Below are 69,408 nucleotides of genomic sequence, written 5' to 3' on the forward strand. Positions count from 1 at the left end.
ATTCACATCTTTCTCCTATTGCTTAGTCTCTTACTCTAGCAGGATCATCATTATTATTATTAATAATAATATAATATTATTAATTATTAATATTAAAATAACAATATTAATGATGATGATGGTATTTGTTAAGCGCTTATTATGTGTCAAGCATTGTTCTAAGAACTGGGATAGACACAAGATCATCAGGCTGGACACAATCCCTGTCCCACATGGGGCACATGGTCTTAATCCTCATTTTACAGTTGAGGTAACTGAGGCACAGAAAAGTTAAGTGATGGAGACCAAGGTCTCACCACAGACAAGTGGCAGAGCTGGGATTAGAATGCGTATCCTTCTCCAGGACCTCACCTCCTCCAGGAGGCCTTCCCAGACTGAGCCCCCTCCTTCCTCTCCCCATCCCCCCCGCCTTACCTCCTTCGCCTCCCCACAGCACCTGGATATATGTATATATGTTTGTATGTATTTATTACTCTATTTATTTATTTTATTTGTACATATTTATTCTATTTATTTTATTTAGTTAATATGTTTTGTTTTGTTCTCTATCTCCCCCTTCTAGACTGTGAGCCCGCTGTTGGGTAGGGACCATCTCTATATGTTGCCAACTTGTACTTCCCAAGCGCTTAGTACAGTGCTCTGCACACAGTAAGCGCTCAATAAATAGATTGAATGTCCTTTTGATTTCCAGGCTCGTGCTCAATCCACTAGGGGAAGCAGCGTGGCTCAGTGGAAAGAGCCCGGGCTTTGGAGTCAGAGGTCATGGGTTCAAATCCCGGCTCCACCAATTGTCAGCTGTGTGACTTTGGGCAAGTCACTTCACTTCTCTGTGCCTCAGTTCCCTCATCTGTAAAATGGGGATTAAGACTGTGAGCCCCCCGTGGGACCACCTGATCACCTTGTAACCTCCCCAGCGCTTAGAACAGTGCTTTGCACATAGTAAGCGCTTAATAAATGCGATTGTCGTCGTCGTCGTCGTCCACTAGGCCACGCGGCTTCCCTAACGCACCTAATGTGTTAATAATGCACCCTTTCCTCCCCCATGGTAAGTGCCACAATTCCAAACCCTCGGCCCAGCTTTGGAGAGAGGATGGAGAAGAGGAGGCTTTAAAAGAATCCAAGGTGGAAAAGAGCCAGCAAAGGTTGCAGGCTAGAGAGTCAATAAGGGAGGAGTAGTACTTTCTGGCAGGGAACAGAGCAGAACTGAGGAAAGTCGGAGAATTTATAGTAAAGGAAGTCACTGTGAAGCTTTCCTCTAAAAGTGCCCGGCGGAGGAAGAACGGGAATGAAGGTGGAGGATAAAGCGGATCGGGCTGGCTCAGTCCGGAGGAGAGAAGAACAAAGGGATCCAGTGTGAAACTCTAAGTGGAGATTGGAAAAAACTAGGGTGAAAGAGATAAATCAAAGGAGTCAAAGGACACAGAAACATCGCGCAATGGAGAAAGAGGAGTCTAGTATATAAAAAATGCTGCGATGCTTGTCAGGGAGCCACCCCATGTGAGGAGGCAGAGAGATTATGGGGACTAGGGCTAAATTATTGCTCTGTTGTTACTATGCGTCAAGCGCTATTCTAAGCGCTGGGATAGACACAAGTTTACCTGGTTGGACACAGTCCCTGTCCCACATGGAGCTCCCTGCCCAAGCAGGAGGGAGGAGGATCGGCTCCCCATTTTACAGATGAGGAAACTGCGGCACCGAGAAGTTAAGTGGCTTGTCCAAGGTCACACAGCAGGAAGTTGGTACGTGCAGGATTAGAACCCAGGTCCTCCGACTCCCGGGCCCATGCCCTTTCCACTAGGCCATGCTCCTTCTCTAAATTGAACGGAAGAGTGGCTTTACATTTTAGATTTCAAATCATTAAAAAACAGTTGGCCCAGTGCCAACTGCAAATTCCCTATCAGATTGTAAATCTTAAATATATTGGAAAAGAAAAAAACTCCGTACGTTACCAACCGTGGCTATAAACAGTCATTTTATTCAGAAACTTCCATGTCTTTGACATAGATAGGTAATCTATTTAGGTGCTGTAAACTTCTCACAGTTATTTTATGACTGTGACTGGAGTGCCCGTGTCAATCTCGTGGAATTACCTCTTCCCTCTCCCAACTCCCAAGTCAGTTTAACGCCCTCATTCACCTCCCTTCTCCCCTCATCCCCCTAATCCTTTTCCGGGATACACACACGCACACGCGCGCAGACACGCAGACACTATACTCACCCGCGGGTACACGTGTGCCTGAAAAAGGCGGTGCAGCCTTTGCAGCCCCAGACATCATCATCATCAATCGTATTTATTGAGCGCTTACTATGTGCAGAGCACTGTACTAAGCACTTGGGAAGTACAAATTGGCAACATATAGAGACAGTCCCTACCCAACAGTGGGCTCACAGTCTAAAAGGGGGAGACAGAGAACAAAACCAAACATACTAACAAAATAAAATAAATAGAATAGATATGTACACATAAAATAAACAAACAAATAAATAGAGTAATAAATATGTACAAACATATATCCATATATACAGGTGCTGTGGGGAAGGGAAGGAGGTAAGATGGGGGGGATGGAGAGGAGGACGAGGGGGAGAGGAAGGAAGGGGCTCAGTCTTGGAAGGCCTCCTGGAGGAGGTATGATCACCTATTGTGTGAACACGGAGACCGTGCTGGGCCGTCAATCTTGATGTTTGCAACACCTGGCACGGTTTCATTTTGACATATACACAGGGACTCACGTTAACACTTGTCCACCGTGATACAGACACGCATACATGCTCACTCACATACGCCCATTCATCCTGGCCCATGCTTCCAGTCAGTCAGACATGACAATTTGTACTTCCCAAGCGCTTAGTACAGTGCTCTGCACACAGTAAGCCCTCAATAAATACGATTGATGATGATGATGATGACTAAGCCTACTCACACGCTTCAATTCACACAGACACCGCTCACACTCTCTCGCTGACACGTGCCCAGATATTCATCCCCGCTCATACTGACAACCCCACATACGCAGCGGCACACGCAGGGATAACATGTGCATTCCTCTAATCATCAATCATCAATCGTATTTATTGAGCGCTTACTGTGTGCAGAGCACTGGACTAAGCGCTTGGGAAGTACAAGGTGGCAACATATAATCTAATCACAACAACTCTAATCACAGACGACACACCACCCCACTCATTCACAAACACGCGCACTCCTCTAACGCACAGACAACACACCGCAACACTCGATAAAAACACATGGACACTCCAACTCAGACACGCATCATCCCTATGAAGCAGCGTGGCTCAGTGGAAAGAGCATGGGCTTTGGGGGCAGAGGTCATGGGTTCAAATCCCGGCCCTGCCAATTGTCAGCTGTGCGACTGTGGGCATGTCACTTAACTTCTCTGTGCCTCAGTTCCCTCATCTGGAAAATGGGGATTAAGACTGTGAGCCCCATGTGGGACAACCTGATCACCTTGTATCTATGTGCTTTGCACATAGTAAGCGCTTAACAGATGCCATTATTATTATTATTATTATTATTATTATTATTATCCCTCTCATTCACAAGCATGTACGCTCCCTCTAACACAGACGCATATCATGCCATTCATTCACAAACATGTACACTCTAACACATACCTACGCACCCACTCATTCCCTAATGTGCACACCTCCAACACACACACATCCACTCATTCACAAACACGTACATTCCCTCTAACATATGCACACACAACCCCACTCATTCACAGACAGGTACACTACTTCTAACACATACCTACACACCCACTCATTCCCTAATGTGTACACCTCCAACACACACACACACGCACACATCAACTCATTCACAAACACGTACATTCCCTCTAACATATGCACACACAACCCCACTCATTCACAGACATGTATACTACTTCTAACACATACCTATGCACCCACTCATTCCCTAATGTGCACACCTCCAACACACACACACACACACACACACACATCCACTCATTCACAAACACGTACATTCCCTCTAACCTATGCACACACAACCCCACTCATTCACAGACATGTACACTACTTCTAACACATACCTACGCACCCACTCATTCCCTAACGTGCACACCTCCAACACACACACACATCCACTCATTCACAAACACGTACATTCCCTCTAACATATGCACACACAACCCCACTCATTCACAGACATGTATACTACTTCTAACACATACCTATGCACCCACTCATTCCCTAATGTGCACACCTCCAACACACACACACACACATCCACTCATTCACAAACACGTACATTCCCTCTAACACATGCACACACAACCCCACTCATTCACAGACATGTACACTACTTCTAACACATGTGCACTCCCCGCTCATTCACAAATGTTTAACACCCGGACACACCCCTGTCATTCCCAGATGTACACACTCCCTCTAACACAAAAACACACACACACATCCACTCATTCCCCAACGTGTACTCTAACATATAGACAGATACAACCACTCATTCACAAGCATGTAAAGACACACACACACACACACACCAGCGTGGCTTAGTGGCAAGAGCCTGGGCTTGGGAGGTCGTGGGTTCTCATCCCGACTCTGCCACTTGTCTGAGAAGCAGCGTGGCTCCGTGGAAAGAGCCCGGGCTCGGGAGTCGGGGGTCATGGGTTCAAGTCCCGACCCCGCCACTTGTCAGCTGGGTGACTTGGGCAAGTCGCTTAACTTCTCTGGGCCTCAGTGACCTTATCTGTAAAATGGGGATGAAGACTGTGAGTCCCACGTGGGACAACATGATCACCTTGTATCCCCCCAGTGCTTAGAACAGTGCTTGGCACATAGTAAGTGCTTAACAAATACCATCATCATCATCATTGTCTGCTGTGTGACTTTGGGCAAGTTACTTCACTTCTCTGGGCCTCATCTGTAAAATGAGGCTGTGAGCCCCATGTGGGACAACCCTGTATTCCCCAGTTCTTGGCACATAGTAAGTGCTTAGCAAATACCATCATCATTCAATCATATTTATTGAGCGCTTACTGTGTGCAGAGCACTGTACTAAGTGCTTATTATTATTGTCTGCTGTGTGACTTTGGGCAAGTTACTTCACTTCTCTGGGCCTCATCCATAAAATGAGGCTGTGAGCCCCACATGGGACAACCTTGTATCCCCCAGCACTTAGCACATAGTAAGTGCTTAACAAATACCATCATCATTCAATCGTATTTACTGAGCGCTTACTGTGTGCAGAGCACTGTACTAGGCACTTATTATTATTATTGTCTGCTGTGTGACTTTGGGCAAGTTACTTCACTTCTCTGGGCCTCATTCGTAAAATGAGGCTGTGAGCCCCACGTGGGACAACCTTGTATCCCCCAGCGCTTTAACAAATACCGTCATCATTCAATCGTATTTATTGAGCGCTTACTGTGTGCAGAGCACTGTACTAAGCGCTTATTATTATTATTATTATTGTCTGCTGTGTGACTTTGGGCAAGTTACTTCACTTCTCTGGGCCTCATCTGTAAAATGAGGCTGTGAGCCTCACGTGGGACAACCTTGTATCCCTCAGTGCTTAGCACATAGTAAGTGCTTAACAAATACCATCATCATTCAATCGTATTTACTGAGCGCTTACTGTGTGCAGAGCACTGTACTAGGCGCTTATTATTATTATTGTCTGCTGTGTGACTTTGGGCAAGTTACTTCACTTCTCTGGGCCTCATTCGTAAAATGAGGCTGTGAGCCCCACGTGGGACAACCTTGTATCCCCCAGCGCTTTAACAAATACCGTCATCATTCAATCGTATTTACTGAGCGCTTACTGTGTGCAGAGCACTGTACTAAGCGCTTATTATTATTATTATTATTGTCTGCTGTGTGACTTTGGGCAAGTTACTTCACTTCTCTGGGCCTCATCTGTAAAATGAGGCTGTGAGCCTCACGTGGGACAACCTTGTATCCCTCAGCGCTTAGCACATAGTAAGTGCTTAACAAATACCATCATCATTCAATCGTATTTACTGAGCGCTTACTGTGTGCAGAGCACTGTACTAAGCGCTTATTATTATTGTCTGCTGTGTGACTTTGGGCAAGTTACTTCACTTCTCTGGGCCTCATCCATAAAATAAGGCTGTGGGGCCCCCCGTGGGATAACCTGATCAACTTGTATCTCCCCCAGCGCTTAGCACACAGTAAGCGCCAACTGTCAGCTGTGTGACTTTGGGCAAGTCACTTCACTGGGCCTCAGTCACCTCATCCGTAAGATGGGGATGGAGACTGTGAGCCCCCCGTGGGGCCACCTGATCACCTTGTAACCTCCCCAGCGCTTAGAACAGTGCTTGGCGCATAGTAAGCGCTTAATAAATGCCATAAAAAACCAAATTCCATCTTTATTATTATTATTACCACACACACACACACACGCACTTCACAATGGCGGCCCCCGCCTTAGGGCTGAGGGCCGGGCCGATTTCCCGGCATCCCGCGGGGCTGAGGGCCGAGCCGATTTCCCGGCATGCCCTGGGGGGGGGGTCACGGGTGACTCAGCGAGCGGCCGGAAGGGGGCGTTGGCGGGATGGATGCGCTCCCTCCCTCCGGCGGCGCGCACCTGCCCGTCCTGGGCTGGAGCGCGGCCCGGCCTCCGGCGGATGTTTTCCTTGTCCCCGGCCGGACGCCCGCCCGCCGGGCCTGCCAACCCCCGCCGCCCTGGGCGCCTGCCGCGGACACTCAGCGCGCGCCGCGAACCCCTCTCCCCCCATCCCCACGAAGCGCGCGCGCCGCTGGCCTCCCCTCATCAAACAACTGCGCATGCGCCGAGGACCCCCGCAACACATCTGAGCGCGCGCCGCGGGCCTCCCCTCATCAAACAACTGCGCATGCGCCGAGGACCCACGCAGCACATCTGAGCGCGCGCCGAGGGCCTCCCCTCAGCCAGGCAACTGGGCATGCGCCGACGACCCTGTCTATATGTGTATATATATATATATATATATATCTCCTGTATATATGTATATATACAGTATATATGTATATATCCTGTATATATGTACGTATATGTATATATATCCTGTATATATGTATATGTGTATATATCCTGTATACGTGTATATATATCCTGTGTATATGTATATCCCCCCCTTCTTTCCTCCGTCCCTTCCCCACAGCACCTGTATATATGTATATATGTTTGTACATATTTATTACTCTACTTATTTATTTTACTTGTACATATCCTATTTATTTTATTTTGATAGTATGTTTGGTTTTGTTCTCTGTCTCCCCCTTTTAGACTGTGAGCCCGCTGTTGGGTAGGGACTGTCTCTATATGTTGCCAATTTGTCCTTCCCAAGCGCTTAGTACAGTGCTCTGCACATAGTAAGCGCTCAATAAATACGATTGATGATGATGATGTACATATATGTATATATATCCTGTATATATGTATATATATCCTGTATATATGTACATATATGTATATATATATATATCCTGTATATATGTATATAAATCCTGTATATATGTTTGTACATATTTATTACTCTACTTCATCAATCGTATTTATTGAGCGCTTACTGTGTGCAGAGCACTGGACTAAGCGCTTGGGAAGTACAATATTGGCAACATATAGAGACAGTCCCTACCCAACAGCGGGCTCACAGTCTAAAAGGGGGAGACAAAACCAAACAGACTAACAAAATAAAATAAATAGAATAGTTATGTACAAGTAAAATAAATGAATAAATAGAGTAATAAATATGTACAAACATATACATATATACAGGTGCTGTGGGGAAGGGAAGGAGGTAAGATGGGGGGATGGAGAGGGGGACGAGGGGGAGAGGAAGGAAGGGGCTCAGTCTGGGAAGGCCTCCTGGAGGAGGTGAGCTCTCAGCAGGGCCTTGAAGGGAGCAAGAGAGCTAGCTTGGCGGATGGGCAGAGGGAGGGCTATTCCAGGCCCGGGGGATGACGTGGGCCGGGGGTCGATGGCGGGACAGGCGAGAACGAGGTACGGTGAGGAGATTAGTGGCGGAGAAGCGGAGGGTGCGGGCTGGGCTGGAGAAGGAGAGAAGGGAGGTGAGGTAGGAGGGGGTGAGGTGATGGACAGCCTTAAAGCCCAGGGTGAGGAGTTTCTGCCTGATGCGCAGATTGATTGGTAGCCACTGGAGATTTTTGAGGAGGGGAGTAATATGCCCAGAGCGTTTCTGGACAAAGATAATCCGGCGAGACACGAGGATGGGAGATCAGAGAGAAGGCTGGTGCAGTAGTACAGACGAGATAGGAAGAGAGCTTGAATGAGCAGGGTAGCAGTTTGGATGGAGAGGAAAGGGCGGATCTTGGCAATGTTACGGAGCTGAGACCAGCAGGTTTTGGTGACGGCTTGGATGTGAGGGGTGAACGAGAGAGCGGAGTCGAGGATGACACCAAGGTTGCGGGCTTGTGAGACGGGAAGGATGGTAGTGCCGTCAACAGAGATGGGAAAGTCAGTGAGAGGGCAGGGTTTGGGAGGGAAGACAAGGAGTTCAGTCTTCGACATGTTGAGCTTTAGGTGGCGGGCAGACATCCAGATGGAGATGTCCTGAAGGCAGGAGGAGATGCGAGCCTGGAGGGAGGGGGAGAGAGCAGGGGCAGTGATGTAGATCTGGGTGTCATCAGCATAGAGATGATAGTTGAAGTCGTGGGAGCAAATGAGGTCACCAAGGGCGTGAGTGTAGATCGAGAACAGAAGGGGACCAAGAACTGAACCTTGGGGAACCCCTACAGTAAGGGGATGGGAGGGGGAGGAGGAGCCTGCAAAAGAGACTGAGAAAGAATGACCGGAGAGATAAGAGGAGAACCAGGAGAGGACGGAGTCTGTGAAGCCAAGGTCGGATAGCGTGTTGAGGAGAAGGGGGTGGTCCACAGTGTCGAAGGCAGCTGAGCGGTCGAGGCGGATTAGGACAGAGTATGAGCCATTGGATTTGGCAAGCAGGAGGTCATTGGTGACCTTTGAGAGGGCAGTTTCCGTGGAACGTAGGGGATGGAAGCCAGACTGGAGGGGGTCGAGGAGAGAGTTGGTGTTGAGAAATTCTAGGCAGCGCATGTAGACTACTCGTTCAAGGAGTTTGGAAAGGAATGGTAGGAGGGTTATGGGGCAATAACTAGAAGGTGAGGTGGGGTCAAGTACATATATGTATATATATCCTGTATATATGTATATGTGTATATATATCCTGTATATATGTATATATATCCTGTATATATGTATATATGTTTGTACATATTTATTACTCTATTTCATCAATCGTATTTATTGAGCAGTTACTGTGTGCAGAGCACTGTACTAAGTGCTTGGGAAGTACAAATTGGCAACATATAGAGACAGTCCCTACCCAACAGTGGGCTCACAGTCTAAAAGGGGGAAACAAAACCAAACATACTAACAAAATAAAATAAATAGAATAGATACGTACAAGTAAAATAAATAAATAAATAAATAGAGTAATAAATATGTACAAACATATATACATATATACAGGTGCTGTGGGGAAGGGAAGGAGGTAAGATGGGGGGGTGGAGGGGGGACGAGGGGGAGAGGAAGGAAGGGGCTCAGTCTGGGAAGGCCTCCAGACTGAAATAAATAAATATTTATTTATTTATTTTACCTGTACATCTCTATTCTATTTATTTTATTTTGTTAGTATGTTAGGTTTTCTCTTGTCACCCCCTTTTAGACTGTGAGCCCACTGTTGGGTAGGGACTGTCTCCATGTGTTGCCAACTTGGACTTCCCAAGCGCTTAGTACAGTGCCCTGCACACAGTAAGCGCTCAATAAATATGATTGATTGATTGATGGACCTCCCCGCCAACATATCTGAGCACGCGCCGCGGGCCTCCCCTCAGCCAGGCAACTGGGCATGCGCCAACGACTCGTGTGTGTGTGTGTGTGTGTGTGTGTGTGTGTGTGTGTGTGTGTGTGTGTGTGTATCCTGTATATATGTTTGTATATATCTATTACCCTATTTATTTATTTTACCTGTACATCTCTATTCTATTTATTTTATTTTGCTAGTATGTTTGGTTTTGTTCTCTCTCTCCCCTTTTAGACTGTGAGCCCACTGTTGGGTAGGGACTGTCTCCATGTGGTGCCAGCTTGGACTTCCCAAGCGCCTAGTACAGTGCTCTGCACACAGTAAGCGCTCAATAAATACGATTGATTGATTGATGGACCTCCCCCCCCCCAACATATCTGAGCGCGCGCCGCGGGCCTCCCCTCAGCCAGACAACTGGGCATGCGCCGAGGACCCCCCAACACATCTGAGCGCGCGCCGCGGGCTTCCACTCAACCAGGCAACTGAGCATGCGCCGAGGACCCCCCCAACAACACATCTGAGCGCGCGCCGCGGGCCTCCCCTCAGCCAGGCAACTGGGCATGCGCCGAGGACCCCCCAACACACCTGAGCGCGCGCCGCGGGCCTCCCCTCAGCAAGGCAACTGGGCATGCGCCAGGGACATTCCCCCCCCCCCCCCCCCCCATCCCCACTTAGCTGTGTGACTTTGGGCCAGTCACTTCCCTTCCCTGGGCCTCAGTTCCCTCATCTGTAAAATGGGCATGAAGACTGTGAGCCCCACGTGGGACAACCTGATCACCTTTTATCTACCCCAGTGCTTGGCATATAGTAAGTGCTTAACAAATACCCTCTTCATCATTATTATTATTAAGCGCACACTGCAGACCTCCCCACATCCAGGTAACTGGGAATGGGTCGAGAACCCCCTCTCCCCGCCGACATCTGAGCGCTTGCCCCCATCCCCACTAAGCCACTTGTCAGCCGTGTGACTTTGGGAAAGTCGCTTCCCTTCCCTGGGCCTCAGTTCCCTCATCTGTAAAATGGGCATGAAGACTGCGAGCCCCACGTGGGACAACCTGATCACGTTGTATCTACCCCAGTGCTTGGCACATAGTAAGTGCTTAACAAATACCCTTATCATCATTATTATTATTAAGCGCGCGCTGCAGACCTCCCCACATCCAGGGAACTGGGCACGGGCCAAGGACCCCCTCTCCCCTCCAACATCTGAGCGCGTGCCCCCATCCCCACTAAGCCACTTAGCTGTGTGACTTTGGGCAAGTCGCTTCTCTTCTCTGGGCCTCAGTTCCCTCATCTGTAAAATGGGCATGAAGACTGCGAGCCCCACGTGGGACAACCTGATCACATTGTATCTACCCCAGTGCTTGGCACATAGTAAGTGCTTAACAAATACCCTCATCATCATTATTATTATTAAGCGCACGCTGCAGACCTCCCCACATCCAGGGAACTGGGCACGGGCCGAGGACCCCCTCTCCCCTCCGACATCTGAGCGCGTGCCCCCATCCCCTCTAAGCCACTTAGCTGTGTGACTTTGGGCAAGTCACTTCTCTTCTCTGGGCCTCCGTTCCCTCATCTGTAAAATGGGCATGAAGACTGCGAGCCCCACGTGGGACAACCTGATCACGTTGTATCTTACCCCAGTGCATGGCACATAGTAAGTGCGTAGTACCATCATCATCATCATTATTATTATTAAGCGCGTGCTGCGGACCTCCCCACATCCAGGCAACTGGGCGCACGCCAGTCTTCTAGACTGTGAGCCCACTGTTGGGTAGGGACTGTCTCTATATGTTGCCAATTTGTACTTCCCAAGTGCTTAGTACAGTGCTCTGCACACAGTAAGCGCTCAATAAATAAGATTGATTGATTCCCACCCCTCAGCTGGCCGTCTCCAAGCACCATTAGCCTGGCTCACCGCTACTGTCCAGAACAACCCCAGAGCAGTCACATTCACCACCCCTTCAGGCCGCTGAGCCCTGCCCACCTTCCCTGTCCGTCCGTCCATCCAGGAGCTCACCTCACCCACAGACCCCACCTCTGCCCCCCACACAACGCGCTTGCTCTCTTCCTTCCCTCAGCCCACGGCGCACCTGGCCGGCAGACCCCGTTTAATTGCCGGTGGTTTCTCTTGTCTTCAAAATACACCCCTGTCGCTCCTTAATCCCACTTTTCAAGATTTACTAGAAGGCCCGAAACTCCATTAGAAACTTAAAGTAACGCTGCACCACCTATCGCAATTAGCTAATCTTGAGCATACTCTTGAAAAACTTAAACCGGCAGAGCTGTGACCTCGAACCTCTTGTCTTACACCGAAAAGCAAGTTATCAGATGGTAAGATGCTTGGGGGCAGAGATGGTGTCTTTTACTTCTCCTTTTGGTTCCCAGACATTTAGTTCAGTGTTGGGCAAACAATAATCAGCTGACACTCAATCCGTGTTGTCGATGATAAATCCGGGAAAAGAGGAAGGCCCCCGTCCCCAGGGATGGTGTCCCCTTTCCTGGTCTGGTGGCCTGCTAATCACTGGGCCAGGGCCAGCTGGCCAACCAGGCAGGAACTGGTCTAATTGCCTTGACTGGAAGCCCCTTGTGAGTTGCGAACGTACCCTCCAACTCTGCTGTGTTGTGCTCTTCCAAGTGCTCTGCATACAGCAAGTGCTCAATAGAAACCATTGATTGCTTGATTAATCTTCCCACAATCGCAGTTGTTGCTGCTTAATGTCGAAAAGACTTGTTGGGACTTGACACCTGTCCACGTGTTTTGTTTTGTTGTCTGTCTCCCCCTTCTAGACTGTAAGCCCGTTGTTGGGTAGGGACCGTCCCTATATGTTGCCCTAGCACTTAGTACAGTGCTCTGCACACAGTAAGCGCTCAATAAATACGACCGAATGAATGAATGAGTGGGACAGTCATTTTCTTCCATCGTGAATCCTGCCCTGTGCTGCCTATTTGGGGCTGTCTCCTTTGTTTGACCTTTTCTTCTCATGACTGAGCCTATGGAGTGGACAGAGGACTAGTGTGTTAAGAATTCTTGCCGGGGAGGTGGAAGGACAGCAGACTTTCTTCCCACCTTTCCTCATCAGGGCCAGCTTCCTGGAAAAGGGATCCAAAAGGCTATTTCAATGAGCCAGGATTAGAAGAGTTGTTTCCGGAGGGGAATTGGAATTTGGGGACAGCAGATGAGAGGTCTGAAGTAGGCGAGGAAGTCAGAAGCCGGGGGAGGGACTTGATAGTCATTGAGGTTTCTTTGTTTTTGTAAGGTATTTGTTGAGCATTTACTAGTGTTAGGCACAACCCTTGCCCCACATGGGGCTCACAGTAGGATGGAGGGAGATTTAATTCCCATTTTACAGATGAAGTACCTGAGGCACAGAGAAGTTAAGCGACTTGTCCAAGGTCACACAATGGACAAGTACCAGAGCCTGGATTTGAGCCCAGGCCTTCTGATTCCCAGGCCTGTGCACTTTCCACTAGGCCAGGCTGCTTCCCATGGCATTAGTGCTGGGCAAGGAGACCACTGTTTGACAAGACTGAAGGAAGAGAGATAGGATGACCAGGAGCAGGGGAACAAACTGCTCAAGACCTGAAGCTCGGTCGGTGGGGATAGGAAGGAAAGGTTAAGGGCCGCCCAGGATGTGGAAGAAGCAGCGACAGAATCTGGGGTAACCAAATGTGGAATCAGAAATCTAAGGTGATTGTTCGTATGCCAGGAATACCGAGACTGGGGAAGTTGAGCTGTGGAGGGAGGTGTTTGTGGGACAACAGAGGATCTCAGCAAAAACGAAGAAGTGTCTTTCTCCTCTGGGGTTGTGGGGGCCACAGACTCCAATGCTAAATTGGAGCAAAGGCAATGGTTAGGCAGGCTCTGCTTTTTCGCTATTTACAAGGAGACTCCACAACCTGAGCCATTGGACCCCCGCCCCCTGACATGGTGGGGGACGAGACTCGGATAAGTGGAGACAGTTGGCAGATCTGAGGCAGGGAGGGGATGCCCTCGCCTCCTTTCTCCTCCGACTCCACCGCCGTAAACGTACGTACCCAAATTTCTGGTGTCTGCGGTATACTTCATTCAGCTTGAGGCAGTGGGGGACGAGGATTAGCCCGATTAGTGGAAAGTTGTTCTGGAGATCCTGGTGGGGAAGTTGAGCAGTTTTCTCTCAATGAGGGAGGCCTGTGGCATGCCTGATTTGCTTGTGTCCACCCCAGCACTTGGTACAGTTCTTAGCATATTGTAAGTGTTTAACAAATATCGTAATTATTGTGTTTTGTAATTATTGTTATTATGGTTATAGTGGTGTCCAACACAAGGAGGTGTTCATTTTGTTGAGTGTCCATCTGTGTGTCTCCTCACACCTCAGGTAGGATTGCCCGGGAGATGGGGTTGGTTGTACTTGCATCCCTATATTTCACTTTGGATTTCATCCCAGGTGCTAGGGAAAACCCACTCCAAAGCAATCCTTGGGAGGGTTCTCCTGGGACATGCAGAGGGCTAGAGGGATTGCTGGCTCTCCTGCACTGGTAATGTCTATCGTCTTTAGAACATGAGGACTTTGGTAATAATTGATATTATGGAAATAAGAACATACAGTTTACAGAAAGGCACAATAAGATAATACCCCACCCCACAGTGGGGTACAGTTGCAAATCTACTAAGAATGACATCACACACACACAGTGACTTAAAGTAACGTTACATAGGCACACCCACTCTGACACAAAAGACAACCCCCCGCCCACACCGACACACACACTAACACCGCATACATAAAACAGGGACAATTAGACTATCTGTACATGAACAGACATACAGATAACACACACTGTCAGACCTCCCCTCCCCCCCCCCCCCCCACGCACATATACACCATTTTTCTACAAAAATGTGCAGGCCATGTTTTCCCACTCTTCAAGAAACTCCAGTGGTTGCCCATCCACATAACCGTCAAACAAAAATGCCTCACCATTGGCTTGAAAGACTCAATCACCTTGCCCTCCACCCCCCACCTCAACTCACTACACTCCTACTACAACCCAGTCCGCACACTTCACTCTTCTAGCGCTCTCTTGCTGTGCCTTAATCTCATCTATCTCACCATCAACCTCTCGCCCATGTCTCTGGCCTGGAATGCCCTCCCTCCTCAAATCCAACAGACGTTTACTCTCTCCTCCTTCAAAGCCATATTGAAGGGACAGCTCCAAGAGGCCTTCCCTGACTCAGCCCTCCTTTCCACTTCTCCCTCTCCTTTCCGCATCACCCTGACTTGCTCCCTTCATTCATACCCACCTCCTAGCCCTACAACACTTATGTACGTATCTGTAATTTATTTACTTATATTAACGTCTGACTCCCTCATAGACTGTAAGCTCACTGTGTGCAGGGAGTGTGTCCGTTTATTAGCATATTGTACTCTCCCAAACGCATAGTACAGTACTCTGCACAGAGTAAGTGCTCAATAAATATGATTGAATGAATGAACATACGCCTACAGAAAATGACAGTATCGGGCAGCGTGCTTTTGAAGCAGATTTTCCTGCTTTATTTTATTTTGGGACCAGGCCTCAGAGGAGAAATACACCACAAAGTACCAACCTAACAGGACCTATACTTCTGGAGCTTCTGAAGTTTCTCCTGAGCTATCTTGGTGTCATTACACCGGCCTGATGGACAGAAACTGTTTCAGGCCCTTTCATTTCTTTCCCCTCTACCGCCTACTAGTTTTGTGGGCTTCAGGGCAGTATTCAGAAACCAAGCAGGTCAGTGATGGGGAGGCAGAGGGAAGAGCAGAATTACCATCCCCAAGGATGACTATTGTCAACTGAAGGCTTGGATCAATGGAAGAGCTCCCAGCACACGGTAGGAGACACGTACAAAGATGAAGGGTGGGAAGATGAAGGGTTCTGTCTTGGACATTTCAAGTTTGAGGTGTTGGCAGGACACCCAAGTAGGTGGAGAATAGAAGGGACCCCAGAACCGAGCCTTGAGGGACTCCTACAGTTAGGGGGTGGGAGGCAGAGGAGCCCACAAGAGAGACTGAGAACGAGCATCCAGAGAAATGGGAGAACACGGAGAGGGTGGGGTCAGCGAAGCCAAGGACGGATATTGTTTCCAGGAGAAGCGGGCAGTCCGCAGTGTCGAGAGTGGCCGAGCGGTCGAGGAGTTTTAGGGTGGAGTAGAGGCCGTTGGAACTGGCAAGAAGGACATCATCGGTGACCTTTGAGAGGGCAGTTTTGGTGGAGTAGAGGGGGCAGAAGCCAGATTGGAGGGGGTCAAGGAGAGAATTGGAGGAGAGGAAGTGGAGGCAGCAGGTGAAGACCCCTCATTCAAGGAGTTTGGAGAGGAATGGAACCATGGAATCAAGGGAGGGTGTATTTAGGATGGGGTGACGGCACGTTCGAAAGCAGCGGTGAAGAAGTCATTGGAGAGTGAACAGTTGAAGGGAAGGAGGCGGGCAAGCGACCTGATGAGGGGGCCTCTCCATCCCCCCCGCCTTACCTCCTTCCCTTCCCCACAGCACCTGTATTTATGTATATATGTTTGTACATATTTATTATTCTATTTATTTTCCTTGTACATATCTATTCTATTTATTTTATTTTGTTAATATGTTTGGTTTTGTTCTCTGTCTCCCCCTTCTAGACTGTGAGCCCACTGTTGGGTAGGGACCATCTCTGTATGTTGCCAACTTGTACTTCCCAAGCGCTTAGTACAGTGCTCGGCACACAGTAAGTGTTCAATAAATACAGTTGATTGGTTGATTGAAGGGTTGGGGTTGGAGGTGCAGGTGGAGGGGGGTAGATTTTGAAAAGAAGCAGGTCTCCTCTAGTGATACTGCTGGGGAAGATGGAAGAAGCTACATGATCCCAACCTATCATTCTTCTGCCCCGCTCTTCTGAATTACGACTAAAAAGGACCAGTAGCAAACCTCTCGAATGTGAACTGGCTAAGGAATCCGAGACCCTTACTGCAGTTCAACCATAAGGAGACTCTGGGACATTTTTTCAACCTGCCATTACGTTTGCCCAGCCAGACACGACCATCCAGTCCTAAGCACACCCGGATCCAAACCCCACAAAAGCAGAGATCGCAAATACAGTGGCTTGTCCCTCTCAGGGTCGGGAGGGGAGCGAGCGGGTTAGACCCGCTTCTACGAGGCCAGGGAAGGCTTCCTCCTCGGGAGGAAGGAGGATCTGTCTCTGAGGGGGAAGGGGAAATGTCTCCGGGGATCCGCGGAGGGGGATCCGCTTCTGGACTTGGGGAAGCTGTGATCTGTTTCCAATTTCCTGGTGCCCGTGCCAGTACTGGCCCCTCCTCCTGAGGTCCCTGGCAGTGGTGCTCTAATGAGGTTTCTGGGTTTGGCTCAGGCGCAGGGTTGGCTGCCCAGGAAACACCTCCCTCCGGTCCCGGCAAGGATCCCAGCTCCTGGGGGGTCAGGAAGCAGTGCTCCCTCCCTTCTCCCTGGATCAGCCCAGACCCCTACCCCTGTATCTTGACCCCTGTGCTTAGGGGAATGCCTGGCCTGGGCTCAGCCCCTGCCCGCCCCCACCCCAGCTTTCCCCTGTCCCCCCCAACCTCCCCACCCGGTGATCCCCTCCAGAGCCAGACCCAGGACATGAATCAGCTCCTCACAGCTTGTTAAAGCCGGACCTCTTGTTTTCATGCCCCTCACATCAGGAAACGGGTGTTACAGCTTTTCCAGCTCAGCTCAGCGGGGGGCCAGGGTCCTAACTTTATAAACATCGGAGCCGGAGGGAGCAGTGGGCCCAGGGATTCGCAGCCGGGATTGAGAGGGAGAGCTACCGGGAGGAGCAGACGCACCTGGGGAGCCAACAGAAAGGTCAGGGTGAGGAGGAGAGGAATGAGCGCAGGAATGGCCTCAAGGAAGCAAGGAATCGGGTGGGCCCGGGGGTCCCAGAGAACCCGATGGGGAGTCTGCCTGGCGGTTTCGTTCTGCCTCCTCCAGCTCCAGGGAGTACGCTGCAAGTGCTACTTCCAAGCTCAAGGTAAAGAGGGAGAGGGGGAGCAGACTGAACTGAAGGCCTCAGACCCAACATTACCGAATCGACGGTCAAAGGGTTGGGACGGAGGGAGGGCTGCGAAGGAAGTCAGCTCCTTCTCACCCGCTCCTTTCTGTGGCCGGCAAAGCTCACGGTTCAAACCGTTTCTCCTGCCACTGGAACCCGGGCAGGGGCAGAACCAGGAGGGAGGGGCGTGGAGGAGACCCATTCTGAGGCCAGCTCCTAATCCCGTCTTGCCCCTCATCTTGTCTCCCAGCCCCCTGCCACCACGAGGGGAAGCGCTTCACCCTGGGAGAGTCTTGGCTCCGCCCCGACTGTTTCCACTGCACCTGTCTGCATCCCGTCGGCGTGGGCTGCTGCGATACGTGAGTAACCAGCGACTAGGCAGTGACCGAGGCGGAGGGACCGGGAGCTCTCGTGTCGTGTAAGGGGGACGGGATGGAGGTGAAGGGACTGGGGACCGCTGTGACACTGAGGATCAGGGATGAGCAAGGATGATCAGGGGCTGCGGTATCATGTGAGGGGAAATAATGATAGTGGTATACCCATTCGGTGCCCACCAAGGGCCACGCACCGTGCCAAGTGCTGAGCTAGAAACGATACAATCAGTTTGGAGACGGTCCATGTCCCCCATGGGGCTCGAGGTCTAAAAGGGGAGACAAGGGATTGTCTCATTTTACAGATGAGGAAACTGAGGCCCAGAGAGGTTGGGACTTGCCCAAGGCAAGCGGAGGAGTCGAGACGAGAACCCACGTCTCCTAAACCCCACGCGCCGGCCTCTTGGGTCACGCTGTTCTCAGCCGGGGTGAGGAAGCTCTGCTGAGACCCGGGAGGGCCAGGAAGCCTCCAGGAACACAGCGGGAGGGAGGGGAAGGGGGAAGAATGGCTGTGGGGCAAGAAGGAGAGAGGGACCAGGGCTGTCGGTGCAAGTAATCGAAGGTCATGAAGGAGGGGGAGGGCTGAGGCCAGAAAGGGCCAGTTTGGATCCACGAGGTAGCCAAGGGGCTCGGAGGTGGGAGGGGCCCCAAAACGTTCACCTTTCCCCTCGGTCCCCCCAGCTCCCAGCACCTCATCGACTTTCCAGGCAACTGCGAGGTGCGGCGGGACCCCGGGACCTGCCGGATCACCCTGGTACAGAAAACCGATCCCCGACTGCCCTGCAGCGGGGGGCCCCCTAACCCCGAGTGGGGCTCTGCCAGCACCTCTGGGCCAGGGATTCCCTCAGCCCCGCGGGACCCTACTGACCGGCCCCTCCGCCCAACTGCCTAGCCTGGCCACAACTACTGCCGCTGCCACCGCCTTCGGGGAAACCACTAGCAGCTGCGACTTTATTCTAATAAATAAGTTAACGACTCTGTACAACGTCTCCAGTCGTCAGGGCTGCCAGGACCTCTCGGGCGCCTGTCCCCCACCACCTCAGCGGCCTCCCGTCCAAGTCACCGCGGGCACCCATCCCGGTCCGAATCCCCCAAGCTCCGAGGGTTGGAGCAGAGGCCGATGTCCTGTCGCAGCTCGAGGGTCGGGTCGAGGGAGGGTTCTCAGATGGTGACGGTGCTGGTGCTGGGGCCTGGGGCAGCGTAAGAGGCCTGGGCAGGGCTGGTGGGCAGCACCTTAATGGGCAGGTCCCAGCTGAAGGTGTCCACGGGCACCTGCTCTGGTCCCGTCCAAGTCCCGGATTCAGGCCACTCTGTCGGGGGGAGCAAAACCAAACCCGGCTCCCGTGCAGTCACAAATTCAAAGTGGAGCCGCCACCGGAGGGACACTGCGGGAGAAGGCGTGGGACAAACAGCACGTCAGGGGGTGGGATGGGGAGAGAAACGACCAGCGGGCAGGGGAAGCCCACGTCAAACAACAGGAGAGGACGTGGGACTGTCGGGCCAGAAAGGGCCAGTTTGGATCCACGAGGTAGCCAGGGGGCAAAAGCTAGAGAGGGCGTCGTCCAGAGAGTCTGGGAAAGCCGGTCTGCTGGGGAGTGTGTGTCAGGGCCACCCTCAGCCAAACGGTCCCCGGAGCCGTTCCCCAACATTTCGGGGGGGGAGGGAAGGGGTCTCCCCCTTGGGCATTCTGGCTCCCGGAAACTAACACTGGGGGAAGGAGGGGGCGGTCGGCAGTTCAGGGATTAAAGAGAAGTCCGTCTGGGCAGCCGTGAGGTTCACGGCGGGGCGGGGGGGGTGGCGCTCACCGATAGCAGTGCGGAAGCCGGGCGTGGAACTGAGTGGGATAGGAAGGCAGAAACTAGTCCTGGCTGTGTGCAGGCAGGACTCCTGGTGCCGGGCGTGAGTCACGTGAGACACAGGAGGTGGGCCTCCGCTCCCCCGGCGCCTCTGGTACTCAGGCTGCACACTCTCCTCCGTCTGCAAGCTCACCGAGAACTGGGAGGGAGAGACGTGAGGGGAAGAGACGGGGAGCTTTCCATTCCCGCCCTCCCCATTTGAGATCATCCCCTCCCCGACGGCAGGACGGAGGGCCGACGGGTGACCGGCCCCAACGTCAACACCCGCCCCCGACCTACCAGCCTTTAGACCCTGCTCCCCCTCACCTGCAGACAGGCGACAGCCCCCTCCTCCAGGCTCAGCGTCCCCACTATGTCTTCCCCGAGTCTGTACACGGATTTGAAGATGCAAAACGTCCCGACCTTCCCCTGGCCGTCGCTGATATTGTACAACTCTGGGAGAAGTCGGGGGTGGGCCAGTTAGGATTCTAGAGGACTGGTGAGCTGAGGGGCCTCCCCCTACCAAACCCAAAAGACCCAGAAAGGGTGAGGGTTAGACAGGGGAAGGGGAGTGAGGGAAGTCTGTGGCGACTGCAGTTCCCTGGCTGAAATTTTGGGTGAATTAGGATGGGGCCGGGGGCCCCTGGAGTGCTGTTCGTGCAGGCCGTAGGAGGGGTGAATTGAGATTCCCAGGGAGGGGATTCAGCGGGGTTGCGAAGGGAAGGGCTCTCAGGCTACACGGGGACAGGAGGAGCGGCTTGGAGGTCAGCCGTGGGGCCGGGGGCTACAGTCAGGGACACCCGCTATGCTTTTGAGGAGGGAACGCTGGGGTGGGGGGCGGTGCTCACGCAGGTTGCGGCGGGATGTGGCAGCCATGAGAAGTTCTCCTGCCAGCTCTGCCAGTTGTGAATCCTTCCTTCTGCCTTCCTCCTCCTCCAGGAATGGGCTGGAGGGGGCCACTGCCTCATCCTGGGGAAAGCAGGCATCCTGCAGGCCTGGATACATGGGGGCGGGGAAAGGAGGGAGAAAAGAATACGGTGTGCGTATGGGGATATGGGGATTTGGGGGGTCAAGGTCCAATCATCCAACCTCGATTCACTTACAGAGGCTCCCCGCCCCCCAACACGCACTTCCATATCCCTCTGCATCGCGCTGAATCAGAGCTTCCATCCTCCAGCCCCCTCCATCCCGTCCCATCCCACCTCCTGGTCTCTCCGGATTTCCCCTCACCCCACACAGCCTCCCTCACCAGTCAGCACTAGCACCCTCAGCGGGACCCTAAGCAAGGTGATGGGGCTGTTGACCCTCTGACAGCCGATGGTCAGCTTGTAGACATACTTGACTGACTGACCCCGGAACGAAGGTGGCCCGTCCACCGGAAGGACTTCACTGTAGGAATCTGGAAAGGGAGGGAGGGATCAGGTCGGCTGGGGGAACCGAGGACCCCAAGGTGTATCTCCCGACTTTAAAATCTGGCCCGGGGCTGGCTCTCAGCAGAAAGGACAGGGGTCTCAGGGGTCACTTGAATAGGAGAAGGGAAGAACTGAGGTCACGGAGAGTGGGTGGAGTGGGGGGAGACACACCGAGGTAATGGAGGAAGATTGGCGTCATTAAAGATTAGAGAGATCACTCACAGGACTTGGACTCCCCAGGATCGAGTCGCAGGTCACAGAATAAGATCTTCGGAGGGGTGGAAAGAATACACTGACCCCGTTCACCTGGAGAAGAGAAGTGTAGGCCAGCCGGTTTGGAGCCCCAAGGCAAGCCTCCCCGGACTTCCCATCGAAATAAGGTGTGAGTGAGCTGAACTGAATTTTTTATGAGTATATTTGTTGAGCGCTTAACTATGTGTTCTAAGCCCTGGGGCAGATATAAGTTAGTCCCCATTTCAGGGTCCCTAAACCTTCTTGGACCCCCAAACCTGTGCCCCGTGAGTCGATCCGACCACTGGGCACCCCGGTGGCCAGTTGCCGGACTGGGAACCGAACCCCAGAGCAGCAGGGACATTGCCTGAACGCCCCACCTTCACCCTTTCGGATCCTGCTTGTTAGCCCCCGGCCCTGTTTCTTTCATTCGTTCAGTTGTACTTATTGAGCGCTTACTGTGTGCACAGCACTGTACTAAGCGCTTTGGAGCTACTCATAAAACCCACCCCCACCCGGAGGACACAGTCTGATTCCCCCGCTGCCCCGGCCCCGACACTAAAAACGTTGTCCGGTTTGAGCCTGTCCCCCGGAGTCGGCTCGATTCCCACCTCGGTGTGGCAGGAACACAGTCTGGCTCTCGGGCTGGACATCTGGCTGACTGGCATCCGGTGGAGGCAACGCCACACGACTCTCGCTGGCGTGGAACTGGCAGTGGATCTGAGCACTGGCCCAGGCCAAGGCCTCGCTGGAGGGCGGTCCGGGGGGGAAAGTCACAGACAAAGAGGAGTGGGCAGGGATAGAGGCAGTCAGAGGGGTGCCCGACCTCATTAAACCCTACCCCGGCGCTTATCACAACGTCTGACACTAGGCTGTGAGCCCGTTGTTGGGTAGGGACCGTCTCTATACGTTGCCAACCTGTACTTCCCAAGCGCTTGGTACAGTGCTCTGCACACAATAAGCGCTCACTAAATACGACTGACTGAATGAATGAGTAGCATCAAACGAGGCCGCCCGGGAATCCCTCAATTCACACTCCTCCTCCTCCTCTGTCTCTGGTCGGCTTGGAGGGTGAGGCCTACAGCACGCCGGCAGACCACATTCGGCCAAGGGTCCGAAGCCGTACTGGAAACTAAGGAGTTACGGGCCGGTCACGATGTCCCACCATCACCCGGGATGTCTCTCCCTCCTCTGTGGGAAACAGCAATCCGGGTTGGCTGTTGGCTTCTCCCCATTCATTCACTCAGTCGTACGGATTGAGCGCTTACTATATGCAGAGCACTGGACCGGGCGCTTCGGCAACAGAGACGGTCCCTACCCGCCGACGGGCTCACAGTCTAGAAGGGGGAGACGGCCAACGAGCCAAAACAAGTAGACGGGTGTCGATGCCGTCGGAATAAATAGAATTTATTTCAGAGTTACTATCTGGCTCAGTTTAGAGGGGGAGGCAGACAGGCAGACATTAGAGAAGCAGCGTGGCTCAGTGGAAAGAGCCCCCGGCTTTGGAGTCGGAGGTCATGGGTTCAAATCCCGGCTCCGCCAATTGTCAGCTGTGTGACTTTGGGCAAGTCACTTCACTTCTCTGGGCCTCAGTTACCTCATCTGTAAAATGGGGATTAAAGCTGTGAGCCCCCCGTGGGACAACCTGATCTCCTTGTCACCTCCCCAGTGCTTAGAATGGTGCTTTGCACATAGTAAGCGCTTAATAAATGTCATTATTATTATTATCTGAGAAGCACTGTGGCTCAGTGGAAAGAGCCCGGGCTTTGGAGTTGGAGGGCATGGGTTCAAATCCTGGCTCTGCCACTTGTCAGCTGTGTGACTTTGGGCAAGTCACTTCACTAGGCCTCAGTTACCTCATCTGTAAAATGGGGATTAAGGCTGTGAGCCCCCCGTGGGACAACCTGATTACCTTGTAACCTCCCCAGCACTTAGAACAGTGCTTTGCACATAGTAAGCGCTTAATAAATGCCATTATTATTATTATTATCTGAGAAGCAACGTGGCTCAGTGGAAAGAGCCCGGGCTTTGGAGTCGGAGGTCATGGGTTCAAATCCCGGCTCCGCCACTTGCCACTGTGTGACTTTGGGCAAGTCACTTCCCTTCTCTGGGCCTCAGTTTCCTCCTCTGTAAAACGGGGATGACGACTGCGAGCCCCCCGTGGGGCAACCTGATCACCCTGTCACCTCCCCGGAGCTTACAGCAGTGCTCTGCACATAGTAAGCGCTCCATAAATGCCATTATTGTTGTTATCTAAATCCCGGCTCCGCCTCACTTCCCTTCCCTGGGCCTCAGTTCCCTCCTCTGTCAAACGGGGATGAAGACTGCGAGCCCCCCGTGGGGCAACCTGATCACCTTGTCACCTCCCTGGCGCTTAGCGCAGTGCTCTGCACACAGTAAGCGCTTAATAAATGCCATTATTATTATTATCTGATAATAGAATCTGAGAAGCAACGTGGCTCAGTGGAAAGAGCCCGGGCTTTGGAGTCAGAGGTCATGGGTTCAAATCCCGGCTCCGCCACTTGCCAGCTGTGTGACTTTGGGCAAGTCACTTCCCTTCTCTGGGCCTCAGTTCCCTCCTCTGTCAAACGGGGACGAAGACTGCGAGCTCCCCATGGGGCAACCTGATCACCTTGTCACCTCCCCAGCGCTTAGAACTGTGCTTTGCACATAGTAAGCGCTTCATTATTGTTATTATTATTATTCATTATTATTGTTATCTAAATCCCGGCTCCACCCCTTGTCAGCTGGGTGACTTTGGGCAAGTCACTTCCCTTCTCTGGGCCTCAGTTCCCTCCCTCTGTCAAACGGGGATGAAGACTGCGAGCCCCCCGTGGGGCAACCTGATCACCTAGTCACCTCCCCGGTGCTTAGAACAGTGCTCTGCACATAGTAAGCGCTTAATAAATGCCATTATTATTATTATCTGATAATAGGATCTGAGAAGCAACGTGGCTCCTGGGCCTCAGTTCCCTCCCTGTCAAACGGGGATGAAGACTGCGAGCCCCCCGTGGGGCAACCTGATCACCTAGTCACCTCCCCAGCGCTTAGAACAGTGCTCTGCACATAGTAAGAGCTTAATAAATGCCATTATTATTATTATCTGATAATAGGATCTGAGAAGCAACGTGGCTCAGCGGAAGAAGCCCGGGCTTTGGAGTCGGAGGTCATGGGTTCAAATCCCGGCTCCGCCACTTGTCAGCTGGGTGACTTTGGGCAAGTCACTTCCCTTCTCTGGGCCTCAGTTCCCTCCTCTGTAAAACGGGGATTAAAGGCTAAGAGCCCCCCGTGGGACCACCTGATCACCTTGTCACCTCCCCGGCGCTTAGAACAGTGCTCTGCACATAGTAAGCGCTTAATAAATGCCATTATTATTATTATCTGATAATAGGATCTGAGAAGCAACGTGGCTCAGTGGAAAGAGCCCGGGCTTTGGAGTCGGAGGTCACGGGTTCAAATCCCGGCTCCGCCACTTGTCAGCTGTGTGACTTTGGGCAAGTCACTTCACTAGGCCTCAGTTACCTCATCTGTAAAATGGGGATTAAGGCTGTGAGCCCCCCGTGGGGCAACCTGATTACCCTGTCACCTCCCTGGCGCTTAGAACAGTGCTTGGCACATAGTAAGCGCTTCATAAATGCCATTATTATTGGTATCTAAATCCTGGCTCCGCTTCACTTCCCTTCTCTGGGCCTCAGTTCCCTCCTCTGTCAAACGGGGATGAAGACTGCGAGCCCCCCGTGGGGCAACCTGATCACCCTGTCACCTCCCCGGCACTTAGAACAGTGCTTGGCACATAGTAAGCGCTTAATAAATGCCATTATTATTATTATCTGATAATAGGATCTGAGAAGCAACGTGGCTCAGCGGAAGGAGCCCGGGCTTTGGAGTCGGAGGTCATGGGTTCAAATCCCGGCTCCTCCACTTGCCAGCTGGGTGACTTTGGGCAAGTCACTTCCCTTCTCTGGGCCTCAGTTCCCTCCCTCTGTCAAACGGGGATGAAGACTGCGAGCCCGCCATGGGGCAACCTGATCACCCTGTCACCTCCCCAGCGCTTAGAACTGTGCTTTGCACATAGTAAGCGCTTAATAAATGCCATTATCATTATTATCTGAGAAGCAACATGGCTCAGTGGAAAGAGCCCGGGCTTTGGAGTCGGAGGTCATGGGTTCAAATCCCGGCTCCGCCACTTGCCACTGTGTGACTTTGGGCAAGTCACTTCCCTTCTCTGGGCCTCAGTTTCCTCCTCTGTAAAACGGGGATGAAGACTGCGAGACCCCCGTGGGGCAACCTGATCACCCTGTCACCTCCCCGGAGCTTACAGCAGTGCTCTGCACATAGTAAGCGCTCCATAAATGCCATTATTATTGTTATCTAAATCCCGGCTCCGCCTCACTTCCCTTCCCTGGGCCTCAGTTCCCTCCTCTGTCAAACGGGGATGAAGACTGCGAGCCCCCCGTGGGGCAACCTGATCACCTTGTCACCTCCCTGGCGCTTAGCGCAGTGCTCTGCACACAGTAAGCGCTTAATAAATGCCATTATTATTATTATCTGATAATAGAATCTGAGAAGCAACATGGCTCAGTGGAAAGAGCCCGGGCTTTGGAGTCGGAGGTCATGGGTTCAAATCCCGGCTCCGCCACTTGCCAGCTGTGTGACTTTGGGCAAGTCACTTCCCTTCTCTGGGCCTCAGTTCCCTCCTCTGTAAAACGGGGATGAAGACTGCGAGCCCCCCGTGGGGCAACCTGATCACCTTGTCACCTCCCCAGCGCTTAGAACTGTGCTTTGCACATAGTAAGTGCTTCATTATTGTTATTAATTATTATTATTATGATTCATTATTATTGTTATCTAAATCCCGGCTCCGCCCCTTGTCAGCTGTGTGACTTTGGGCAAGTCACTTCCCTTCTCTGGGCCTCAGTTCCCTCCTCTGTCAAACGGGGATGAAGACTGCGAGCCCCCCGTGGGGCAACCTGATCACCTTGTCACCTCCCCGGCGCTTAGGGCAGTGCTTTGCACATAGTAAGCGCTTAATAAATGCCATTATTATTATTATCTGAGAAGCAACGTGGCTCAGTGGAAAGAGCCCAGGCTTTGGAGTCGGAGGTCACGGGTTCAAATCCCTACTCCGCCAATTGTCAGCTGTGTGACTTTGGGCAAATCACTTCCCTTCTCTGGGCCTCAGTTCCCTCCCTCTGTCAAACGGGGATGAAGAATGCGAGCCCCCCGTGGGGCAACCTGATCACCTTGTCACCTCTGCAGTGCTTAGACTAGTGCTCTGCACATAGTAAGCGCTTCATAAATGCCATTATTATTGTTATCTAAATCCCGGCTCCGCCCCTTGTCAGCTGTGTGACTTTGGGCAAGTCACTTCCCTTCTCTGGGCCTCAGTTCCCTCCTCTGTAAAACGGGGATGAAGACTGCGAGCCCCCCGTGGGGCAACCTGATCACCCTGTCACCTCCCCAGCGCTTAGAACTGTGCTTTGCACATAGTAAGCGCTTCATTATTGTTATTAATTATTATTATTATTATTCATTATTATTGTTATCTAAATCCCGGCTCCACCCCTTGTCAACTGTGTGGCTTTGGGCAAGTCACTTCCCTTCTCTGGGCCTCAGTTCCCTCCTCTGTAAAACGGGGATGCAGACTGCGAGCCCCCCGTGGGGCAACCTGATCACCTTGTCACCTCCCCGGCGTTTAGAACAGTGCTTTGCACATAGTATGCGCTTCATAAATGCCATTATTATTGTTATCTAAATCCCGGCTCCGCCTCACTTCCCTTCCCTGGGCCTCAGTTCCCTCCTCTGTCAAACGGGGATGAAGACTGCGAGCCCCCCGTGGGGCAACCTGATCACCCTGTCACCTCCCCGGCGCTTAGAACAGTGCTTGGCACATAGTAAGCGCTTAATAAATGCCACTATCATTATTATCTGATAATCGGATCTGAGAAGCGACGTGGCTCAGTGGAAGGAGCCCGGGCTTTGGAGTCGGAGGTCATGGGTTCAAATCCCGGCTCCGCCACTTGTCAGGTGTGTGACTTTGGGCAAGCCACTTCCCTTCTCTGGGCCTCAGTTCCCTCCTCTGTAAAACGGGGATGAAGACTGCGAGCCCCCCGTGGGGCAACCTGATCACCTTGTCACCTCCCTGGCGCTTAGAGCAGTGCTCTGCACATAGTAAGCGCTTCATAAATGCCATTATTATTAAATCCCAGCTCCGCCCCTTGTCAGTTGTGTGACTTTGGGCAAGTCACTTCCCTTCTCTGGGCCTCAGTTCCCTCCTCTGTAAAATGGGGATGAAGACTGCGAGCCCCCCATGGGGCAACCTGATCACCTTGTCACCTCCCCGGCGCTTAGAGCAGTGCTCTGCACATAGTAAGCGCTCCATAAATGCCGTTATTATTGTTATCTAAACCCCGGCTCCGCCTCACTTCCCTCCTCTGTCAAACGGGGATGAAGACTGCGAGCCCCCCGTGGGGCAACCTGATCACCTTGTCACCTCCCCGGCGCTTAGAACAGTGCTCGGCACATAGTGAGCGCTTAATAAACGTCAGCACTTTTAGACTGTGAGCCCGCTGTTGGGTAGGGACTGTCTCTATATGTTACCAACTTGTACTTCCCAAGCGCTTAGTCCAGTGCTCTGCACACAGTAAGCGCTCAATAAATACGATTGACGATGATGATGATGATGATGACGATGTGTCGTCGTACCTGGAGGCCGAGGTGGCCGTCGGGGCCAGGGGGTTGGTGACAGTGACGACACACTCCAGCGCCTCCCCAGCCAGGAACACCGGGCCCCGGCTCAGCGCGGCCACCACCTCGATCATGGCGCTTAGCCCAGTGCCCTGCACCTAGTAGGCGCCCGATCAAGACGCCTGAATGAGTGGCGGGAGGGTCAAAGGTCACGCAATCGTTGGCTCCCACTCTGCTCCCGCCCACTTGGACTTCTCAGGCGCTCAGCACACATCAAGCGCTCAATCAATACGATAAAAAAATCAATAAATACGATGGATCGATTCGCCTCGGGTGGGTGGCAAAGTAACCACCAAAAAACAGGCCTGCTCCTCTCCACTCTCGTCCGTTCGGGCCGAACCAACTTGCACCCTGCTCCCGCCCACTTATACTTCCCAGGCGCTCAGCACACAGCAAGCGCTCAGTAAATACGATTAAAAAATCAATAAATGCGATGGATCGATTCGGCTCGGGCGGGTAGTACAATAACCACCAAAAAACAGGCCTGTTCTTCTCCACTCTGGTCCCTCGCCGTTCGGGCCGAACCAACGCGCACTCCGCTCCCGCCCACTTGGGCTTCCCAGGCGCTCAGCACACAGCAAGCGCTCAATCAATACGATAAAAAATCAATAAATGCGATGGATCGATTCGGCTCGGGTGGGTGGTACAATAACCACCGAAAAACAGGCCTGTTCTTCTCCACTCTCGTCCGTTCGGGCCGAACCAACGCGCACTCCTCTGCTCCCGCCCACTTGAGCTTCCCAGGCGCTCAGCACACAGCAAGCGCTCAATCAATACGATAAAAAATCAATAAATGCGATGGATCGATTCGGCTCGGGTGGGTGGTACAATAACCACCGAAAAACAGGCCTGTTCTTCTCCACTCTCGTCCGTTCGGGCCGAACCAACGCGCACTCCGCTCCCGCCCACTTGAGCTTCCCAGGCGCTTAGCACACAGCGAGCGCTCAATAAATACGATAAAAAATCAATAAATACGATGGATCGATTCGCCTCGGGTGGGTGGCAAAGCAACCACCGAAAAACAGGCCTGTTCTTCTCCACTCTCGTCCGTTCGGGCCGATCCAACGCGCACTCCGCTCCCGCCCACTTGGACTTCCCAGGCGCTCAGCACACAGCAAGCGCTCAATAAATACGATTTAAAAAATCAATAAATACGATGGATCGATTCGCCTCGGGTGGGTGGCAAAGTAACCACCAAAAAACAGGCCTGCTCCTCTCCACTCTCGTCCGTTCGGGCCGAACCAACTTGCACCCTGCTCCCGCCCACTTGGGCTTCCCAGGCCCTCAGCACACAGCAAGCGCTCAGTAAATACGATTAAAAAATCAATAAATACGATGGATCGATTCGCCTCGGGTGGGTGGCAAAGTAACCACCAAAAAACAGGCCTGCTCCTCTCCACTCTCGTCCGTTCGGGCCGAACCAACTTGCACCCTGCTCCCGCCCACTTGTACTTCCCAGGCGCTCAGCACACAGCAAGCGCTCAATCAATACGATAAAAAAATAAATAAATGCGATGGATCGATTCGGCTCGGGCGGGTGGCAAAGCAACCACCGAAAAACAGGCCTGTTCTTCTCCCCTCTCGTCCGTTCGGGCCGAACCAACTTGCACCCTGCTCCCGCCCACTTGGGCTTCCCAGGCGCTCAGCACACAGCAAGCGCTCAATCAATACGATAAAAAAATCAATAAATGCGATGGATCGATTCGGCTCGGGCGGGTTGCAAAGCAACCACCGAAAAACAGGCCTGTTCTTCTCCCCTCTCGTCCGTTCGGGCCGAACCAACGCGCCCCGCTCTGGGAGGGGTGTCCGGCGCGACCACGCGGGCTGGAGGCGGGGCCGGCGGGGGGGCGGTGCGCCGGGCCTCCCCCCCCCCGCCCCGTGGACCCGTCCGCGCCCCTCGTTCGGAAAGCTTCGGCTGCGCTCGGCCGGTGAGTGGCAGTTGCCCATCGCGGCCTGCCCCTGCCCGCTTGCCCGGGGCCACCGGAGGCCCTCGACGAAGCCCGGGGCGAGGAGGCGGGACATCACCCTGCCCGCAAGGACAGCAGTGGGGACGGCCCCCGGTCCCACCGCCCGGGCGATGGGGGACCCGCAGGCCGGGGGCCCCGGGCCCCCCAAGAAGCCGAGGGGCGGGGAGGACGAGGCCCAGATGATGGCGGCCTACGAGGGCACGGCCCGGGGCCACCGGGTGCCTCCATTCGGCTGGCGCCTCTGCCTGGCCCACGAGTTCCCGGAGAAGCGGAAGCCCCTCCGGGCCAACGACATCTCCCTGGGCAACCTGCTGAAGCACCTCGGCATGGGCCTGAGGTGAGTGCCCACGCTGAAGCCACTCATTCAACATCATCAATCGGATTGATCGAGCGCTCACTAGGTGCGGAGCAGGCGCTTGGGAGGTCCGAGTTGGCACCACATGGAGACAGTCCCTACCCAACAGTGGGCTCACAGTCTAAAAGGGGGGACTGTCTCTATATGTTGCCAGTTTGGACTTCCCGAGCGCTTAGTCCAGTGCTCCGCGCACAGTAAGCGCTCAATAAATACGGTTGATGATGATGACTGTGCGCAGAGCGCTGTTGGAGTGGATGGAAACCCCCCCACCCACCCCGCCTCGGGGACTTCGCCCTTCCCTTTCTGCCCCTGGAGTTTGCCCTACCCTGCCATCTAGACTGTGAGCCCACTGTTGGGTAGGGACCGTCTCTATATGTTGCCAACTTGGACTTCCCAAGCGCCTAGTACAGTGCTCTGCACACAGTAAATGCTCAATAAATACGATTGACTGATCTAGACTGTGAGCCCACTGTTGGGTAGGGACTGTCTCTATATGTTACCAACTTGGACTTCCCAAGCGCCTAGTACAGTGCTCTGCGCACAGTAAGCGCTCAATAAATACGGTTGATTGATCTAGACTGTGAGCCCACTGTTGGGTAGGGACTGTCTCTATATGTTGCCAACTTGTACTTCCCGAGCGCCTAGTACAGTGCTCTACACACAGTAAGCGCTCAATTAATATGATTGATTGACTTCGCCCTTCCCTGCTTGTCCCTGGAGTTTGCCCTACCCTGCCATCTAGACTGTGAGCCCACTGTTGGGTAGGGACCGTCTCTATATGTTGCCAACTTGGACTTCCCAAGCGCTTAGTACAGTGCCCTGCACACAGTAAGCGCTCAATAAATACGATTGATTGATTGATCTAGACTGTGAGCCCACTGTTGGGTAGGGACTGTCTCTATCTGTTGCCAACTTGTACTTCCCAAGCGCTTAGTACAGTGCTCTGCACACAGTAAGCACTCAATAAACACGATTGATTGATTGACTTCGCCCTTCCCTGCCTGTCCCTGGAGTTTGTCCTACCCTGCCATCTAGACTGTGAGCCCACTGTTGGGTAGGGACCGTCTCTATATGTTGCCAACTTGGACTTCCCAAGCGCCTAGTACAGTGCTCTGCGCACGGTAAGCGCTCAATAAATACGATTGATTGATCTAGACTGTGAGCCCACTGTCGGGTAGGGACCGTCTCTATATGTTGCCAACTTGGACTTCCCAAGCGCTTAGTACAGTGCTCTGCGCACAGTAAGCGCTCAATAAATACGATTGATTGCTCTAGACTGTGAGCCCACTGTTGGGTAGGGACTGTCTCTATATGTTGCCAACTTGTTCATTCATTCATTCAATCATATTTATTGAGCGCTTACTGTGTGCAGAGCACTGTACTAAGCGCTTGGGAAGTCCAATACAGCACAGAGAGAGACAGTCCCGGCCCAATCCGGGCTCAAAGCCTAGAAGGGGAGGAGACAGACAACATTTGTTAATAATGATAATGATGGTATTTGTTCATTCAGTCATAACTTGTACTTCCCAAGCGCTTAGTACAGTGCTCTGTGCACAGTAAGCGCTCAATAAATGCGATTGATTGATTGACTTTGCCCTTCCCTGCTTGTTCCTGGAGTTTGCCCTACCCTGCCATCTAGACTATGAGCCCACTGTTGTGTAGGGACTGTCTCTGTATGTTGCCAACTTGGACTTCCCAAGCGCCTAGTACAGTGCTCTGCACACAGTAAATGCTCAATAAATACGATTGATTGATCTAGACTGTGAGCCCACTGTTGGGTAGGGACTGTATATGTTGCCAACTTGGACTTCCCAAGCGCTTAGTACAGTGCTCTGCGCACAGTAAGCGCTCAATAAATACGATTGATTGATCTAGACTGTGAGCCCACTGTTGGGTAGGGACTGTCTCTATATGTTGCCAACTTGTACTTCCCAAGCGCTTAGTACAGTGCTGTGCGCACAGTAAGCGCTCAATAAATACGATTGATTGATCTAGACTGTGAGCCCACTGTTGGGTAGGGGCTGTCTCTATATGTTGCCGACTTGTACTTCCCAAGCGCCTAGTACAGTGCTCTGCGCACAGTAAGCGCTCAATAAATACGATTGATTGATCTAGACTGTGAGCCCACTGTTGGGTAGGGACTGTCGCTATATGTTGCCAACTTGGACTTCCCAAGTGCCTAGTACAGTGCTCTGCACACAGTAAGCGCTCAATAAATACGATTGATTAATTGATCTCAGAGGTTGGGTTCGGCCCCTCTCGGTGGCAGGGGATTGTTTCAGGAGGAAGCAGCGGGCACAGACTGGGGGTCAGATGGGTTCTCAACTCGGCTTGTCTGCTTTGTGACCTTGGGCAAGTCACTTGGCTTCTCCGGGCCTCGGTTACCTCCGCTGTAAAATGGGGGTGGAGACTGGGAGCCCCACGGGGGGAGCAGGGACCGTGTCCAACCCCGTTTGTCGGCATCCACTCCAGCCCTTCTGGACTCAGTCATTCATTTATTCAGTCGTATCTATTGAGCGCTTACTGTGTGCAGAGCCCCGTATTGAAGCGCTCGGGAAGGACGGATCGGCAATCTATAGAGACGGCCCGTACCCCAACAACGGGCTCACGGTCTAAAAAGAAATCTAACAGAATCTAAGTGGAGTGTGGCACTGGATTGAACACCCTAAGGCAGGGGTGGGAGACGGCGGACGCGTGGGTGCGATTGTTATTGTCCTGAAGCAATGTGGATGTTGTGGGGGGGATCCTTGCGAGTCGCGACCCCCACTTTCAACTAGGGGTTTCCTCAGAGCTCCCAGCCCCTTCATTCCAACCTCCCCCGCTTCCCCCAACCCCCAACAAAGCCCTGACACAGCCCTTTCTGGGACTCTTGGAGTCTGGGGATGAGAGGATGAGACCAGGCACCCCATGATTTCAGGGAGAAAAGGTCCTGGGGAAGGCCGTCCCCAGATCCCGTCTCCTCCGGAGCAAGTCAAAAGTCCAGCAGGGCCGGGGACCTGCCGTACATCCCTGGCCTGGACCTCTAAACCCCCAGCCATCCTCGGAATCCCGACCCAGGCCGGTGCCAGGATCATTAGCGTGACATTCCCCCCAGCCAGGTCAGAGGGAAGGGGAAATGGGAAGAGACCTTGGAATCTTGAAATGCTGCCGAGCCCTCGCCTCACCTGACTCATCCCTTGCTCTCCGATCGGCACCATAGGGCCCTCCCCCAGCCCGACTCTATCCCACCGACCCGACTCTATACGTGGGTCTCTAGGACAGGAAGGGAGAGGCACGTGGCGGGGGGCATAAGGAACAGGTGGATGTGGGGGCAGCTGAAAGAAAGGGAGGGTCACGGAGACTCACCCCGAGGTCACCTCTGAGTCAGGCCTAATGGCCTGAATAGATGAGAGGGTGGGGGAAGAAGGTATTGGAAGGGAGAGAAGATGGCATTGGGTGGGTAGGGATAGGGAATTTGACACGAGGGGAGAAGAAAACCCTTTATGATGATGATGATAGTGGTATTTAAGCCCTTACTCTGTGCCTAACACTGTACTCTGCGCTGGGTTAGATATAAGATGCTCAGGTCAGACAGGGTCCCTTGTCCCTCATAATAATAATAATGACAGTTATTAAGCGCTTACTATGTGCAAAGCACTGTTCTAGGCTCTGGGGACGTTACAAGGTGATCAGGTTGTCCCATGTGGGGCCCCATTTGACAGATGAGGTAACTGAGGCCCAGAGAAGTGAAGTGACTTGCCCAGAGTCACACAGCTGGCAGTAGGGCCCCCTTCCCTCTTCCGAGCCTCCCCAGCTCCTTGCCCGTTACCCCTGCAGTCCCGTTAGGCAATGTGTTTTGTTTTGTCGTCCGTCTCCCCCTTCTAGACTGTGAGCCCGTTGTTGGGTAGGGACCGTCTCTATATGTTGCCAACTTGTACTTCCCAAGCGCTTAGTACAGTGCTTTGCACACAGTAAGCGCTCAATAAATACAATTGAATGAATGAAGTGGTGGAGCTGCGATTTGAACCCATAACCTCTGACTCCAAAGCCCGTGCTCTTTCCACTGAGCCACGCTGCTTCTCATCCGGCTCACGGTCTAGCTGCTTACTGCTGTTTGGGCAACTCGGTGATATGGGATTACAGGTCTGCTCCTAGGCAAATCCTAGGATACGACAGAGTCTGGGTTGCTCAGGGATAACCCAGGCCCATAGTCAATTCACTCATTCAGTCGTATTTGTTAAGCACTTACTGTGTGCAGAGCACCGTATTTAGACACTTCGGAAGGTACACTACGACGATAAACTGTGACCATCCCTGCCCACAACGAGCTCACGGTCTAGAGGCGGGGAGACAGATGTCAATACAAATAAATAAAACTGCGGATATACACCCAAGTGCTCTGGAGCGGGTGGAAGAGCAAAGGGAGCAAGTCAGGGCGACACAGAAGGGACCGGGAGACCAGGAAAAGCGGGGCTTAGTCTGGGAAGGCCTCTTGGAAGAGATGTGCCTTCAATAAGGCTTTGAACCAGGGGAGAGGAATTGTCTGTCGGATTTGAGGAGGGAGGGCGTCCCAGGCCAGAGGCAGGACGTGGACCGGGAGTCGGCGGCGAGATGGGAGAGATTGAGGCACAGTGAGAAGGTTAGCATCAGAGGAGCCAAAGTTAGCGGGCTGGGTTGTAGAAGGAGAGAAGCGAGGTGAGGTAGGAGGGGGCAAGGTGGTGGAATGCTTTAAAGCCAACGGTGAGGAGTTTTTGTTTGCTACGGAGGTGGACAGGCAACCACTGGAGATTTTTGAGGCGGCGGGATGACGTGTCCTGAATGTTGCTGTAGAAAGACCATCTGGGCAGCGGAATTAAATATGGACTGGAGTGGGGGGAGGCAGGAGGTTGGGAGGTCAGAAAGAGCAGGAGCATCCGCCTCCTCTCTGATCTCCCACCTTCCTGTCTCTCCCCGCTTCAGTCTATACTTCATTCTGCTGCCCGGATTATCTTTATGCAGAAACGCCCTGGGCACATCATTCCCCTCCTCGAAAATCTCCAGTGGTTGCCTGTCAACCTACGAATAAAGCAAAGACTCCTCACTCTGGCTTCAAGGCTGTCCATCACCTCGCCCCCTCCGACCTCCCCTCCCTTCTCTCCTTCTCCAGCCCAGCCCGCACCCTCCGCTCCTCTGCCGCTAACCTCCTCACCGTGCCTCGTTCTCGCCTGTCCCGCGATCGACCCCCGGCCCACGTCCTCCCCCGGCCCGGAATGCCCTCCCTCCGCACATCCGCCAAACCAGCTCTCTTCCTCCCTTCAAAACCGTATTGAGAGCTCACCTCCTCCAGGAGGCCTTCCCAGACTGAGCCCCCTTTTTCCTCTCCTCCTCATCCCCCCGGCCCTACCTTCTTCCCCTCCCCACAGTATTTGAATATATTTGTACAGATTTATTACTCTATTTACTTTATTGTACATACTTGCTATTCTATTTATTTTGTTAATGACATGCCTACAGCTGTAATTCTATTTATTCTGACGGTTTTGACGCTTGTCTACGTGTTCTGTTTTGTTGTCTGTCTCCCTCTTCTAGACTGTGAGCCCATTATTGGGTAGGGACCGTCTCTATATGTTGCCGACTTGTACTTCCCGAGCGCTCAGTACAGTGCTCTGCACACAGTAAGCGCTCAGTAAATACGATTGAATGAATGAATGATGCAGTAATCTAGGCAGGGTAGGATGAGTGATGATGGTATTAACATGGAAGTAGTTTGAATAGAGAGGGAGTAAACTCGAACCACCCTGGCGTGAGCTTTCTGAGGCTTTGAACCTGAAAGGTATCTGAGACCAAACCCGTCCCGCACACTACTTCTTTTCTGACCCATCCCATCTGAGCTCTGCCTCAATAAAGAAATCTAGACGGGCTTTGGTGGGAAAGCCAGGGGCAAATGATCGTTTCCCTGAGCAGTTCTCCGCTTGGTCCCATTGTGGGAAAGAAGTGGCTTGGGAGAGAGTCTCAGGAGTGAGAGGGTCCTAGGGCCAGGAGAGAAGGGGGGTGGGGCTCTTTGGTCTTTTGGAGTTTGTAAACCATGTCTTGGACATTTTAAATAACTTGTGGGGAGACTAGTCCAGAGTTTAGGGTCCAAAGGTGAAGGGGAGGTGGCCGAGTTTATGGGAGAAGGGAAGTAGGAGTGGGAGATGAATGTCGGAGGGGGGAGGAGGAGAACGTGGGTTGGAGTAGTTTAGAGGCTGTGCCTGCTGAAGGAGCTGAGTCCTGATTACATTTACAGAGGACCCTAACCTGGGTGGCCTGTGAAGGCCAGAGAAGGGCCAGCCACACTGAGGCTAAAAAGAATGGGGCTGCCAGGTAGAAGAAAAGAGCTGGAAGCTAGAAAGAGCCAGAGGGAGAAGAGGAGAGAAGCCAGAGAGAGTCTAAAAAGAGGGTGAGCCAGACAGGGAGCAAATGAAGAAGAAGGAAGAGAGAAGAAATTGCAGGACAGAGAAAAGCCCAAGGCTAGGGACTGTTTTGCTCATTTATGTCACTCATTTGTCACTAAATCTCCAATTCCCCCCGTTGTCTCACCTTCCCCCAACCCCACACAGGTATCTTCGATGGTGGTACCAGAAGACACAAGTGGAGAAGAAAGTTCCTTTTATTGACATGCTCAACTCCGTCCCCCTGCGACAGATCTACGGTGAGCCGCCCTTCCCCTTCCCCTTCCCCTCCCTCTGTGGGGCGTTGAGATCCCAGGGCAGAGATCTGGTCTAGCCCTTTCAGGGAAGACACCCAACTGGTCTCTCCTTTGCCCATCAAGAAGCTGGAGGGGGGCTCTTGTCCCAACAGTGGCTGGTCTTTTCCCACACCTCCCCATTACCGTGCTGGGCTTTGCCCTTTTTCTCCGTTGCCAGGTTGTCCCTTAGGGGGAATTGGAGGAGGCACCATCACCCGAGGCTGGAGAGGCCAGTTCTGTCGCTGGCAGCTGAATCCCGGGATGTACCAACACCGAACAGTCATGGCTGACCAGGTGAGGGTCTGTTGGAAAGAGGAAGGATCGGGGGGCAGCATAGGCTAAGTTCTCCCAGTCAGAAAGTGAAGATTAGACTTTGAATTTAAGAAGAAAAGAAAAGATAAATTTAGGAACGTATGCTTCAGCAGCTCTGAACTTGGGGAAAAGGTAAAAAACCAGGCACAATGCCATCCTGGAGCAGACCAGTGGTCCATCAAAACCCTGCCCGGGACCTCCGACATCCGCACCAAAATATTTAGAGAAATCTAAATTTAACGGTTACCCTTTCGGACATCCATCTTAACTGACCTTCTCCTCCTTGAAATTTTTCAAATCTTTCTTGAGGCTGCTGACATTTTTGTCCTGTCCCGCTTCCTGTAGCCACATGTTCCAGATGCTTGTCATCCCCTAGGTGTGTATCCTTCAAGCTCAGTGGGTGCACCCTCATTCTGGTGGTGTGAGATTCGGTGAACCACAATTCCTCGGTGTTCTGTCCTCCTCTTCATGATTTTTAAACTTCGGTCGTGTCCTTACTCAGCCTTCTTTTTGGCCTGAAGAGTCCTATTCTTTCCAGCCTGTCCTTAAATGGAGGCTGCCCCTTCCCTGCCTCTTTTTGGTGATCTTATCTATCCCTTCTCCAGCTTTATCACACCCACACAACCTAATTGAGGAGCTGGGTGGACGTGAGTGTACCAAGAAGGATTCTGTATCTAAAAATCTAAGTGGGATATGTGCCTGTTTATGTACATATATACCAACAGCCTAAACCTGTTTTGAGATTACTCAAAGATGTTCCTTCGAAAGAAAAAAAAACACCCAAAACCCAAACTACAGGCAATGAGGAGCAAGTCCTCTCCTCATCACCAACAAAAACAGTTCTGGATCTTCCTTCTTGGAAGAGAGCCTGTGCCTGCAAAATGTGTTTCCCCAGCAGCCTAACCCCAGCCACGGGGAACAGCCCTGATTCAGTTGTCATGTTTTACACACATGAGCAGCAGGATCCAAAAGAGGAGCCAACTCCACATAAAGTCCTTGGGGCGTGGGAAAGGAAGTCGGAACTTATGTCTAGGGGGCTCGAATTAGAGGCAAAGTAAAGAACTTAGTCATGGCTTCTCTCCAGCCCATACGTAGGCTGTGGATTTGCTTATTATTCTGACAGCCTGGGGAACTGGTATAATGCTGCCTAACTTATACTGCAGGTGATCTACTCGACTCTTCCATGGGGAATTTTTGTCAGGGTTCGGGATATAAACGTCCCGTGGAGAGACACGAGGGTTTGCCAGTGCCTGGAGATAGGATCCTTTCCCAGGATGACCCCACCTGTGAGAGGTGGGATCAAATATAATTCTGAAAGAAGAGAGGAGAGCCTTGGGTAGACTTGGAGAAGCAGCTTGGCTCAGTGGAAGGAGCCCGGGCTTTGGAGTCAGGGGTCATGGGTTCAAATCCTGACTCCGCCAGTTGTCAGCCGTGTGACTTTGGGCAAGTCACTTCACTTCTCTGTGCCTCAGTTACCTCATCTGTAAAATGGGGATGAAGACTGTGAGCCCCCCGTGGGACAACCTGATCACCTTTTAACCCTCCCAGCGCTTAGAACAGTGCTTGGCATATAGTAAGCGCTTAATAAATGCCATCTTTATTATTATTATTACTTGGCTGGATCAAGCTAAGCCATTGGATGGTCGGGGGGCAGGGATCAGGCTTAGGCCAGCTCACCTGCTCCAATTTGATGTCTTCTCCAGCTGGGGAAATAGAAAAATAGGGGAAATGGGAAAAATAGCATCTCCTGGCAGGGGCAGCGTTGGTAGTATCGATCGCTTCCTGCAACCCAGAAGTGTGGTCCGGCCCCACTGGGGTTTGGGGCCTGGTGAAGGGACACGATGTGTAGGAAATCAGTACAGAAGCAGTTTGGTCTAGTGGCCAGAGCACGGGCTTGGGAGTCAGAGGACGAGAGTTCTGATCTCGGCTCCACCACTACCATGATTATTATTGTCTGCCGTGTGGCCTTGGACAGATCACTTCACTTCTCTGTGCCTCAGTTACCTCATCTGTAAAACGGGGTGAGACTGTGAGCCCCACATAGGACAACCTGATTACCTGGTGTCTACCCCAGCGCTTAGAACGGTGTTTGGCACATAGTAAGCGCTTAACAAATACCACTGTTATTATTATTACTTAGTGCATGGAAAGCAAGAACATAGAGGCCTGGCACGAGCCAGGCCAAGCACAGGGCCAGCCCACGATTTTGATTGGCGCAGAGATCCAAATGGGAGGAATGTGATTTAATGAAGATGGGGAAAGGTATTCCAGGCAGGGGGATTGGAATGTGATGAGTGACAGGTGGAGAGTTGTTTATGGGAGATGATGAGCAAGCAAGTTGGGTAAGTTGGGGTGTAGGTCACAAGGAGGAAGTAAGGAGGAGTCGGTTCTTGGACAGTCTTAAAGAACAGAGGAAATTCAAAGCTAATGTGGACCTCTAGGAACTGGAGTGACCTTAGATGAACTTTAAAGTCTAGCTAGGAGGCTGGGCATTCATTCATTCTATTGTCGTATTTATTCAATGCTTACTGTGTGCAGAGCACACATCCTCCCCCTCCCCCCCAACAAGCATACAGTCTGGGGGGCACGCGGGAGACAGACATTAATATAAATAAATAATAGGTACATAAATTCTGTGGGGCTGGGATGGGGGAAAGAACAGAGGGAGCAAATCAGAGTAGGGAGCGGGAGAAGAGGAGAGGAGGTGCTCAGTCGGGTTAGGTCTCTTGGAGATGTGCTTTCAAATAAGGCTTTGAAGTAGGGGAGAGTAATTGTCGGATTTGAGGAGGGAGGGTGTCCCAATCAATCAATCAATCAATCAATCGTATTTATTGAGTGCTTACTGTGTGCAGAGCACTGTACTAAGCGCTTGGGAAGTACAAGTTGGCAACATATAGAGACAGTCCCTACCCAACAGTGGGCTCACAGTCTAAGAGGCAGGACAAGGGCGAGAGGTCAGTGGCGAGATAGTGGAGATAGAGGCACAGCGAGGAGGTTAGCGTTAGAGGAGTGAAGTGCGCGGGCTGGGTTTTTTTTTTTTAATGGCTTTTATTAAGCGCTTACTATGTGCAAAGCACTGTTCTAAGCGCTGGGGGAGATACAAGGTATCTGGGGTTGTAGGTGAGTAGCAGCAGTATTTGACCCCAACCTGTTGGGTCCTAGAATTTCACATCGGAGCCAATCCAGCCCTTCGCCTCTCTTGTTCATGGAACCCATGCTGGAATTCCAAGCTGCATTTAGCCAGACTTCCAACTCGGGCAGGATATTTGGTTTGGGTCTGCCCGTGAACTTTTTAGGCTTTAGCAGGCATCTCATTACCCTTCAAACTCTCCGTCCCCGGGGTTTATCTCCTTCCCTGCTCCTGTTCAGGTGGCCATCTCCCCTGTCTTTTTTCCCTTTATTTGTCTTCTCAGCCCCTCTGCCCTTCAATCTCATTTCTCCCGGGTTTCTGCTGGGGGTGTGAAACCACTTGGCTTTTCCCCTCTTCTTGTTTCTGTGACCTCTCTCCAGCTGCTGGTGCTTTTCCTGCCATCCCTATCCCTTCAGCCTTTAGGGTTGGTTTTTGATGCTTAATGTGCACGAGTGGGTCTGCTCCCTTCCCTTTGGGGATTGGAAGGATTGAGGGCTTGTGCTGAGTGGCCTTAACCCCTACTCCTTACCGGTCTGTTCCCCATCTTTGTCCTGTACTTTCTGTCCTGTCCTCTGCTCTTCTTGCCCCTCGTTTTGCTTTCTTCTCTGTTTTTGGGTCCCTGTACTCTCCTCCTTCCTGATCTCAAACCACTAGTTAAGCTGTTCTTGCACCTGTAGCCTCCTCTCTGCTTGATTTTTTTTACTCTCTTCTCTTAGACTGTTTTCTCTCTTCATTTGATTTCTTCCCTGCCTTATTGATGTGCTTAAGGACACTGGATCCTAAGCAGTGCCATACAGGATCAGACCCATGCTCTGTGAGGCCCAGGACTGTGTCTCCAGCTGTGGCGACAGAATTCTTGGATGAACAGTGGTGAGGGATATACCATTGTATCACCTCTGTCCTTTCCCCGTTAACACAACGACATTTTAGCCATGAATTTGCCTTTCTGGAGCCGTCTAACATCCCTAAGCTTCTGCGGAGGAGCCAATTATGGGTCTACTATCCCTGGATTTATCCAAACCCCTCCCAAGGCTACTGATATTTTCAGTTATACAACTTCTTGGGGTAACAGACTTCATGTTTCCCACCTGTGGGTGAAGATATCTTTGCTTTGAATCCATCACCTTCAGGTTTCAACGTGTACCCCCCTCAATAGCAGCCTTGGGGAAGCAGCATGCCTCATAAAAAGCACAGGACTGGGAGTCAGGAGACCTGGGTTCTGATTCCAGCTCTGCCTCATGCCTGCTGTGTGACCTTAGGCAAATCACTTCTCTGTGCCTCAGCTTCCTCCTCTATAAAATGGAGATTAAATACCTGTTCTCCATCTCTCCCTTAGATTGTTTACCCCCCGTGGACCTGATTATCTTTTAACTACCCCAGTGCTCGGCCTGCGGAAAATGCTCAACAAATCCCGCAATTATTGTTATTGTGGGATATGGCAAACACCAATTCCACACACGCACCTTGTTCGCTACAGAAATATTCTTCAGTGAAGTCTTCCAAGTCCTTTTTATTTCATGATATTTGCTAAGCGCATACTATTTGTCAAACGCTGCTCTAAGCACCGGAGTGTATGCAGAATAATCAGGTCGGACACAGTCTGTCCCACACAGGGCTGTCGGAAATACGTCAGTATCTTACTGTAGACTCTAAGCTCATTGTAGGCAGAGAGCGTGTCTTCCAACTCTGTTACAGCGTACTCTCCCAAGTTAGTACAGTGCTCCCGGCACCCAGTAAGTGCTCAGTAAATACCACTGATGGATTTTCCGTTTTCAGGTGGATCCACCACCCCGATCAGCTTGAGTGCTCCTTTCCGTTCTTTCTTCAGCTGTCGTGTCCTTCCTAAGATGCGGGGACCACAGCAGCACATGGTAGTCCTGACTCAGATGAACATTGCTTTAAGTGGCAAAACCGCTTTCTGTCGTGCGGTCTTTCGACTTTCCCAGGATTCGGCTGGCCACCAGTCTCAGAGACGGTAGACAGTGACTCCGAGATCTCTTTCCTGAGCCTGTCGTAATCTGGTTGTAGTTTGATTTTTCTCTAAGCGCGTTTTGTCACACTTACTCATGCTGAAGCTCAACTGCCACTTTTCTGCCCACTCAGTTTTATGAGTTCTTCCTGCGGCCCTCAGTTTACTCCCGACTCAATGACACTTCATCAGTCAGAAGAGCTCAGTGTCAGCGGGAGAGTCAGCATTGCCCGCTTCTTTGAGAATTTTTGAAACGTTGCATCAAACCAGTCCCTGCGGATGACGCTATCTGCCTTCCTCTATCCAGAAAAAAAAATGGTTGTTTTTTTAAAAGACCACCCGTAGAGGGAATGTTCTGTCAGATCAAAAACGGGCTCTCTCTTCCTTTTCAGAGTCTTGGGTGGGTAAACAAAGCTAAGGATTTTTGAAAATCCTCACTATGTTATGTTGACACTGGGGATGTTGGAAGGCTTTCGAATGGAATCGTGGGCGGGATGGATTTGGGTCCTCTGCAGAACGGTACTGGAACCTGGCTGATGAGTCTGTCGGCCGAGGTGAATCGGGAGCACCTGACCAGGTTTATGGAGAGAAAAGGCAGTGGTGGTGAGCGGAGGGGGCCTGGCCACGGTTAGAGCCTGGGAGGGGCTGCATTGCAGCAGTCGGGACGCCTCCGGTAGAAAAAGTTGGGGGTCGGAGGAGGGGGAGCTCGGGCAGATTCGGGGTGGAATGTGTTAAAGTGACCTCCGATAATGGTCGAAAGACAGTCTTGCTCCGGACTTTAATGGGGAAGGAGTCTGGCGTGACCAGAGACTGTCCGAAGATATGAGGATGTGGATTAGGCAGCAAGAAGAGCTTTCAGGTAATGAGGGCTGGGGATCACTGGAACTGGCAAGAGAGAGCCTGGAGTCTTCCTCACTGGAGAAAATCCCTAGCCCCAATAGAGGGATAGCCGGGCCATAGAAGAGGAATTTTGGAGGTTTCCTCCATCCACAGGAGAGTGAGGATACCATATCCCAGTCGTCTCTCTCTCCCTGTCATCGTTACTGGCAGACTGAGCCCCATTTATCCTCTCTTCCTTCCCATCCCCACAGCACCTGTATATATGTTTGTACAGATTTATTACTCTATTTATTTTACTTGTACATATTTACTATTCCATTTATTTTGTTAATGATGTTCATCCAGCTTTACTTCTATTTATTCCGATGACACCTGTCCACATGTATTGTTTTGTTGTCTGTCTTCCCCCTTCTAGACTGTGAGCCCATTGTTGGGTAGGGACCGTCTCTATATGTTGCCACCTTGTACGTCCCAAGTGCTTAGTACAGTGCTCTGCACACAGTAAGCACTCAATAAATACAATTGAATGGATAAATGAATTGTGAGTTTAGTAAAAATGGAACCCGGTGCTAGAAGTAGCGTGGCCTGGTGGCAAGAAGACGGGCTTGGGGATCAGAGGATGTGGGTTCTATTCCCGGCTCTGCCGCTTGTCTGCTGTGTGACCTTGGGCAAGTCATTTAACTCCTCTCTGCCTCAGTTATCTCATCTGTAAAATGGGGAGTAAGATTGCGAGCCCCACGTGGGACAACCTGATTGCCTTGTATCCCCCCCCCAGTGCTTAGAATAGTGCTTGGCACATAGGAAATGCTTAACATATACCATCATTATCATCATCATTAGATCCTTTGGAGCGTCCAGTTAGAAGGAAGAGGCACAGTTCCTGCCCTCAAGGTGCTTACAGTCTAATGTTTTCTCCATCTCCACCACTCCCTGTGCTCTCCCGCCTAGTTCACGGTGTGCCTGCGGCGAGAGGGCCAGACCGTGTACCAGCAAGTCCTCTCTCTGGAGCGGCCCAACGTCCTGCAGGGTTGGAACTGGGGCTTCTGTGGCCACTTTGCCTTCTACCACGCTCTCTACCCCCGGGCCTGGACGGTCTACCAGCTTCCAGGCCAGGCTGTTGTGCTTACCTGTCGCCAGATTGCGCCCATCCTCCCTCATGACTACCAGGTACCGGCTGCCCCAGCCCCCCAATCGCTCTGCCCTGCCTCCCCACCACTACCGGTGGCAATAGGAGCACAGCCCTTAGAGGGGATGGGGGCTGGATCCCGTCCTGCTCCGAGGGAAGCGGGGGTGTTCCTGAAACCACACGTGCCTCCCTCTTTTTCTCCCCACCCTCTTGTCTCCCCCCCAGGACAGCAGTTTGCCAGTTGGGGTGTTCGTGTGGGAAGTGCAGAATGAGGGGGACGAGGACGTGGATGTTTCCATTGTGTTTTCACTCCGCAATGGGCTGGGAGGTCGGGACGACGCGGACGGGAACCTCTGGAATGAGCCATTCTGCCTGGAGCAGAGCGGGACAACTGTGAAAGGCGTCCTCCTGCATCATCCGAGCCCCCCCAACCCCTACATCCTTGCCGTTGCTTCCCGGGAGATGGTAACGGGGGGTTAGGGAGCTCCAGGGAGCGAAGGAACTGGGACGGGGGGGGTGAGGTCACGGGCCGTGGAGATGGTGGATGACGAAGAGATCGAAGCACTGGGGAAGGAGAGGGAAAGTGGGAGGGTTTAGGACCAAGAGGCAAAGGGAGAGCAGAACTGGGGCGGGGGGAAGTCGGGGCCAGTTGGGAAGCTCCCGCTTCACTGCCTCTTCCCTGTCAACAGGTGGGCACCACGGTGACCCACATCACAGCCTTTGATCCCGAAGGCACTGGGCAGCAGCTGTGGCAGGATCTGCTTCAGGATGGGCAGCTGGACTCCCCACCCGGTGAGGGGCGGGGCCCACAGGGAGGGACAGGGGCTAAGTAGGGAGCGGAAGGAAAGGAGGAGGCCTGGCCCCTGCCGTCATCCCCGTCCTCAGCTCTTGCTTCTTGTCCCGCAGGGAGGACGAGGCAGGGGTTTCCGCTCTGCTCCGGCACCTCTGTGGCTCTAGAGAGGTGGGGGAACTCACGGTCCCCTGCCCCCGAATAGGGCCAGGTTCCCCACGGCCACCAGTGGTGGTCGAAGCAGTGGAGTCCTCCCCCCACTGAAAACTTCTGACTGGGATTCAGCCTGGGCCCCCTCCCAAGACCGCCGGGTCCGAGTCTGGTCCGGGGTTTGTTAGGATACAGAATGGGGACGGTTAGTACACGGCAAACACCATGACGTTTGCCCTTGTCAGTTGGCCCTGGGCGCTTAGTACAGTGCTCTGTGCACAGTAAGCGTCGATAAATACGATTGAATGACTGTATGGGCCCCCCCCACACACACACACACTGCGTTACACCTGGAAATCTGGCTGACCCAAGTTTTTGCGGATTGCGGCGAGGACGGAAAAGAAAGCCCTGGTTGGTGGTGGGAAGGTGGTTCGCCCTGGCAGCTCCACGGTGACCACCCCGCCTCCCCCCTCGCCGTTCCCGCCTGTGCAGGATGCAGCGTCCCCACCCGGAAAGGTGAAGGCGTCGCAGCAGCTGTGTGCGCTGGGTGTCGGGTACCCGGCCGGGGGCAAGGTCGCCTGGAGTTCACCCTGGCCTGGGACATGCCCAAAATCGTGTTTGGAGCCAAGGGTCGCACTCACTACAGGTGAGGAGACTGAATCCACCCCGGGGGAAGTAAAGGACGCGGGGCGAGGCCCTACAAAGACGGGTAACGGAATCCTTCCACTCCAGGAGATACACTCGCTACTTTGGCCGAGGGGGGACCGCAGCCCCCAACCTGTGCCACCACGCGCTGACCCAGTATGGGCGGTGGGAGGACGCCATCGGGGCCTGGCAAAGCCCCATCTTGGAGGACAGGTATGAGGGCCCTGTAAGAGTAAGGTGGGGATCGCTCCCCTCTTTCATCCTGAACCCGTGCTCCAACTCCCTCCCTCCCTTGGGGCTTTTCGCCTCCTTTAGTCTCGTCTCCCTCCAGTATCCCCTCAACCCACTTCACCCCCGGCTCCCTCTATCCTTCCCCCTTCCACAACTTCTCCTTTTCCCCCACTTCCCTGATGCATCGTCTCTCTCCCCCCCTCCCCCCCGCCAGCAAACTGCCCCACTGGTACAAGTCGGCACTTTTTAACGAGCTCTACTTCCTGGCTGATGGGGGTACCGTGTGGCTGGAGGTTCCACCCGAAACCCTGGAGGAGGAGTTGGGAGGGGGTGGGGAGAGCCTAAAGCAGCTGCGCCCCACCCTGCTGGAGTACGGCCGCTTCGCCTACCTTGAGGGTATGATGCCGGTGGGGGCGGGGGGCCGTGGGGTCGGGGGGAGAGGCAGGAAGAGGGAGATGTGACCCTGGAAAACAAGGGAAAGGCCTCTGGAGGGAGACGGGACTGGGCTCACCATGTTGGAGTTTCTCCTTTCCAACCTCGAGGGGCAGGAGGAGCTCGGGGAGAGGAGAGGGGAAAGAGCCGCGGGGGGCAGTGACTGTACTGGGCAACCTCACTGATAGTCCGTGTCCCCAGGCCAGGAGTACCACATGTACAACACCTATGACGTCCACTTCTATGCCTCCTTTGCCCTCATCATGCTCTGGCCCAAGTTGGAGATCAGTCTGCAGTACGACATGGGTGAGCCTCCCTTCCCCTCCCCGCTACCCACCTGCTTAAACCCCAGCCCCGCCCCACAGCGTCTCCTCCCGCCCCCTCCCGCAGCCCTGGCAACTCTGAGCGAGGACCTGACGCGAAGGCGATACCTGATGACTGGAGTGGTGGCCCCCGTGAAGAGGAGAAATGTGATTCCCCATGACGTCGGTGACCCCGGTAACCCTGGCCCCTCGGGATCCTCCTATTCCTGGAATATTGGGAAGGCCCCGCTCCCCAGGAACCCTTCTCCAAACTTGGGGGATGCCAGAAATGCCTCATTAGGACTCTGACACTGATACAGCAGCACGCCTTTCTCCCCACTACCCCACGGCTCAGGGAGCAGCGATGCTCCTCTCCGCTGGCCCCCGGGGCAGCGAGTGAAGCCCTGAAAACGGCCGCCCATCTGCCACTGGCCCCGATGTGACATTTGGGATCGTGGGATCCTCTCCCTAGCGAGAGGCTCACTACCCTGGGCCTTCCCTCCAACCTCCCGTTCCCCCCCGGGTCGGTGACCCCCAGGACCCACTCCCCCAAATGCGGCCCCCTAGGGAGCGAACCCTCCCGCTCACCCCCGTGTCCGTTCACCCGTGGGCAGACGACGAGCCGTGGGCCCGGGTCAACGCCTACCTGATTCACGACACGGCGGACTGGAAGGACCTCAACTTGAAGTTTGTGCTGCAAGTCTATCGGGACTATCACCTGACAGGGGACCGCGTCTTCCTGGCTGACATGTGGCCCATCTGTCAGGTCAGCCACTCAGCTAGAGGAGGAGGGGGTTGATTCCCCTGCCCTGGTGTGTCTGGGGGCGTCTGCCTGAAACCCTTTCTGGAATTTAAACCTAGAGGTGTCTTGTGATTTGGGGGGGCCGGGTGGGGAGGGTAGAATTTCATTGATGTGGTCATTTCCCTCTACTCTGCTGTCCAAGTAGGCCTAACCGATAGAGGTGGAAGGTGCCTAGAAGGGAACGCGGCCTACACCCGGTGGTGTCTCTGGTGTCCGGAACCCTTGCCTGCCTCCCCCGTGTCCGATCGGGGCTTTCTTGTCATCCCCCTCCCTGCCAGAAACTGCCACCCTTGGGACCCCATGGGTCCAACCATTGGTTTCTGGGTCCTGGGGAAGAGAATCGAGGAAACGCAGTCACTTTCTCCCTCCAGGGACCTTCTGTCTCTAAGGGCCGCATCCCTCCGCTACCTCTGGGTCCTCCCTTTTCCCCCCCGCAGGCCGTAATGGAATCAGAGCTGAAGTTCGATAAGGACCAGGACGGGCTTATCGAGAACGGGGGCTACGCCGACCAGACCTATGACGGCTGGGTCACCACGGGGCCCAGGTACTGGGGGGCGAAGGGGGGAGATGGGGTGGCCAAGCCAGGGGGAGGGCCAGGGGTGGGAAGGAGTTCTCGGTGACCCCCACCTCCTCCATCCCCTCTCCTCGATCAGCGCGTACTGCGGAGGACTCTGGCTGGCAGCCGTAGCCGTGATGATCCGTATGGCCGCCCTGCAGGGGGCCGGAGCCGTCGGGGAGAAATTCTCGTCCATCCTGAGTCGTGGACGCGAGGCCTTCGAGAGGCTCCTGTGGAACGGTGAAAGGGGAGAGCCTCGCGCGGGGGGAGGCGGGGAGCAGCAGAGGTTCACAGGGAGGTTTGGGGGCGAGGGTGTCATCCTCTCTGACCCACCCTCCCTCCCACCCACCTCCCACCCAGGCCGGTACTATAATTACGACTGCAGCTCGGAGCCATACTCCCACAGCATCATGTCCGACCAGTGTGCCGGCCAGTGGTTCCTGAGAGCCTGCGGGCTGGGGGAAGGGGATACAGAGGTGAGGGAGGAACCTCGGGGGGATGACGGAGGGGAGGGGAGGCCACGGAGGATTTAGGACGTCCAGCTTGTCTCGTCAACCGAGCGGGGCCGTCCCCTCCGGGTGCAGGATCCACTGGAACTGGCCCCGTGGGCCCTCGCTCCCTCTCTCGGGGTGCAGGTGTTCCCCGCTCTCCACGTGCACAACGCCCTGCAGACCATCTTTGAGCAGAACGTGCTGGGCTTCGCCGGAGGGTCCATGGGAGCCGTGAACGGGATGCGGCCAGATGGCATCCCCGACACTTCCAGCGTCCAGTCTGATGAGGTCTGGGTGGGCGTCGTCTACGGGCTGGCAGCCACCATGATCCAGGAGGTAATCCAGCTCCGCCTCCACGACTCCTCCCTCCTCTGCCCTTAACTGGAGCCCTCACCCCCGGCTTTGCTCCCCTCTCCCTAGGGCCTGGTCCAGGAAGGCTTCCGGACGGCAGAGGGCTGCTATCGCACGGTGTGGGAGAGGCTGGGCCTGGCCTTCCAGACCCCCGAGGCCTATTGTCGGACCCGTGTTTTCCGTTCTCTCGCCTACATGCGACCCCTCAGCATCTGGGCGATGCAGCTTGCCCTAGAGCGGAGTCAAGGCCGGGGCCCGACGCTCGCTGTCAGACGGGACCCTGTACCGTCAACGGACCAGGAAGCGTGACTGGGGCCAGAGCCCGGGGGTTCAACTCACCTCGACTCCCGGGTCCTTTAGCTGGGACTCGGGGGGGCTGGCGCCGAAAGCATGCTACGATCCCCCTCCTGCAACCCTGAGCCACGGCAAGAACAATCTCTGAACTCACAGTCCTTCACCACCCCCGCCACCGAGAATCCTCAGGTTCCCGCTCAAAGAAGAGTCTTCTGGGGTGGGGAAAGTCAGTGCAAAGCACCTTCTGGGATAGAATGATATCTCCAAACCCCTGTACTGGCCTGGCTGAGGTCAGGGACAAGGCGAGGCTGATAACAGGGCTCCCTTCCTCCTCCCCTTGGGGCGGGGAAGGAAGTGGGAGCCCCGTCCTGAGGGCTCGAGCCTTACCTCCACCACCCTCCCCGCCCCAGCAAGTTTGGTGTTGGAACTGCCGTTTTCAGCCATTCACGGGAAACCGTGCTAAGATATTAAGAGGCCACAGCTGGGCCTGTCCAGAATAAACAAGATGCCTCGTCCACCACAAGAGCCTACGGTCCGGTTTAAAGCCCCCTCATCGGCTGACGGGTCTCAAGGCAGGGGGTTGGGGGTCGGGTGTGTATCTGTGTGCACACGTTTAGAGCGGTGGGGCGCTTTCCACCCCTTCCCGGCCCCCGACGGACTCAGACGCCGGCCCTCGGCCCAGGTCCGGACCGGCCCGCGTGCCGACGGGACAACTGGGAAAGAAGAGAAAGGTCCGGATTAAGACGCCTTCCCTTTTATTTTCCAGGATTTGCAAGATGGGGTCGGGGTGGGTGGGGAAAGATGATCCGTGAACCTGGTGGGTGTCCCCGCCTAAGAAGGATGGGTTAGGATACATGCTCGGTTAAGAATAAGTGGAATTTAGGGTGCCAGCTCATGCCGTTTACCAGTGTCGGAGGGAGGAGGACCAGCCCTCCGGGACTGCTCACATTTCATCGGAGTGCCAGGTCTGCAGGACAATGCTGGGGGCGGTGGTAGCGGCAGTAGCAGCCCAGGCCGTCTGTTTGGTCGCTGCCATGGGGGAGGAAGGACGGGAGGGGTTCCCACCAGGGGAGGGGCAGGGCTGCAGAGGGGCTATCTGCTCCACGCCCCGGCCAGGGGGGTCAGAGGATGAGTTGCTGGGGGAGCCGGGGGTGGAGGAGTCCACGGTCGGCCCAGGACGCTCGCCGCCGCGTGAGTGGTTTAGGCCGCGCTCCGAGAACGCTGCCTCTTTTCCCCGAGCTGGCGGTTCCAGGTGGGGCACGGAGCCATCCTGAGGGGAGACCGGCTCGGGCAGGACCGTGCGCAGCCGACGGGATAACACTGCGGAGACAAAGACAGGCGTTTTAACCGGCAGCCGTCCATTTCTGCCTCCCCGCTCCTCGGCGGCCGGCACCCGGCCGGGTCTCACCTCCTTGGAAGTCCTGTTGCTGCCCTCCGCTCCCCAGTGGGTAGATGGTGGGGAACAGAACGAGGCAGAAGGAGAAGAGGAGGACCTGGGGGAGGGAAGAGATACAAGAGCGATGAGGACGCTGAGAGCCAACCCTAGTCCTCCCCACCCCGGTCAAGGAGGAGGTTCCGATTTTGAGACCAAGAGGAGGAGGGGAGGACTGAACACCCCGGCTCACCAGGACGCAGGTGCTGGTACTGCTGGTTTTGGTTGATGTCTGAGCCACCAGAGCTTGAAGCTTCCTCAGCTGTTCCAACAGAGACCTGAGAGGGAAGAGGAAGGAGTAGCCTGAGCCCCTGCCTGGAGCTGGGGAGGGGAGAGGGGGGCGGGAGACAGAGCAGGAGACGACTTCCCACCCTTAACCCCAGAGATACTGGAGTCAGTCTGGCCCCTTTCCACTTCCTCCGATCTGGCTTAGAGTCTAGGGAGGAAGCTGCCTCCGTACCGGGTGGGAGAGTGACAGGCTTGCTGCAGAGGCGGCCCCGGGAGCAAGCTCTTAGAACTTGGGGTGGTGGGGAGCGGGGGTTGTCACTCACAGGTTCTGTTTCTCGAGCAGCTGCACCTTCTTCTGCAGCTCCTGGTTCTGGGCCGTGCACACCGAGACCCTACCGGGGCAGGAAAATGAAGATTAGGGATACAGCGAGCAGGAGAAAGGGTTCGGGTACCCATCCTTGAGTTTCTGTAGAGCCCACACCCACACTCCAGCCCCTTGACCGCTCTCCCCATTACCTGCTCTCCAACCCTCCAACATACACCCTCTTCTTCCTCCGGCTCTCCTGAGCCGAATGTTTATTTCGAATCTTCCGCCGCACATGTTTCAGGGCCCGCTCTTCCACCTGGGGGGAGAGCAAGAATGGGACAGGCACATTGCCTTCCGAGGTCCCCCATTTACCCAGAAGCCGTTTCTCAAACTGAAACTGGGCATCACAGGAATGGCCCAGGTTCCGTGTTGCCCCGGTGAGGTGAGGTGGTTATCTAATGATAACTGCGGTACTGGGGGCTTACTATGTGCCAGGCACCGTCCTGGGCCCCGGGGTGGATACAAGTAAATCAGGTTGGACAAAGTCCCTGTCCCAATGGGGCTCACAGTCTTAATCCTCATTTTATGGATAACCGAAGCACAGAGAAGCTGAGCGACTTTTCCGAGGTCACACGGCAGGTAAGTGGCAAAGCTGGGATCAGAACCCAAACTCAGACTCCCTTGGGCCACACTGCTCCTCCGACCATCTAGACCCAGAGGGTTTGAGGTGTATGTTCTCTCCCCATCCGGACGTTTCGGTGTCCCACAGACTTCCTGGCAGGTGAGGGCAGGAGGGGTTTTTACCTTGGTGAGGGGAAGAGTCTCGGGCAGGGTCAGCCCCTCCTTCTCCAGGAGCCGTTTTTCCTCTTCGGTCAGAATCAGTCGGGGAAAGGCAGGCTGTGAGGGGAGGGATTTGGAGTGGGGAACGAGGCGAAACAGATCTCTCCCCGAGCCGGGGGATCCGGGCCCGGCCGGGGGCCCCTCCCTGCCCATTCCAATCAGGACACTGACCAGACCCGGGAGTCTACTCGGCCATCTGGGAACACGGCCCCTTCCTCTACAAGCAGCCCTATCCTGCATCCATTCATTCAATCGTATTTATTGTAATGTACTAAGCGCTTGGGAAGTCCAAGTTGGCAACATCTAGAGACGGTCCCTCCCCAACAACGGGCTCACAGTCTAGAAGTCTGAGCTCCTTCCTTCCTCTCCCCCTCTCCATCCCCCCCATCTTACCTCCTTCCCTTCCCCACAGCACCTGTATATGTGTATATATGTTTGTACATATTTATTACTCTATTTATTTAAATTACTTGTACATATCTATTCTATTTATTTTATTTTGTTAGTGTGTTTGGTTTTGTTCTCTGTCTCCCCCTTCTAGACTGTGAGCCCGCCGTTGGGTAGGGACCGTCTCTATGCGTTGCCGACTTGTACTTCCCAAGCGCTTAGTCCAGTGCTCTGCACACAGTAAGCGCTCAATAAATACGATTGATTGATTGATTGATCTGGGAACACGGCCCCTTCCTCCACAAGCAGCCCCATCCCGCATCCATTCATTCAGTCGTATTTACTGAGGGCAGAGCACTGTACTAAGCGCTCGGGAAGTCCAAGTTGGCAACATCTAGAGACGGTCCCTCCCCACCAACGGGCTCAGTCTAGAAGGGGGGGACGGACGACAATCAATCAATCAATTGTATTTATTGGGTGCTTACTGTGTGCAGAGCACTGTACTAAGCGCTTGGGAAGTACAAGTTGGCAACATATAGAGACGGTCCCTACCCAACAGTGGGCTCACTGTCTAGAAGGGGAGACAGAGAACAAAACCAAACATACTAACAAAATAAAATAAATAGAATAGATATGTACAAGTAAAATAAATAAATCAATAGAGTAATAAATATGTACAAACATATATACATGTATACAGGTGCTGTGGGGAAGGGAAGGAGGTAAGATGGGGGGGATGGAGATGGGGACGAGGGGGAGAGGAAGACAAAACACATTCCCTTACAGGACTGCAGGGGTAACGGGCAAGGAGTCCTACCTGCAGTGGAGTCTCCTCCCCCAGAAGGGCCACCCGGAGCCCCGGGTCCGGAGCATCTTCTTCCATTTCGGGAATGCCCCACGCGCCTGTGGGAATGGGGAATGGGGCGAGGGAATCAATCAATCAATCGTATTTATTGAGCGCTTACTGTGTGCAGAGCACTGGACTAGGCGCTTGGGAAGTACAAGTTGGCAACATATAGAGACGGTCCCTACCCAACAGTGGGTTCACAGTCTAAAATATATATGTATATATGTTTGTACATATTTATTACTCTATTTTACTTGTACATATCTATTCTTTTTTTTTATTTTGTTAGTATGTTTGGTTTCGTTCTCTGTCTCCCCCCTTTTAGACTGTGAGCCCACTGTTGGGGAGGAACTGTATATGTTGCCAACTTGTACTTCCCAAGCGCTTAGTCCAGTGCTCTGCACACAGTAAGCTCTCAATAAATACGATTGATGATGATGATGCATTCATTCAATCGTATTTATTGAGCGCTTACTGTGTGCAGAGCACTGGACTAAGCGCTTGAGAAGTACAAGTTGGCGACATACAGAGACGGCAACATATAGAGACGGTCTCCACCCAACAGCAGGCTCACAGCCTAGAAGGGGGAGACAGAGAACAAAACAAAACATATTAACAAAATAAGATAAATATGTACAAATAAAATAAATAGAGTAATAAATACGTACAAAGATATATACATATATACAGGTGCTGTGGGGAAGGGAAGGAGGTAAAGCGGGGGAGATGGGGAGGGGCTCAGTCTGGGAAGGCCTCCTGGAGATGGTTTAGAGCAGGGAAGGTCCCCAGTGAGGAAGAAGTTCAGGCAGGTCGAGGCATAAGGGGGAGACAGGGAACAAAACCAAACATACTAACAAAATAAAATAAAGAGAATCGATATGTACAAGTAAAATAAATAAACAGAGTAATAAATATGTCCAAACTGCCAACCTTCCACCTCCATCCAATCTCAACCCCCGGGGCCGCTCACCCAGCTCGATGGCGACGTCTTCCACCCCGGGGGCGGCCCGGCCGGCGTCCAAAGAGTAGTTGTGCTCGTCCTGGACGTTGCCCGGGCCCTGGGCCCTCTCGGGAGGGGGGTCGGGGGAGCCCAGCAGCAGATTGAGGAAGTCCTCCACGTCCTGGTCAATCAATCAAGGGTATTTATTGAGCGCTGACTGTGTGTGCAGACTTGGGAAGTCCAAGTTGGCAACATCGAGAGACGGGCCCTACCCAACGGGGGGGTCACAGGGGGGTCCCTCCTTGGCCCCTTCCTCACCTCCGGGTCCAGAGGGGGCCAGTCCGGCTGGGGGTCGCGGCCTCCTCCCTCGGCCTCCTCCAGCAAGAAGTCCAGCAGGTCTCCATCCCCCAGGCCGGGAGGCCCTTCCACGCTGGCCAGGGGGGACGGGAGGGCGACCCCCGGGAGGGGGGAAGGGGCAAACATCGGGCCCCGTTCGGCGGCCTCCAGCACGGCGGAAAAGCCGCCGGGGCTCGGAGCTTCTGGGAAATGGAGTTCGCCCTCTGCCTCGACCTCCCCGCCTCCTCCGTTTCCCGGCAACGCGGGCGTTCGCCACGTGGCCGGGGCGGGGGCTTAGAGGCCTGCCCTTCCAGGCCTCAGGCGGCTCCGCCCTGGCTCGCTAGTGTCAATCAATCGTATTTATTGAGCGCTTACCAATCAATCAATCGTATTTATTGAGCAATTACTGTGTGCAGAGCACTGTACTAAGCGCTTGGGGAGTACAAGTTGGCAACATATAGAGACAGTCCTTACCCAACAGTGGGTTCACGGTCTAAAATATTTATGTATATATGTTTGTACATATTTATTACTCTATTTATTTTACTTGTACATATCTATTCTATTGCAGAGCACTGGACTAAGCGCTTGGGAAGTCCAAGTTGGCACCATAGAGAGACGGTCCCTACCCAACAGCGGGCTCACAGGCTAGAAGGGGGAGACAGAGAACAAAACCAAACATACTAACAAAATAAAATAAATAGAATAGATAGGTACAAGAAAAATAAATAAATAAATAAATCGAGTAATAAATATGTACAAACATATATACATATATACAGGTGCTGTGGGGAAGGGAAGGAGGTAAGATGGGGGGATGGAGGGGGGACGAGGGGGAGAGCCTACCCAATAGCAGGCTCACAGTCTATTAGGGGGAGACAGACAACAAAACCAAACATCAATCAATCAATCGTATTTATTGAGCGCTTACTGTGTGCAGAGCACTGGACTAAACGCTTGGGGAGTCCAAGTTGGCACCATATAGAGACGGTCCCTACCCAACAGCGGGCTCACAGGCTAGAAGGGGGAGACAGACAACAAAACCAAACATACTAACAAAATAAAATCAATAGAATAGATAGGAACAAGTAAAGTAAATAAATAGAGTAATAAATATGTACAAACATATACATATATATACAGGTGCTGTGGGGAAGGGAAGGAGGTAAGATGGGGGGGATGGAGAGGGGGAAGAGGGGGAGAGCCTACCCAATAGCAGACTCACAGTCTATTAGGGGGAGACAGACAACAAAACCAAACATCAATCAATCAATTGTATTTATTGAGCGCTTACTGTGTGCAGAGCCCTGGACTAAGCGCTTGGGAAGTAAAAGCTGTATTTATTGAGCACTTACTGTGTGCAGAGCACTGGACTAAGCGCTTGGGGAGTCCAAGTTGGCAACATATAGAGACGGTCCCTACCCAACAGCGGGCTCACAGGCTAGAAGGGGGAGACAGACAACAAAACCAAACATACTAACAAAATAAAATAAATAGAATAGATAGGCACAAGTAAAATAAATAAATCAATAAATAGAGTAATAAATATGTACATACATATATACAGATGCTGTGGGGAAGGGAAGGAGGTAGGATGGGGGGGATGGAGAGGGGGACGAGGGGGAGAGCCTACCCAACAGCAGGCTCACAGTCGAGAAGGGGGAGACAGAGAACAAAACCAAACATCAATCAATCAATCCTATTTATTGAGCGCTTACTGTGTGCAGAGCACTGGACTAAGCGCTTGGGAAGTAAAAGCTGTATTTATTGAGCGCTTACTGTGTGCAGAGCACTGGACTAAGCGCTTGGGAAGTCCAAGTTGGCACCATATAGAGACGGTCCCTACGCAACAGCGGGCTCACAGGTTAGAAGGGGGAAACAGACAACAAAACCAAACATACTAACAAAATAAAATCAATAGAATAGATAGGTACAAGAAAAATAAATAAATAAATAAATCGAGTAATAAATATGTACAAACATATATACATATATACAGGTGCTGTGGGGAAGGGAAGCTGGTAAGATGGGGGGGATGGAGAGGGGGACGAGGGGGAGAGCCCACCCAACAGTAGGCTCACAGTCGAGAAGGGGGAGACAGAGAACAAAACCAAAGTCCTCGAGACTGTAAACTGGGTCATGAATTTTTGAATCGCAGTTTTGCCTAAATTTCAGCACGGCCCTCCCAAATGATGAGTCAAGGCTCGAGGAGTCAGAGACCGGGGAATGGCAAATAATAGTGATTCATTCATTCATTCAATCGTATTTATTGAGCGCTTACTGTGTGCAGAGCACTGGACTAAGCGCTTAGGGAGTACACGTTGGCACCATATAGAGACGGTCCCTACCGAACAGCGGGCTCACAGTCTAAAAGGGGGAGACAGAGAACAAAACCAAACATACTAACAAAATAAAATAAATAGAATAGGTACAAGTAAAATAAATAAATAAATAAATAGAGTAATAAATATGTACAAACATATACACATATATACAGGTGCTGTGGGGAAGGGAAGGAGGTAAGATGGGGGGATGGAGAGGGGGACGAGGGGGAGAGCCTACCCAACAGCAGGCTCACAGTCTATTAGGGGGAGACAGACAACAAAACTAAACATCAATCAATCGTATTTATTGAGCGCTTACCGTGTACAGAGCACTGGACTAAGCGCTTGGGAAGTAAAAGCTGTATTTATTGAGCGCTTACTGTGTGCAGAGCACTGGACTAAGCGCTAGGGAAGTACAAGTTGGCACCATAGAGAGACGGTCCCTACCCAACAGCGGGCTCACAGCCTAGAAGGGGGAGACAGAGAATAAAACAAAACATACTAACAAAATAAAATAAATAGAATAGATAGGTACAAGTAAAATAAATAGAGTAATAAATATGTACAAACATATATACATATATACAGGTGCTGTGGGGAAGGGAAGGAGGTAGGATGGGGTGATGGAGAGGGGGACGAGGGGGAGAGCCTACAGCAGGCTCACAGTCGAGAAGGGGGAGACAGAGAACAAAACCAAACGTCAATCAATCAGTCGTATTTATTGAGCGCTTACTGTGTGCAGAGCACTGGACTAAGCGCTTGGGGAGTCCAGGTTGGCAACATATAGAGACGGTCCCTACCCAACAGCGGGCTCACAGGCTAGAAGGGGGAGACAGACAACAAAACCAAACATACCAACAAAATAAAATAAATAGAATAGATTGGTACAAGTAAAATAAATAAATAGAGTAATAAATATGTAAAAACATATATACATATATACAGGTGCTGTGGGGAAGGGAAGGAGGTAAGATGGGGGGATGGAGAGGGGGACGAGGGGGAGAGCCTACGCAACAGCAGGCTCACAGTCGAGAAGGGGGAGACAGAGAACAAAACCAAACATCAATCAATCAGTCGTATTTATTGAGCGCTTACTGTGTGCAGAGCACTGGACTAAGCGCTTGGGAAGTCCAAGTTTGCAACATATAGAGACGGTCCCTACCCAACAGCGGGCTCACAGTCTAAAAGAGGGAGACAGAGAACAAAACCAAACATACTAACACAATAAAATCAATAGAATAGATAGGTACAAGTAAAATAAATAAATGAATAGAGTAATAAATCTGTACAAACATATATACATATATACAGGTGCTGTGGGGAAGGGAAGGAGGTAAGATGCGGGGGATGGAGAGGGGGCGAGGGGGAGAGCCTACTCAACAGCAGGCTCACAGTCGAGAAGGGGGAGACAGAGAACAAAACCAAACATCAATCAATCAATCGTATTTATTGAGTGCTTACTGTGTGCAGAGCACTGGACTAAGCGCTTGGGGAGTACAACTTGGCACCATATAGAGACGGTCCCTACCCAACAGTGGGCTCACAGTCCAGAAAGGGGGAGACAGAGAACAAAACCAAACATACTAACAAAATAAAATATAGAATAGATATGTACAAGTAAGATAAATAAATAAATAAATAGAGTAATAAATATGTACAAACATATATACATATATACAGGTGCTGTGGGGAAGGGAAGGAGGTAAGATGGGGGGGATGGAGAGGGGGGCGAGGGGGACGAGGGGGAGAGCCTACCTAACAGCAGGCTCACAGTCGAGAAGGGGGAGACAGAGAACAAAACCAAACATCAATCAATCAATCGTATTTATTGAGCGCTTACTGTGTGCAGAGCACTGGACTAAGCGCTTGGGAAGTACAAGTTGGCACCATATAAAGACGGTCCCTACCCAACAGCGGGCTCACAGGCTAGAAGGGGGAGACAGAGAACAAAACCAAACATACTAACAAAATAAAATCAATAGAATAGATAGGTACAAGTAAAATAAATAAATAAATAAATAGAGTAATAAATCTGTACAAACATATATACATATATACAGGTGCTGTGGGGAAGGGAAGGAGGTAAGATTGGGGGGATGGAGGGGGGGACAAGGGGGAGAGCCTACCCAACAGCAGGCTCACAGTCGAGAAGGGGGAGACAGAGAACAAAACCAAACATCAATCGATCAATCGTATTTATTGAACGCTTACTGTGTGCACAGCACTGGACTAAGCGCTTGGGGAGTACAAGTTGGCAACATATAGAGACGGTCCCTACTCAACAGCGGGCTCACAGTCGAGAAGTGGGAGACAGAGAACAAAACTAAACATCAATCAATCAATCGTATTTATTGAGCGCTTACTGTGTGCAGAGCACTGGACTATGCGCTTGGGGAGTTCAAGTTGGCACATTATAGAGACCATCCCTACCCAACAGCGGGCTCACAGTCTAGAAGGGGGAGACAGAGAACAAAACCAAACATATTAACACAATAAAATAAATAGAATAGATATGTACAAGTAAAATAAATAAATAGAGTAATAAATCCGTACAAACATATATACATATATACAGATGCTGTGGGGAAGGGAAGGAGGTAAGGCGGGTAGGATGGAGGGGGGAAGAGGGGGAGAGGAAGGTAGCGGTGCTGTTTATTAAGCTCTCATTAATAATGATAAAGGTGGCATTCATTAAGCGCTTCCTATGCGCAAAGCACTGGGGAGGTTACCAGGCGGTCAGTTTGTCCCACGGGGGGGGCTCACGGTCTTCATCCCCATTGTCCAGATGAGGGAACTGAGGCCCAGAGAAGTGAAGTGACTTACCCGAAGTCACACAGCTGACAGTTGGCGGAGCTGGGACCTCTGATTCCAAACCCCGGGCTCTTTTTTTTTTTTAATGGCATTTATTAAGCGCTTAGTACAGTGCTCTACACACAGTAAGTGCTCAATAAGTACGATTGAATGAATGAATGAATTAAGCGCTTACTATGTGCAAAGCACTGTTCTAAGTGCTGGGGAGGTTACAGGGTGATCAGGTTGTACCTCGGGGGGCTCACGGTCTTCATCCCCATTTTCCAGATGAGGGAACTGAGGCCCAGAGAAGTGAAGTGGCTTGCCCAAAGTCACACAGCTGACAGTTGGCGGAGCCGGGATTGGAACCCATGACCTCTGACTCCAAAGCCCGGGCTCTTTCCACGGAGCCGCGCTCTGGACTAAGCCCTGGGGCAGACACAAGTTGATCAGGTTGGACACAGCCCGTGTCCCACGTGGGGCTCATGGCCTCGACCCCCATTTTACAGAGGAGGTCACCGAGGCACAGAGAAGTGAGGTGACTTGCCCAAGGTCACACAGAGGGCAAGTGGCAGAGCCGGGATTCGAACCCAGGACCTCCTGAGTCCAAGTGCTCCAAGTGATAGTAATTACTAATTATGGTATTTTTTAAGCGCTTACCATGTGCCAGGCATTCTACTAAGCGCTGGGGTGGATACAAGCAAATCGGGTTGGACCTAGTCCCTGTCCCGAGTGGGGCTCATCGTCTCAGTCCCCATTCTATCAATCGTATTTATTGAGCGCTTACTGTGTGCAGAGCACTGTACTAAGCGCTTGGAAAGTACAATTTGGCAACCAGCAGAGACCATCCCTACCCAACAAAGGGCTCACAGTCCAGAAGGGGGGAGACAGCCAACAAAACGAAACAAGTAGACAGGCATCAATAGCATCAAAATAAAGAAATAAAATGATAGATATAGACACATCATTAATAATGGTTTTTGTTAAGCGCTTACTGTGTGTCAAGCACTGTTCTAAGCGCTGGGGTAGATACTGTCTTAAAGAAATGGAAAGAAAACGAGAAGTGCTATGTTCTGGAAGCAGCGTGGCTCAGTGGAAAGAGCCCGGGCTTTGGAGTCAGAGATCCTGGGTTCAAATCCTGGCTCCACCGCTTGTCAGCTGTGTGACTCTGGGCAAGCCTCTTCATTTCTCTGTGCCTCAGTTCCCTCATCTGTAAAATGGGGATTAAGACTGTGAGCCCCCTGTGGGACAACCTGATCATTAGAACAGTGCTTTGCACATAGTAAGCGCTTAATAAATGCCATCATTATTATTATTATACAAGGTCATCAGGTTGTCCCACGTGGGGCTCGCAGTCTTCATCCCCATTTTACTGGTGAGGGAACTGAGGCACAGAGAAGTGAAGTGACCTGTCCAAAGTCACACAGCTGATAAATGGCAGAGCCGGGATTAGGACTCACGACCTCCGACTCCTAAACTCGGGCTCTTTCCACTAAGCCACGCTGCTTCTCTTCTAAAATGAGCCACATGGCTTCTAAAATAGAATAATAAATAGGTACAAATAGACACAAGTGTTGCGGGGTGGGGAAGGGGGTAGAGCAGAGGGAGGGAATAGCAGAGGAAAGGGGGGAGTCAGTCTGGGAAGGCGTCCTGGAGGAGGTGAGCTGTCAGTAGGGTTCTGAAGGGGGGAATCAATCAATCAATCAATTGTATTTATTGAGCGCTTACTGTGTGCAGAGCACTGTACTAAGCGCTTGGGAAGTCCAAGTCGGCAACACATAGAGACGGTCCCTACCCAACAGTGGGCTCACAGTCTAGAAGGGGGAGACAGAGAACAAAACAAAACAGATTAATGAAATAAAAGAAAGAGACTAGATATGTACAAGTAAAATAAATAAATAGAGTAATAAATCCGTACAAGAGAGCTAGTTTGGCAGATGTGAGGAGGGAGGGTGGTCCAGGCCAGAGGTAAGACATGGGCCGGGGGTCGAAGGCGGGACGGGTGAGGACAAGGCACGGTGAGGAGGTTAGCGGCGGCAGAGGAGTGGAGTGTGCGGGCTGGGCTGGAGAAGTAGAGAAGACCCCTGATAAGCTCTCAATAAATAGCATAATTGTAACGATATTTTATTTCTTGGAGACTGCGTCAATGGGGGTTAAGGGAGTGTCATTTCGGAAAAAATTACTAGCATCAGAATGGGGGAGTTGGGAAAGTCAGAGAGAAGGAGAGGCCAGTGCGGTCCTCAGTACAGCAGGTGATATGACAATATCGCACACTGTCCGTCCTGGGAAGTCCTTCGGCCAAATTTTATCCCTCATGCAACTTTTTAACTCTTAGGCGAATGCATTTCACGTTTCACAATGATCCTAGCAGGTGGCTTCATGAGCTGCGTCTGGCCGTGTCTTCGCAGACGTGACTTAAAAGTGCTGTGCCTGTCGGGACCATGGTGTCCCGTGGCGAACCATCGCATGTTCATCTGGCAGGGGAGACGCCGTGATCACGTAGGTGGTTTTCTCAGGGTGAGGCTCAGCCGTTGCACTTCGGCTGTGCTGATCCCTGCGATTTCCCTACGTGCGGTAAACTCGACTGCATCATTTATGGTAGTGGGGGCCTGCGTTCGAACTCTCCCCGGGTGAAGCGTTCTGAAAGATAGCGGCAAGCTCTTTAGAGGGCAGTCATCATCATCATCATCATCAATCGTATTTATTGAGCACTTACTGTGTGCAGAGCACATAGCTGGGGAGGGGGTGGGTGGTCTTACCTCTTTCCCCTCCCCACAGCACCTGTAGATATGTTTGTACATATTTATTACTCTATTAATTTTACTTGTACATGTCTATTCTATTTTATTTTAATATGTTTTGTTTTGTTGTCTGTCTCCCCCTTCTAGACTGTGAGCCCGCTGTTGGGTAGGGACCGTCTCTGTACGTTGCCAGCTTGGACTTCTCAAGCGCTTAGTACAGTGCTCTGCACACAGTAAGCGCTCAATAAATACGATTGAAGTAGAGAAGGGAGGTGAAGTAGGAGGGGGCGAGGTGATGGAGAGCTTCGAAACCGACATTGAGGAGGTTTTGCTTCACACGAAGGTTGATAGGCAACCACTGGAGATTTGGCGGCGGGTGGTGGTGGGTGTGACAGGCCCAGAGTGTTTCTGTAGAAAAATAATACAGATGAGGCAACTGAGGCCCAGAGAAGTGAAGTGACTTCTCGTCACCTTCTGAATCCCAGGCCCGGGGACTCCCGGGGCGCGCTGCTTCAACCTTCCTTAATCATCATTAAGCAGATCACATCCAAATCGGGCCCGGGAATTAGGAGGACATGAGTTCATTCTTTCATTCAATCATATTTATTGAGCGCTTACCATGTGCCGAGCACTGTACTAAGCGCTTGGGAAGTGAGTTCTAATCCCGAGTCCACCATGCGTCTGCTGTGTGGCCTTGGGCAAGACACTTAACATTCTCTAGATTGCGAGCTCACTGTGGGCAGGGATTATCACTCTTTATTTCTGTATTATACTTTCCCAAGCTTAGTACAGTGCTCTGCACACAGTAGGCGCATAATAAATACGACTGAATGCGTGAGTGAATGAATGAATGAATTTCTCTGGGCCTCAGTTGCCTCATCTGGAAAATGGGGATTAAGAGTGTGAGCCCCATGTGGGACAGGGACCGTGTCCAACCGGATTAACTTGTATCTTCCTCAGTGCTTAGAACAGTGCTTGGCACATAGTAATCACTTAACAAGTACCACTATTATTATTAGTAGTAGTAATAATAATCTCCATCAACAAACTTGACCTCTCACCAGCTCAGCAACATTAGCCGACCTTCCCTAGCTATGAGGCTTTCTGCCTATCTCCAATTCAGACTGTGAGCCTCATGTGGGCAAGAAGTTGTATCTGACTTGATTATCTTGTATCTAACCCAGCCCATACTCACTACAGTACTCAATTCATCCCCCCTGGATTGCTGCAACAGCCTCCTTGCTGACCTCCCTGCCTCCTGTCTCTCCCCGCCCCAGTCCATACTTCACTCTGCTGCCCGGATCATTCTGCTTCGAAAACGTTCAGGACACGTCGCCCCGCTCCTCGAAAAACTCCGGTTGGTGCCGTTCCACCTCTGCATCGAACAAAAACTCCTCACCATTGGCTTTAAAGCACTCCACCACCTTGCCCCCTCCTATCTCACCTCACGACTCTCCTTCCACAACCAAACACGCTCGCTTCTATCACCTCTAATGTTAACTTTCTCACCGTGCCTCGATATCCCCCATCTCGCCGCTGACCCCTTGCCCACATCCTGCCTCTGGGCTGGAGCACACTCCCTTCTGCATCACCCTGACTTGCTCCCATTGTTCTTCCCTTCCCCTCCAGAGTCCCACGGCACGTATGTACATATCTGTCATTTCTTTATTTGTACTGATGTCTGTCTCCCCCTCTGAAGACCTGCAAGCTTGTTGTGTGCCCGTTTACGGTTGTATGGCACTCTGCCGAGTTCATTCATTCATTCAATAAATCCTATTTATTGAGCGCTTACTGTGTGCGGAGCACTGTACTAAGCACTTGGGAAGTACAAGTTGGCAACATATAGAGACGGTCCCTACCCAACAATGGGCTCACAGTCTAGAAGGGGGAGTGCTTTGTACGGTGCTCTGCATACAGTAAGGGCTCAGTAAGTACAGTAAGCACTCAGTAAATACGACTGAATGGATGAGTGAATGAATACATTCGAGTGAATGAATGAATTTATCGAGCACTTACCGCATGCAGAGCCCTGTATTAAGCACTTGGGAAAGAAAAGAGTTGGTAGACATGTTTCCCTGCCCACCAGGAGCTTACAGTCTTGAGGGGGAGACAGACATTAAAATAAATTACAAGTAGGTACATAAGTCCCCTCTCAGGATCTCACCTGGAGAGTTTCCACTACTCTATCGGTCCCGGCTACGGGAGGGAGAGTCGAGCGGAGCCATACCCACTCCGTTCCTAGTTTGGCCAGTGGCTAGCGAGTGAGCCCACTGTTGGGTAGGGGCTGTCTCTATATGTTGCCAACTTGTACTTCCCAAGCGCTTAGTACAGTGCTCTGCACACAGTAAGTGCTCAATAAATACGATTGATTGATTGAGTGATTGAGAGGCAATCTGCTACAAATCAACGCTCACCTGTGCTGGGCAGCAGCAGCACGGGAGAGGGTTGAGGGCGGAGACTCAAGTTTACCGCGCGGAAGGAGGCAATGGGAAACCACTTCCATATTCTTACCAAGAAAACTCTACGGATACACTACTAGAACGATGGCAGTTGGAGGTGGGGCGTTCCGGGAGCGATGCATCCCTGGAGTCTCTACGAGTCAAGACGACTCGACAGCATAAGGCAAGACGAGATGTACACGAGTTCTGTGGGACTGAGGGTGGCATGAATATCAAGTGCATAAAGGGTACCTACAGATCTGAGTACGAGGGGACACAGAAGGGAGAGGGAGTAGGGGAAATGAGGGCTCAGCTGGGGCAGGATTCAATCAATCAACGATATTTACTGATGATATTTACTGAGCGCCAAATCTGGGGAGAGTAATGCCTGTCACATATGAAGGGGGAGAGAAGTTCCACGCCAGAGGCAGAACACGGATGAAGGATCCCTGGTGAAAGGACCCTTGGTGCAGAGAAGCAGTGAGGCTCAGTGGAAAGAGCCCGGGCTTTGGAGTCAGAGGTCATGGGTTCAAATCCCAGCTCCGCCAACTGTCAGCTGTGTGACTTTGGGCAAGACACTTCACTTCTCTGGGCCTCACTTACCTCATCTGTAAAATGGGGATTAAGACTGTGAGCCCCATGCGGGACAATTTGATCACCTTGTAACCTTCCAAGCGCTTAGAACAGTGCTTTGCACATAGTAAGCGCTTAATAAATGCCATTATTATTATTCTTCTTATTAAATAGATGAGATCAAGGTACAGTGAGCAGGTTGGCATTAGAGGAGCAAAGTGTGCCAGCTGGATTGGAGTAGGAAATCAGCGAGGTAAAATAGAAGGGGGCAAGGTGATTGAGTGCTTTTAAACCATTGGTAAGAAGTTTCCGTGTGATGAGGAGGTGGATGGGCAGCCACTGGAGGTTCTTGAAGAGTGGGGAAACATGGGCTGAACTTTTTTTTAGAAAAATGATCTGGACAGCGGAGTGAAGTATTGCCTGGAGTATGGAGAGAAGTGCTGTGACGGGGGCGCGATTTTTACGACCATCGTGTTGTTGATCTCCGAAGTTGTCTGGACATTCTACCAAGTCTACCAACCTCTAGACGTGGCACTGCCTCCTCCTCCTCCTCCTCCTGCAGGTAGAGACAAGACGCAGGGAGGAGAGCAAGGAGGCTGCTGAAGTAATCCAGGTGGGATTAGGGTAAATACTCGGATTAACGAGGTAGCAGTTTGGATGGAGAGGAAAGGATGGATGTGAAGGTTAAACCGAAAGGATATGGTGACAGATGGAATATGCGGGTTGAATGAGAGAGATGAGTCAAGGATAACACCGAGGTTCAGGCTCGCAAGGCACGGAGGATGGAGGTGCTGTCTGTGGTGACGGGAGGGGCGGGGAGGACAGGATTTGGGTGGGAAGATGCGGAGTTTTGCACAGGTTAAATTGTTAATTTTGAGGTGTCGGTGAGACGTTCAAGTAGAGGTGGCCTGAAGGCAGGAGGAAATATGAGACTGCAGAGAAGCAGAGAAGTCAGGAGAGGTAGATTTGGGAATCATCCGAATAATACCCATGATAATATTAATTCATTCAATCAATTATAATTATTGAGCTCTTACTGTGTGCAGAGCACTGTACTAAGCGCTTGGGTATTCTATTCTATTTATTTTATTTTGTTAATATGTTTGGTTTTGTTCTCTGTCTCCCCCTTCTAGACTGTGAGCCCACTGTTGGGTAGGGACTGTCTCTATATGTTGCCAACTTGTACTTCCCAAGTGCTTAGTACAGTGCTCTGCACACAGTAAGCGCTCAATAAATACGATTGATTGATTGACTGAAGTACAGGTTGGCAACATATAGAGACGGTCCCTACCCAACAACAGGCTCACAGTCTAGAACATAGTTCTAGAACTAGAACTATAATAATAATAATGACATTTCTTTAGCAATTACTGTGTGTCGAGCACCATTCTAAGCGCAAGTTAATCAGGTTGGACACAGTTTCTGTCCCACATGGGGCTCACAGTTTAAGCAGAGATGGAACTGAAACCATGGGAGTGAATGAGTTCTCCGAAGGAGAGGGTGTAGATAGAGAATAGAAGGGGACCCGGTATCGTACTTCGAGGGACTCCCACAGTTGGGGGGGGGGGGCAGTGAAGGAGCCCACGAAAGAGACTGAAAAGGAGCATCCAGAGAGATAGGAGGGGAACCAGGAGAGGAAAGCATCAGTGAAGCCAAGATTAGATAATGTTTGCAGGGGAAGGGGGTGGTCCACAATGTCGAAAGCAGTTGAAAAGTCGAGGAGGATTAGAAGATCATTGGTGATCTTAGAGAGCGCTTGGCACTTAGTAAGTGCTTACCACAGTCATTATTATCGTGATTACTACTATTATTATTAGAAAAGTAAACATCGTATCAAACACCTTATTTCAAGTACGGGAGGCAGAATATCGGTTGGATGGACCAGCGCTCTGACCCTTGATAACACTGTTTATGGCACTGACTTTTCATAGTAGATTCCCTCAAACCTTTGTATAGTGGGTTGCATTGAAAGTCCTCAGCAAATACATTTGACAACGATGATGGAGGAGAAGAGGCAGGGGAGGAATGTGGAGGAAGGGAAAGGAGTCCCTGAAATCTTCCTTTAGCCAGATGATAATTTCATCATTTTTTTTAATTGGATGAAGGTTTTATTAGGTGAAAAGTAAACCCATAAACCCTGCCCCTTCTGTAACTCTCCCATTCTTCCCAGCAGTACCTCAAGAGGAGATCCCCTGCCTCCTCTCAAAAGGAGAGGACAGTGTCAGTGAAGCCGAGGTTAGATAATGTCTCCGGGAGAAGTGGGTGGTCGACAGTCTCGAAGGCACCTGAGAGGTCGAGGAGGATTAGTATGGAACAGAGGCAGTTGGATTTGACAAGAAGGAGACCGTCCGTGACCTTTGAAAAGGTGGTTTCTTTCGAGTGAAGGGGACGGAAGCCAGATTGGAGGGGGTAAAGGAGAGAATTGGAGGAGAGGAATTTGAGCTCATTGTGGACAGAGAATGAGTCATATTGTTACTGTTATATTGTACTCTCCCATGTGCTTAGTACAGTGCTGTGCACACAGTAAGCACTCAATAAATCCGATTGAATGAGACAGCAGGTGTAGACAATTTGCTCAAGGAGTTTGGAGTGGAATGGTAGGAGGGAGATAGGGCAACAACTGGAGGGAGCCATGGGGTCAAGGGAGGGTTTTTTAAGATAGAGGAGACGTGGGCATGTTTGAAAGCAGTGGGGAAGAAGCCACTGGAGAGTGAACAGTTAAAGATGGTGATCAGGGAGGGAAGAAAGGAAGGGACAAGTGGTCTGATAAGATGTGAATGGATGGGATCAGATGCACGGGTGGAGGGGGTGGATTTTGAGAGAAGACAGGAGATCTCACCAGATAACAGCTGAGAAGGATGGGAGAGTTGAAGGAGGGGCAAGAGGAGGGAGAGGCCGGAGGGGAGTAGAGGAGGTTTTAAGAATACCACCTGATATAGTTTCAATTCTTTCAATAAAGTACGTAGCCAGATCATTAGGGGCAAAGGGATGGGGGAAGATTGTGGGGAGGGGGGTTTGAGGAGGGAATTAGATAACTGGAACGGCTGGTGAGGGCAACGGGCATGGGTGTCAATAAGAATAGAGAAATCCTTTCGCTGGGCAGAGGACAGGGCAGAGTTCAAAGCACACAAGGATGAACTTGACGTGGATGAAGTCGACCTGATGTCTAGATTTCCACCAGCAGTGTCCTGCGGCTCATACACAAGACCGAAGACCGTTCCTACTATCCTATCCCACCATCCCACAGACTGTGGAGGTGATCCAGAGCTACAGATAAGTGGTACAAGATCCACGAAGGGACAGGGGAGCAAGTGCACTGAGTTCA

The 69,408-nt window shown here is 52.1% G+C and overlaps 4 protein-coding genes and 1 non-coding gene across 5 annotated transcripts; 3 read left to right on the forward strand and 2 right to left on the reverse strand.

The window, feature by feature from the left end:
* Nucleotides 1-17,695: 17,695 nt before the first annotated feature.
* LOC119922907 (microseminoprotein, prostate associated) lies at nt 17,696-19,217 on the forward strand. Its single transcript, XM_038742530.1, has 3 exons — nt 17,696-17,855; nt 18,127-18,235; nt 18,929-19,217. Exons 1-3 carry the CDS (start codon nt 17,711-17,713, stop codon nt 19,137-19,139), a joined length of 465 nt encoding a protein of 154 aa, XP_038598458.1. The 5' UTR covers nt 17,696-17,710; the 3' UTR covers nt 19,140-19,217.
* On the reverse strand, nt 19,171-30,245 carry RGP1 (RGP1 homolog, RAB6A GEF complex partner 1). Its single transcript, XM_038742529.1, has 8 exons — nt 28,431-30,245; nt 22,337-22,473; nt 21,717-21,800; nt 21,332-21,481; nt 20,931-21,077; nt 20,410-20,537; nt 20,053-20,242; nt 19,171-19,632 (listed from the first exon to the last, which is right to left on the reverse strand). Exons 1-8 carry the CDS (start codon nt 28,544-28,546, stop codon nt 19,409-19,411), a joined length of 1,176 nt encoding a protein of 391 aa, XP_038598457.1. The 5' UTR covers nt 28,547-30,245; the 3' UTR covers nt 19,171-19,408.
* A 167-nt stretch (nt 30,246-30,412) lies between these two features.
* GBA2 (glucosylceramidase beta 2) lies at nt 30,413-50,444 on the forward strand. The gene is made up of 17 exons (XM_038742482.1): nt 30,413-30,776; nt 37,352-37,443; nt 37,658-37,773; nt 44,679-44,897; nt 45,082-45,321; nt 45,546-45,648; nt 46,289-46,442; nt 46,529-46,654; nt 46,887-47,068; nt 47,306-47,410; nt 47,495-47,602; nt 48,021-48,172; nt 48,646-48,752; nt 48,862-49,004; nt 49,125-49,240; nt 49,400-49,591; nt 49,676-50,444. The coding sequence occupies exons 1-17, from the start codon at nt 30,550-30,552 to the stop codon at nt 49,913-49,915; spliced, it is 2,622 nt and encodes an 873-aa protein (XP_038598410.1). The 5' UTR covers nt 30,413-30,549; the 3' UTR covers nt 49,916-50,444.
* A 206-nt stretch (nt 50,445-50,650) lies between these two features.
* On the reverse strand, nt 50,651-55,427 carry CREB3 (cAMP responsive element binding protein 3). The gene is made up of 9 exons (XM_038742522.1): nt 55,200-55,427; nt 54,912-55,062; nt 53,912-53,997; nt 52,672-52,764; nt 52,077-52,183; nt 51,884-51,952; nt 51,526-51,610; nt 51,309-51,393; nt 50,651-51,220 (listed from the first exon to the last, which is right to left on the reverse strand). Exons 1-9 carry the CDS (start codon nt 55,362-55,364, stop codon nt 50,844-50,846), a joined length of 1,218 nt encoding a protein of 405 aa, XP_038598450.1. The 5' UTR covers nt 55,365-55,427; the 3' UTR covers nt 50,651-50,843.
* A 7,370-nt stretch (nt 55,428-62,797) lies between these two features.
* On the forward strand, nt 62,798-62,961 carry LOC119922916. Its single transcript, XR_005448737.1, has one exon. It is a non-coding gene; the product is annotated as a U1 spliceosomal RNA (small nuclear RNA).
* The last annotated feature ends 6,447 nt before the right edge of the window (nt 62,962-69,408 follow it).

This window comes from Tachyglossus aculeatus, unplaced genomic scaffold (assembly GCF_015852505.1).
Source record: "Tachyglossus aculeatus isolate mTacAcu1 unplaced genomic scaffold, mTacAcu1.pri scaffold_12_arrow_ctg1, whole genome shotgun sequence".
In the NCBI taxonomy this organism is placed as follows: Eukaryota; Metazoa; Chordata; class Mammalia; order Monotremata; family Tachyglossidae; genus Tachyglossus; species Tachyglossus aculeatus.

Coding starts and splice junctions, on each gene's coding strand:
- LOC119922907 (XM_038742530.1), top strand. CDS start 17,711: ATGAGCGCAGGAATGGCCTCAAGGAAGCAAGGAATCGGGTGGGCCCGG. Junction 17,856..18,126: donor GTGCTACTTCCAAGCTCAAG/GTAAAGAGGGAG, acceptor CTTGTCTCCCAG/CCCCCTGCCACCACGAGGGG. Junction 18,236..18,928: donor GGCGTGGGCTGCTGCGATAC/GTGAGTAACCAG, acceptor CGGTCCCCCCAG/CTCCCAGCACCTCATCGACT.
- RGP1 (XM_038742529.1), bottom strand. CDS start 28,546: ATGATCGAGGTGGTGGCCGCGCTGAGCCGGGGCCCGGTGTTCCTGGCT. Junction 21,801..22,336: donor TGTGTTCCTGCCACACCGAG/GTGGGAATCGAG, acceptor TCTCTTCTCCAG/GTGAACGGGGTCAGTGTATT. Junction 20,538..20,930: donor CACATCCCGCCGCAACCTGC/GTGAGCACCGCC, acceptor GACTTCTCCCAG/AGTTGTACAATATCAGCGAC.
- GBA2 (XM_038742482.1), top strand. CDS start 30,550: ATGGGGGACCCGCAGGCCGGGGGCCCCGGGCCCCCCAAGAAGCCGAGG. Junction 44,898..45,081: donor TCCTCCCTCATGACTACCAG/GTACCGGCTGCC, acceptor TCTCCCCCCCAG/GACAGCAGTTTGCCAGTTGG. Junction 45,322..45,545: donor CCGTTGCTTCCCGGGAGATG/GTAACGGGGGGT, acceptor CCCTGTCAACAG/GTGGGCACCACGGTGACCCA.
- CREB3 (XM_038742522.1), bottom strand. CDS start 55,364: ATGTTTGCCCCTTCCCCCCTCCCGGGGGTCGCCCTCCCGTCCCCCCTG. Junction 55,063..55,199: donor GGCCCCCTCTGGACCCGGAG/GTGAGGAAGGGG, acceptor TTGATTGACCAG/GACGTGGAGGACTTCCTCAA. Junction 51,221..51,308: donor GCAACAGGACTTCCAAGGAG/GTGAGACCCGGC, acceptor TTGTCTCCGCAG/TGTTATCCCGTCGGCTGCGC.